General features: G+C 36.5%; 4 protein-coding genes across 4 annotated transcripts in view; 1 reads left to right on the top strand and 3 right to left on the bottom strand.

Annotated features, from left to right (window-relative positions):
* LOC133322669 (mucin-19-like) overlaps nt 1–3,679 on the top strand; it is a 25,381-nt gene extending 21,702 nt beyond the window's left edge. The window contains exon 4 of the mRNA XM_061531637.1: nt 3,444–3,679. Coding sequence (XP_061387621.1) covers nt 3,444–3,679 — 236 coding nt within the window. The remainder of the gene's footprint in view (nt 1–3,443) is intronic.
* A 9,507-nt stretch (nt 3,680–13,186) lies between these two features.
* LOC133322658 (5-oxoprolinase) lies at nt 13,187–19,951 on the bottom strand. Its single transcript, XM_061531626.1, has 7 exons — nt 19,760–19,951; nt 17,280–17,568; nt 16,898–17,210; nt 14,989–16,476; nt 14,666–14,926; nt 13,404–14,604; nt 13,187–13,340 (listed from the first exon to the last, which is right to left on the bottom strand). Exons 1-7 carry the CDS (start codon nt 19,949–19,951, stop codon nt 13,188–13,190), a joined length of 3,897 nt encoding a protein of 1,298 aa, XP_061387610.1. The 3' UTR covers nt 13,187.
* Nucleotides 19,952–21,323: 1,372 nt separating this feature from the next.
* Nucleotides 21,324–28,841, bottom strand: LOC133322649 (protein MTO1 homolog, mitochondrial). The gene is made up of 7 exons (XM_061531615.1): nt 28,696–28,841; nt 28,439–28,639; nt 28,242–28,365; nt 28,037–28,185; nt 27,814–27,929; nt 27,073–27,747; nt 21,324–23,278 (listed from the first exon to the last, which is right to left on the bottom strand). Exons 1-7 carry the CDS (start codon nt 28,839–28,841, stop codon nt 21,324–21,326), a joined length of 3,366 nt encoding a protein of 1,121 aa, XP_061387599.1.
* A 13,524-nt stretch (nt 28,842–42,365) lies between these two features.
* On the bottom strand, nt 42,366–56,206 carry LOC133322680 (protein held out wings). The gene is made up of 6 exons (XM_061531649.1): nt 56,122–56,206; nt 53,972–54,235; nt 48,162–48,495; nt 47,825–48,079; nt 42,587–42,755; nt 42,366–42,489 (listed from the first exon to the last, which is right to left on the bottom strand). Exons 1-6 carry the CDS (start codon nt 56,194–56,196, stop codon nt 42,366–42,368), a joined length of 1,221 nt encoding a protein of 406 aa, XP_061387633.1. The 5' UTR covers nt 56,197–56,206.
* Between the last annotated feature and the right edge of the window lie 15,883 nt (nt 56,207–72,089).

The raw sequence follows: 72,089 nt of genomic DNA, 5'->3' as shown, positions 1-72,089 counted from the left end.
TAATTATTTTTTGGTTTGAGATTAGGATTGATTAAACCTTTTTGGTTAATTATGGGAAGAAATGTTTATCTAAATCAATATCCCATCGACTTGACAACCCCCAAAACAAAATGTTTTCATACGTTCCGGAGACAGTAGTGATTAGAAGGTTCCAAAATATCTTTCGGCCAAAAAAGACTACCCTTCTGACAATTGTTTAGGCTTTGGCAATCCCCAAAAACAAAATGTTTGCATACGCTCCGGCGATAATTGTGATCAGAAGGGTCCCAAATACCTTTCGGTCAACTACCCTTCTGATAATTAGAAATTTAAATATTGCTATATCATCTAATTTGTTCTTTTTTTTCATTTTTTACACCCTCCACCATAGTAGGGAGGGTATATTAGTTTTGTTTTTCCGTTTGTAACGCATCGAAATAATCATTTCCGACCCTATAAAGTATATATATTCTTGATCAGCATAAATTTCTATGACGATCTAAGCATGTACGTCTGTCTGTTGTAATCACTCTATCGTCTAAACGAATTGAGATAGAACGCTCAAATTTTGCATAGAGTCCTCTTTTGTCTGCAGGGAGGTCAAGTTCGATGATGGGCTATATCGGTCCACGTTTAGGCATCAGGGACGTAAGCAGGGGGCGGCCCGGGGGGCCGGGCCCCCCCGAAATTAATTTTTTTCACAGTAAATTTATGTTTGTAACAGCGAATTTTTTCATTTTGTACTACCGGGCCCCCCCCGAAATGAAATCCTGTGTACGTTGCTGGCTCCCATATAATGGTACCCCCAAATTTTCAGTATTTTGGGCTTCTTGAGCGCGTTTTTCAACCGAATTCGCTGAAATTTGGTAAAATGGGTTCTTTTTGGATACCAAATTTCTCCACTAAAAATTATAAATATAGGTCCACTTTTTCTGGTAGCCCCCATAGAACGGTACCTCCCAATTTTCAGTTCTTGGTGGGTTTTGACCGGATTTTTTCACCGAATTTAGTACTTTGAGTTCTTATTGGGTATCAAATCTCTCCACAAAAAATAATGAATATAGGTTTATTTTTTCGGGTAGCCCCCATATAAGGGTACCCTCCAATTTTCGGTATTTTTGGGTTCTTGAGCACGGTTTTCAACCGAATTGGCTGTAATTTGGTATTTTGCAGCCGTATATGGTAACAAATCTTCCTACCAAAAATTATTAATACTCACCCCCTTTTAGGGGTAGTCCCCTTATAACCCCCTTTTTTATTTTAAAATAGTTAGCTGATTTTTCCGTGTATTTGGGTTATCCCATATAGCTGTATTCCACCATAGTAGGGGGGATATTCGGTAGACGAAATTTTCAGTTCATACCCCTCATAGTATGGAATTCTAAAACGATTTAGTCGATTTAGCCATATGTTGTAATAATTTTTCTCTGGGAGGATATCGACGTAAAAACTAAAACGTGAGGTTTGAGAATGAACTGTATCGACCCGCATTTAGGACAGGTCCTATATAAACATCCTACCTATTTAATATTTAGCGTGATGGACGGTATTGGGATTTAAAACTAAAATATTAGCTTGGAACTTTAGCTACATCGGCCCTTAATTAGGCCTAACCCCTTGTATAATGAAAACACCAAGTAGTTGCCAATTCCTACACAATGTTGTCAATATTGGTCCCGCTTTAGTATGCCTCATATAATATTGCCCTCTAAATTGGAATATTTTCAGCATTTTATACACATGTTTCACCGAACCATGCGTTAATAATATATGTCAACATTTAAGGGTTTTGAGATTTTAGGAAAACCCCCATTGAAATTGCTGAATTATCTATTTGGTTTACAACAATCGATTGGAAGAATTGTAATTATATGTATGTTCCCTATGTTTTCATTTCAAAAATTTGTCAGTATTTCTGTGGTGGAGGGTATCCAAAGTTCGGCCCGGCCGAACTTAACGCTTTTTTACTTGTTAATTATTAAAATTATTTGGTTTGAGGTTTGGATTGATTGATCCATCATTGCATGCTAAATATAAATGGAATAATTAGTTTCCTTTCCAATATGAAAGTACTTATTTTTTTCTTCTGGAACAAGTTGAGTAGGCTTTGCGGATTTAAAATTAAAACAAGAAAGAAAATATACAAAATTCGGACCTGTACCATATGTTGGGCAGACATTCTATACATTGTCATCAATTCCTGTGCCAATATAAATTGAGACGACTACATCATGCTAAACGTAGTTGAGCCAAAATTACTCTGGTTTGTGTAAGCTTGTAACGTTCTTCAGCTTCGATGGATTGAGGCTAAACTTTGAGGGCGAACTGTATTATTGCGAGTGCTATTCCGACCCTCTCCATAAGTTTATTGGTGTAAGATTATTCCACATGCAGATCCTTTCTGAAACCCCTAGAGGGAGAGTTTTATCCTCCATAAATTTCTCGGCATTTGGAGATCCTCAGTAATTCTTGTGTCTTTTGGGCTTTTCACCTTCCCTTTCCTTTTTCATTTAAAATATATGCCGCTTCTTTACCCCTTTTTGTCTTTTTAAATATTTATTCCTAGAACATCTTCGGATTCACCAAGATATGTGACTTGACTTAAAAAAAAAAAACTCTAAAAAAACTCTAAACTTCTAAGATTATATTTCAGTATAAAATTTAATATGGACTCCCCGTTGACATTAGTTTCGTTTTAAAAGTATTCATCTTTACTGAAAAGCGCACTATAGAATCTCGGAAGAATACTTCGTTCACAGTGCTCTTTCAATTTTTTTAAATTTCGATATGGCTTCTGAAGATCGGATCCAACTGTGTTTTTGTGGCACTATGCCGGTTACAATTCTAAGATTATATTTAAGTATAAAATTGAATAAGAACTCCCCATTGACATTAGTGTCGGATATCCTCCGATGTATTTTTTAAATCTGCAAAGAATATTTCGTTCACTGTGCTCTTTCAACATACTGTGATTTATGTATGGTTTCTGAAATACAATTCTAAGATTATATTTAAGTATAAAATTGAATATGGACGAACTTGCCATTATCATTAATGTCGGAAATCCTTCTTTTTTTCACCGCGCATTTTCAACATACTGAGATTTTGTATGGCTTCTGAAGATCGAATTCTACTGTGTTTTTGCCGTAATATGCCGGTTACAATTCTAAGATTATATTTTAGAATGAAGTTGAATGTGGGCTCTCCATTGACATTAGTGCAGCAAATCCCTCTGTGGCGATGACTTCCAATATTTACCATTTGGTTGGAAGGTTGACTTATTTTCCGAACAGAGTAAATTGTGGCACGTTTTGCTTGTTGGTGTTTAAAGATGCCGTTATTGCTTGACAAATAACCTTGACCTATTTAATTGTCATCTGACAGATCTTTGGACCTCCGGACTTCAAAATTAAACTAATAAAAATTTCCTATTAATAAAATTTTCTTTAAATTCTATTCAACAGAGACGGAAACAAAACATACCCCACTACATAATGCGTTAAGTGTTAGTTTTGCAGCAGCAGCTGCGGCCGCCGCCGCTGCAGCGGCAGCTGCCTCTTCAAATAGTATCAGTAATAACACCGATGAAGCGTCGTCGTCAGCAAACAATCAACCATCCTCAGCGGTAACACCAGCAACAGGACCATCCGCTGCCGCAGCTGGAACAACAGCATCATCATCGTCGTCGTCAGCCTTATGACATCATCTGTTTAAGAATCTAAGTAATTAGCAGTAGTAAAATGTGAAAAGATGGTGGTAAAAAAAACCTGCAAAGGATACAACGTGTAAAAACCTTCCATGAGGAGGGGTAGCTATATATGTATATAGAAAAAAATGGAGGCTAAATCACTTTGAGAAATATATTTTGATTTATGTACGACCTGATGGTGAAATCCTTGGCCCAATAAATAGGTAGTCCATTTAGGGCAGCTGATGTCTCCTTCAACTGTCAAAGTTGTTAAGTTCACTTGAATTCGAGATGTGCAAAGTTGCCATCCATGTGAAATATTATAAGGAAAAAATTGACAGATGATCGAGACAAAAACAAAGGATTTTGTTTTGATATATCACCTTATTATTGCATCATGATGAAATCCTTCCTTCAACTGTTTGGCTTCATTTTTGAACTGTATTCAAAATATTCTTTTACATGAGAATCAAATCAAGAGCTATTAATGGGGTCCATGGCCTATAAATAAGGTCACCAAGGGAGACCAGCTGATTATCGATACCTCTCAAGTTTGCTGTCAAAATGCATTATTGTGAATTGACTTCCATTATGAAAACGTAAACAAAGTCGAAATTTTTGACATTAGACTTGAGAAAAAACAGCTGTTTTCCGATTTCGATTGCTATCTTGGTGACCTTATTAATAGATCTTGTGGTCGCCCAGGTAGCAATCGGAAAACTGCTTTTTTTCTCAAGTCTAATGTCAAAAAATTCGACTTTGTTTACATTTTCATAAAGGAAGTCAATTCACAATAATACATTTTGACAGCAAACTTGAGTAGCACAGATATCCAGCTGGTCTCCCTGGGTAACCTTATTTATAGGCCATGAGGTCAACCAGCAAGCAAAAGTCAGCTGGTTTTCTCAAGTCTAATGTCAATTCACAATAATGAATTCTGACAGCACACTAGAGAAACAGCTGATATCCAGCTGATCTTCCTGGATGACCTTATATTAATAGACCATGGATCAAATATACTCGAGTAACTCCATCTACAAATAAACAAACAAAATAAAACGAATTGAAAACAGACTTTGAAAATGAAATTTAAAAATAAAAAAGAGTAGAAAAAAATAATTATAATTTTTTTTTATTATTTTTTTAATAACTATAAATAATTTATATATTAAAAAACGAAACAAAAAATCTTAATGTTTAACTATAAATAATAATTATATAAACGTAATTGTGTTTAAGCACTAAGAACTATATTTATAAATAATTAATAATTATGTATAATTATATAAAATAAAATAAAAAAAACTTAGGTTAAATAAATTCAATGTGATTTTAATAAAAAAATAATAATAAATATTCCAAATAAAAATTAAAAAAAATAAAAAAGAAAACGAAAAAATCAAGATTGAAAAAAAATTAAATATTTTTCTTCTATATATTACCAAAAAAAAAACTAAAACAAAAACTTATAATCATAAATAAAAAATTAAAGATTTTCAGTGGACACATTTTAAATTTAATAATTATTTGCATAGTATGAGAAAAAAAAATAAATACAAAACCAACCAAAAAAAGAACACAAAACTATTTTGAAAATCTTGAGCCATCTGTGATAAAACTTAAGAAAAAAAGAAAATAAAAAATAAAAATACAAAGAGATATAAAAAATAAATTAACAAAAAAAATCACTCATTCAAATTCCACAAAAAAATATTTCAAATAGAACATCACAATAAAAATGGGGAAGGGGCTAAAGAAGACTTTAAAAAAATACACTTCGAAAATGGTGCTCTATAGAAACGTTTAAAAAATCTTCTCCTCCATACCGAATTATAACCTTCAAAGGCAAAAAATTATAAAAAGGGAAGGTGGCAAGGATGTTTTGAAACAAAAAACGGGAAAATATTAATCCCTTTACCCCTTTCCCCACCCTCCAAACCAGAGTTTAAGTTCAAAGCCAAACAAAATCTAAAAAGAATATATTCACTAACATCTTAAGTTTGTTGCTAATTATGTAAAATAAAAAAAAAAACACAATCCAATTAAAATCTAACAACAATAAATGTGTAATTAGTCCGTTTTATATATATGTAGATATTATTATACATAAAAAAAAAAATAAAAAATATATACTATACAAAAAAAAAGAAAAAAAACCTTAGATAATAACCTAACATTATTTGCCATAATATATATTTTAATTTTTTTTCTTCAAATACTATCCCAACAATTTTTCAGTTCCTTTCTTAATAATAAAGCAACAGCAACAACAAACAAATTGAATCAAAGCTAATTCAAAAAAATTAATTTTTTAATAAGAAGAAAACAAATCAAACCCCACAATTCCTTTTTCCTCCTCTAGCATGCAAATAATAGTCGAATAAGCTAAAATCAGACAGTCAGTCAGTTTTAATCAGCAAAGAACAACATTAATTGGTGAAAAAAATTAAATTAAAACACAAAAAAATAAAAAAAAATAATTCAAAAAAAAAATAGCTAACCCAAAAAATAAATGATCAACGTAAATTGCAAAGAAACAAACAAAATATCACTCTCTCATCAACCACAGACAAACACACAACCAACTCTCCACAAAAAATCAAATCAATTAATGTCATAATCAGCTGTTTTTTGCAAAACAAAATAAACAAACAAATGTAAAATACCAAAAACAAAAATGTGAAATAAAGAAAATCGAAACCTTTTTGATTTTATGAAATAAATTACAAGAAAAAAATATTTACTTCTTTTGGAGTCCTTTTCTGGCGGGACAGTTTATTCTGTCTGAGCAGAAAAAAAATTAATTAATTTTTGTTCTCAATAAAATAATTGTTTTCTAATGGAAGACCTACGAACTTTTTATGCTCCCCCATCGTAATTGGCAATATCCCGAGTTGGAGAAGAAATCCAAAATTAATCAGTCTAAGTATATATCAGATATTCTGAAACGTTTCGGAATGAATGAAAAGTTATCCGAAAATATGTCCCCTAAAACCGAGGCTGAAAAGAAAAATAAATGTCTAACACTCCGTATTGGGTGATTATTGTATGCCGCACAGGTTTCGCGTCCTGATATATACTATGCTGTGAATGTCCTGAGCCGATTTTGAGCTAATCCTCACTCATTGGAAAGCTGTAAAAAGGATAATGCGTTATCTTAAAGGGGCCATTGAACAAGGACTCGTCTATAAGAAAAGTCTAGAAGAAGAATATTACCGGTTATTGTGTTGCAGATTGGACTGGAAAATTTAATGATCGTCATTCGACAACTGGCTTTGTCTTAATTTTTCAATCAGCAGCAATATCATGGTCTACAAATAGTAAAAAAAAACGGAAGCTGAGTTCATGACAATTACAGCAGCTATACAGGAATCTGTTTGGTTAAAACGACTCGAAAAAAAACTCAATCCATTTGTACTGTGATAACAAAGGAGCTATACAATAGTCTTGTGTCGTTCGTAAACGACCTAGTTTAATTGAACGAGTCAGTACACTGAACGAGTGAACGACATAGTTCAATGTTTATTATTGTCGTTCACTGAACGATTTTGTTTACCAAACGTCATCGGTCACTGAACGCCACAGAATTTTATTCTACACCTCCAGTGTCGTTCAGGGGTGCTCTGGCTTTGACCAAATGAAAGGCGTTAAACACGGTCAAAATTCTTTGCGGTTGATGGAACTGGCAGCTCAAATGTAATACCAATTAAACTTAGCGGCCATTTGAACGATATAAGACAACTGAACGATGTGAACGACCTAGTTCAATTTTAACCAGTAAGGAAAGTAGTAAAGTCGGACGGGGCCGACTCTAGGATACCCTTCACCACTATGGGTACATTAAACAGGACTATTAACATGAAATTGGATGAAATAAAATATGTGATATTTATCTAAATGTGAATCTACCTAGATTTGTCCATAAAGTGTGTAAATCGACTTCAAACAAATATAAATAGGTCATCCGGTTGACTATGTCTGTACTTCTAGAAAACGCAACTACGTAATTCTATGCTCAATTTTGTACGTTGTGCAAAATTTGATGTCAATCTGACTAACATGAGGAGTATGATGCCCAATTTGCTTGATATCGGGCGAAAAAATATATGTAAGCTATATCCACATATTAAGCGATTTCAAACAAACTTGTCACAGGTTAGGTTATACTAACTTTAGAACGTTTTGTTCCTATTGGTTCCTTGGTGCGTCAATTACATAAAATCAATCTATAATAAAATGGAGCTATATCTAAATCTGGACCGATTTTCACGAAACAAGGCGGACATCACTCTAGGCTCAATTCAGTACGTTATGCCAAATTTCGTGCAAATCGAAAGATATATAGCGACTTTGGTGAACCATTTACATGAAATCGGACGAAACTATATGTGGGAGCTATATAGAAATATGGACCGATTTTATCGAAACTTGGCAGACATCACTCTAGGCTCAATTCAGTACGTTGTGCAAAATTTCGGGCAAATCGAAAGATATATATGGATGTTGGTGCACAATTTACATGAAATCGGACGAAACTATATATGGGAGCTATATCTAAATCTGGACTGATTTTCACGAAACTTGGCAAATTTCGTGCAAATCGAAAGATATATATGGATTTTGGTCACAATTTAGATGAAATCGGACGAAACTATATATGGTAGCTATATCTAAATCTTGACCGATTTTCACGGAGCTTGGCAGACATCATTCTAGACCTAAATGATTAGGCTGTACCAAATTTCGTGCTAATCGAAAGATATATAGGGACTTTGGGGCCCCATTTACATTAAATCGGACGAAACTATATATGTGAGCTATATCTAAATCGGGACCGATTTTCATGAAACTTGGCAGACATCATTCTAGGCCCAATTAAGTACGTTATGCCAAATTTCGTGCAAATCGAAGGATATATAGGGACTTTGGGGCACCATTTACATGAAATCGGACGAAACTATATATGGGTGCTATATCTAAATCTGGACCGATTTTCTTGAAACTGGGCAGACACCATTCTAGACTCAATTCAGTACGTTATGCCAAATTTCGTGCAAATCGAAAGATATATAGAGACTTTGGGGCACCATTTACATGAAATCGGACGAAACTATATATGGGAGCTATATCTAAATCTGGACCGATTTTCACGAAACTTGGCAGACATCACTCTAGGCTTAATTCAGTACGTTATACCAAATTTCGTGCAAATCAAAAGATATATACGGACTTTGGGGCACAATTTACATGAAATCGGACGAATCTATATATGGGAGCTATATCTAAATCTGGACCGATTTTCACTAAACTTGGCAGACATCATTCTAGACCTAAATGATTAGGCTGTACCAAATTTCGTGCAAATCGAAAGATATTTAGGGGTCGTTTACATTAAATCGGTTAAATATATATATGTGAGCTATATCTAAATCTGAACCGATTTTTCCCAATTTCAATAGGGTTCGTCCTTGGGCCGAATAAGTGACCTATGCCAAATTTCATCCTATTCGGATCATAAATGCGACCTGTACTTTGTTTACAATTTAACATGGACAGACGGACTGACGGACATGCATAAATCGACTTAGAAAGTGATTCTATGCATAATCTATCTCGATTATTTTTGCCTGTTACAAACATATGCACAAAGACATAATACCCTGTACCACAGTGTGGTGAAGGGTATAAAAAGGATAATGCGTTATTTTAAAGGGACCATTGAACAAGGACTCGTCTATAATAAAAGTCTAGAAGAAGGATATTACCGGTTATTGTGATGCAGATTTGGCTGGAAATATGGATGATCGTCATTCGACGAACTGGCCATGTCTTAATTTTTCAATCAGCAGCAATATCATGGTCTACAAAAAGTAAAAAAAAAATCTGTGGCACTATCTTCAACTGAAGCTGAGTTTATGGCAATTATAGCAGCTATACAGGAATCTGTTTGGTTAAAACGACTCGAAAAAAAAATCAGTCCGAACAGCAATGCCAATATGGTTTTGTACTATGATATGATAACAAATATTCGTCAAGGACGAAACATGGTGACATTAAGCCAATTTTTTTTAGACAGAAAATTGACAATAATGAAATATTTATCAACAAAAGAAATGGTTGCAGATGTTTTTGCCACAGATGTTAACGCCACAAAAGTTCGAATATTTTAAAGGATTTTTTGGCAAAGATTAATTTTCGGTTTGCATTTTTTGTAGTTATATTATTGAAATAGTAATATTTAATAGTACGTTTACATTTAACCGGATTTCGTTAACCCAGTGGGTTTCAATTACCAATTCCTTTGTATATATGTCAAATAAATCTTCATAAAGTAGGTTAAGCTGGTAAAATGTTCCAATGTATATGCCGTTTAATTCAGGTAGAGTTTTGATAATTGAATCAAATATTGCACTTTTTCATAAATCACTTTGTATATCATTACATAAATTAATCTTAGTATGCCTTGGCCTTGGTACATATATGATTCTACAGTTCGTCTTCGGACGGCTCACAAAAAGGACGCAATTAAAAAGTATAATACGCCCACGGGCTTAAAAAATAACATTTTACAAAATGGCGATTCGTTAAGCCTTCGCTTAACTAACACGTGTTTATCATATTAGACGAAATTCTTCGTATACCGATAACCTATCAATTCACAAAACATCAACTAATTGAAGCTGAACTCGATTTTTTTAAAGATTTTTGGACTTTGTCTACGTATGATATATGGGCCTATACTAAATAGGAAGTGGACTAGTTGGAGGAGGAGTAAAGACGAAAAAATATGTTCCTATATGTATTCGCATTTTCAGTTTAATAAACGAGTTCAATTATAACAGTCTCTTCATTCATGGCAACACAAATATGATTGAAGATGAAATTTTTAACACAATGTCTGCCCGGAATCGCATTCTTATCCCTGTCACTCATCTAATATATTCCAGAACGTCCTTTGCTACAAAAAAAAAAAAAAAATGCTGAAACAAATCAAATTTTGTTCTCAATAAATTTACACGAATGATCGGCAATTACAGGAAGTTATTTTCAAATGCAAAGCCTTTATCACCGACAGGATTATATAAAGTCTAACAAATTAAACTTGATTCTAAATTTTGTTGAAGGCCCTAACCTCATTTATGAAATTATGTTTCTGTAATTTGGCATTACGGCGTCAAAGTCTCCCTGAAATACTACACAAAGGTCCCGGTAAATTTTTAGTATTTCGAAAGGCCTAACCAAAATGCCAAATTACATCTAAAGTGTTTGTGTCTTTTGACCAGCCATGTACACCAATATACGCTACCGTAACTGAGATCCGTGTTAGTCGTTTTTATACCCTTCACCACACTGTGGTACAGGGTATTATGTCTTTGTGCATATGTTAGTAACAGGGAAAAGGAAACGATATAGACACATGGTTCCTTTTAAGAATATGCATAAAATCACTTTCTGAGTCGATTTACGCATGACCGTCTGTCCGTCCGTCCATGTATTTTTGTGAACAAAGTACAGGTCGCATTTATGATTTGATTTTGATGTAATTTGGCATAGGTCATTTATTTAGCCCAAGAACGAAGCTGTATACATTTTGAAGACCTGTATACATTTTGAAGATCTCCATTTAATCGAAGTTCTTTGAAAGATCTTATATTTCCATAGAAGTCATTTGAAGATCTTCCGTATGCCGGAAACCTTTTGAAGGTTTTGTATTTATAGAGAAGACCTCATAAATGCATTTTACACATAGAGGACCTTTATGAAGGCTGTCGGTCTATAGAGAGGTCGATTTTTTGAAGGCCTTCTGTTAATAGAAGTATTCTTCAAGATATTTTGTCTATAAAGTGTTTTTAATGTATTCTATCTATAGAAGATCCGACAAAATGGCCTCTACGAGCATACATACAATATAATGTCCTTTATAGAAATTTTTGCATATCCATATTGAAAAAATGCCGTATTTTATCCTCGATCGTCATACACACTTCATTTTCTGTCTATAAAAGGGCATTTGTCTTCAAACCCTCATTGAAACTCTTAACCCTAATAGTGCTTTAATTATTTTTTTTTCGAATTGTGGGACGAAACTTTTAGCCTCTCTAGATTGTGGATCACTGAATTCAAAAATTTGATTTGTATCCTATTTTCTTATCAGGATAATCGACAGGATCAATTTTTGGGCTGTGGCCGTATGTTCACATTAACACTGCTCGGGTACAGGTTTTTTAGATGATTTATTGATCGTATTATGAGTGTGACCATATGGTCACGCTAGCACAACTCGGGTTAAGTATTCTACATATTGAAGAAATTTTGCGAGTTTTTGTCTATTAAAAATATCCATCTTCTACAGATAGAAGGCCTTCAAAAGGTTATCCACAGACAGAATAACCTGCACATGCCTACCATAGATGGAGGAGGAACTTCAGCAGGCCTTAGGCAGCTGGAGAACCCTATCAGAGGACTACTGACTAGATGACAGAAATATCACAGAGGTATTTCGTATAAATCGAACAAAAATAGTGTACTTTGTTTATATTTAACCAAAAATTTGGTCGATATTTTAAATATCTTTGAACTTTTACATAATGCTAATTTTCTCTTATATAACACATGTTTATATATGTATTGTCAATATGGCACAAAACTTTACATTTCTTCCTAACCATTGGTGCAAAATTTATAAAAATCGGTTAAGTAGTTGCTGAGTTATTTGCATTTGAATTCAACCATGTTGTGAATTATACTTACGGTTCGGTGCTGGGCGGCTATTACCCAAAAATGAAAAATCACACAAAAATGCATTTTTAAAAATCGGCAAAATTTCTTCTCTCATAATGGCTACTGTGTATGTGTGCAAAAAAACAATTAAAATGTGTGCGTAAAAACAATCATATATATATATATATATATTGGACTACATACATACTGTATTTGACCTAAAAGTATGCTACAGCTTTCTTCTCAAAACAGCAGCCAGAAAGAAAAATTGCCGTTTTTGAAACATGCATTTTTCTGTGGTTTTTCATTTTCAGGTAATAGGCGCCCAGCACTGAGCAGCAAGAATATTTTGGAACATCGTTTAATTCAAATGCTAATAACTCGGCGAATACTTAACCGATTTTTATAAATGTTTCACCAATGGTTAGAGGGAATTTTAAAGTTTTATTACATACTAAAACATTTACAAATATTAAGAAAAAAATATGGTCGAACGGAAAACATATGGGAGCTATATCTAAATCGATTTTTTTTTAAATCGTGCTCTTAAAACATCAAAACAAGGAGCAACTATCCAAATTCACACCCCTTATCGCACATCTATAAGAGGACCAACATATTCAGACATTTACACCACAACTTCTTAATATTCCTTCCAGATGAAAGAAACTCCAAAAATAATTAATTTTTGGTCTCAATAAAATCACAACGATAACGTTTATTGCACATCAAAAAAACATTTTTATGAAAAAAAAAACAAATCGTTGAACAATTATAGAAAAATAGAAACCAAAAACATTTAAACCGATTCCTGGGCTTGACGATATTCATAGACAGAACCACGTTCTAAAAACACAGATTTTTGCTGAGACGCATCATCACTCTTTGGTGCGGTTTCACATGATTTGGCACCATAACCACCACCTCCAGGAGTTTTCATGGCATAGATATCCTGCAAAAGAAAATAAATATCAATTAAAAATTCATTCCTTTTTGATACTCTTCTAAAACTTACCCCCGCATCCACATTAATGCATGTTTTGCCACCCAGCGAAATAACACGACCATCTGGCTTCAGCAACAAATTCAAACCTCTCTTGCCGGGTTCACCACCATTCATTCCATAAGGCTGTAAAGTACGACGTTCTGTCAGCACAGACAATGTAACCGGTTTGCGGAACAAAATATGTCTCTCCACTCCCTCACCGCCATGATAAAGACCCTTACCACCCGATTCATCGGTACGCAAACAGAATCTTTGCAATATCATGGGATAACGTAATTCCATAATTTCCGGATCGGTGATACGTGTATTAGTCATATGGGTATGGACACCACCGGCACCATGCCATTGGGGACCAGCTCCAGCACCACCGGCCACAGTTTCATAATAACCCCATTGTTCATCGCCAATGGTAATGTTGTTCATGCAACCCTGGGAGGCAGCACAGACACGGAATGCTTTCAGCACGGTATCTACAATACGTTGAGATGTTAAGACATTGCCGCCCACAACGGCAGCACCTTCGGAAGGATCCAAAATGGAATTTTTGGGTATAATAACACGAATGGGTGCTAGGCAGCCTTGATTCAGGGGGACATCATGGCCCACCATGCAGCGTAGACAATAAATCAAGGCCGAGAGAGTGATGGCTCGGGGAGCATTGCAATTACCCCATACCTCAGTACCGGAACCGGTGAAATCACACACTGCCGAACCCTGCTCGGAGTTGAGACTTACTTTCAATTTAATCGGCGAACCATTGTCCATAAATTCTTCAGCTTCCAAAATGTAACCTCCAGTGCGTTCATAGGTATTTTTGGCAATTTCTTTGAGCATATCGCGCACAGCAACTTCAGCATTTTGTTGTATATAGCCCATATAGGCCTGGACCACATTAAGGCCATAGGAATCAATTAATTCCGATACCAATTGTATACCCTTTTGATTGGCAGCAATTTGTGCTTTCAAATCGGAGATGTTATCCGACAAATTGCGGGTACCAGTAGCACCCTCTGCACCAGTGGGTGTGGTGAAACGTCTTACCACCTCCTCCTCTTGGAATGTACCATTTTCAACAATAAGGAATGATTTGAAGGAGGCACCTTCCTGGGCCAACGAAGTAGAATGGGGTGGCATAGAGCCGGGTGTTATGCCACCAATATCGGCATGATGACCGCGCGAGGCAACAAAGAACACGGGAGTGTCATGGCCTCTGAAAGAAGAAAAGGAATAAAATTAGCATTTTCCCCGAAAAGTTGGGTCTGTGGACTTACTTGTAGAACACTGGGGTTATGACGGTCAAATCTGGCAAATGGGAACCACCAGCCTGAGGATGATTGGACAAAATAACATCACCACTTTTCAGGGTCTTGCCGCGCACCCTCAACTGATATTGCACGGTTTCTTGCATGGCACCCAAATGAACGGGTATATGGGGAGCATTACTAACCAGTCCACCATCTGGGCCAAATAAGGCACATGAAAAATCTAGACGTTCCTTGATATTTGTCGATATGGAGGTGCGCTGTAGAACCCTAAAACGGAAATTTATGATTTAAAAGAAATCATTAGAAAATAAAGTTGATGGCATTCATACCTTCCCATCTGCTCGGCAATACTCATAAAACGATGTGAGAAAATACTCAGCTGGACAGCATCCAATTTCTCATCAACCTTGTTATCCTGTGAGGATTTAATATTCACCACTAGATCTCCAAATTTGGTAACCACAGCCTCACAATTGGGTTCCACCAAAATCGTCGATAATTGATCAATGATAATGGCCGGGCCACATATCTTATGTTTATAACGTAACTTTTGGGTCAAATAAATTGGTGCCTCCAGTGTGCCTTGATCAAAACTAACCATGGCAATTCCTTCATTGGGTGGCACTTCATTACCGGCCTCTTCAATTTCCAATTCTGGGGGTGTTTTATTTTTACCCAAACCCCTTACACGAATATCATCCACAACAATGCGACGATTTTGTAGAACAAACCCAAATTCTGTGCGATAACGATCAAGGAAGGTTTTTTCAAAACCACCCAACCACTCTGAGGTATCTGGCGATTGGGTACACATTAAGGCACAATCGGTTCCCTCGTAACGCAAGTGTAAGAAGGTTTCCAAGACAATATCCTCAAAACCTTGTTCTTTAAGGCTGGAGCGACACTTTTCCTTGAGATTTTCCAAACTTTTCTTTAGCAAAGCTTCATTGTTGGCCGAGAATTCCAAACCACTTGGCTCCTGCACCTCATTGACCACATCAGCCAAGGCCATGCCATAGGCCGATAGGATACCAGCATATTTGTGTATCAAAACTTTGGAGATGCCCAATTCTCGGGCAATGGCGCAAGCATGTTGACCACCAGCACCACCAAAACAACTCAGCACATGTTTGGAGGTATCCAAACCTCGAGCCTGGGTCAAGGCTCTAATGGGCCTACACATGGCCTCATTGGCCACACGTATGAAACCCAAGGCAATTTCCTCTAAGGACATTTGTTTGTTGCTACCCTGCTCCTTCAAGCTGCTATTGATTTCCTTTTGCAGCTCCTCAAACTTCACCTTGGAGGCTTCAAAATCTAATGGTTCATTTTCATTGGGACCAAAAATTTTCGGGAAATATTCCGGCTTTAAACGGCCCAAAATTAAATTGGCATCAGTCACAGTTAAGGGACCGCCTTTTTTATAACATGCCGGTCCCGGGTGGGCACCAGCACTCTCCGGGCCAACCACAAACAAACCGGAACGGAAGAATAAACGTGAACCACCACCAGCTGCCACAGTGTTAATATCCAATTGTGGTGCTTGAATGGTAATGCCAGCTGTTGTACTTTCAACAACATGTTCATAGGATCCAGCATAACGGGAAACATCTGTTGAGGTGCCACCCATATCAAAACCAATCAAAGGTAAATCAGTTTCACGGGAACCCGTAATACCGTAACCCACAACACCACCAGCTGGGCCGGAGAGAATGGCACGAGAAGCACGGAATTTATTGATTTGGGTTAAGCCACCATCGGATTGCATGAACAAGACCTCGACACCTTCCAGTTGTTTGTCGAATCCAGATTTGAAGCTGAAAAGAGAAATGGGTAGAATAAAATACATCATCAAGCTGAGATATTTTTTATGTATAGAAAAATTTCCAAAAATCTTCAGACACTCCAGGCAGCCTGACAATTTTTTTTGATATTTTTTATAGAAACCAATTCTGTCTGAATGGGGTATTTTATATTTTTCAAGGCTGGGGTATTTTCCCCTAAAAAAAAAATCGTTATCTCGTCTGTGGTATTATTTCCGTATATAAAAAATTAATCAGTCCAGCTGGAGCATTTTAAGGAATAGAAACCATTCCTAAGCCCAGCTGTTATATTTTTTCAATATAGAAACAAATCGACAGTCCTCTAGAGGTATTTTTTCTAGGAATTGAAAACGAATCTATTGTTCTAAATTCGCTTTCCATTCAATATCCTCTTCTATCTGGTCCTCAAACTCACCTATTCAAATACCGTTCTACATGAGGTGTCAAATAGGCCTCAGCGCAGGTGGTATAACCTCTGGGTACTAATCTAAACATTGGCATGGCCTGATGAGACAACGTGATATATTCAAAACCCAAATCCTTGGCAATGCTGCCAATTTTCAACTCATGTTCGGGACAGGAATAATTGTGGGCCAATACCACAGCCACTGAAGTGATGCCTTCCTTTTTGACCTTCTCCAATGCTGAACGCACAGCCACCTCATCAACGGGGGTCATCTCTAAATACCGCGAATCGCCAGCACCTGGTAAGACACGCCAGGATTCTTCTACGAAAATAAAAGAAAAAATAGAAAAATGTAGCGTCTCCAAGATATTTTTTTCTATATTTTACTTACTTCCTTTCAATTGACACTTCTCATCGGACATAACCGGGACAATACGACAATCTACTTCCACCACAGTTTTATATAAATTGGAGGGTTTCTTGATATCCAACTCAAAGATTTTAGGTCTTGCCTGATTTCCTATGTAGAGGAGATCACGGAAACCCTTGTTAACCACCAAGGCCACTGGGTCTCCTTTACGTTCCAGTAAAGCATTGGTGGCCACTGTTGTACCCATACGCACCCAGCCAATGCGTGAGGTATCCACCAAACCTTCTGGGGTTAAATCGACACCGGTTTCCTGCAAAGAAAAATTAAGAGAAAAGAGATGGATTAGATTGGAATGGGATTAAATTAGAAATATATAACGTTGCTCAGTAAGGAGGACGATGTCTGAGCAGATGGGAAGTTATTAAGAGGATAAAATGTAAAAGAAAAATATTGATCCTGACACAGGAAGTTCTTATCTGCCAGATTTTACAGTCATAGCCTCAGTGTTCTGCAAGTAAGTCACAGAGGCAATTTACTATCTCAAAGCACAAATTGCTGCCAATCGAAAGGTTATACAATTGGTATCCGAATTAATTGATTCTCATGGCCATAATGTGGTCCAGGCCTATATGGGTTATATACAACAAAATGCTAAAATTGCTGTACGCCATATATTAAAAAAAAATAGAAAAAAATACCTACGAAACACTCTGGAGATTTCAATTTGGGAAACTAACGATTTTTGGATAATGATTTTCCGATTAAATTTAAAGTTAACCTGAGGTTGTTGTTGTTGTAGCAGCTTGTACTGATGTGTATTTCTTCTTATTCTCCTTAATCTGCTTCTGCTTCTACCTCCAAGCTCAGGAAGGCTGCGACCTGTATCGGTCGAGTCCAAAGAGAAGATGGGGTTAAGTGAGTGGGTTTGGCTGGGTCGTTGAATAGGTGTAGCGGGTCATGTGGTCCATTACTACATACCGGGCAGATGTTGTCGACCTATCCATCAATTCCTGCCCAATATGAATTGAGGTGGCTACACCATCCAGATCTTAGTTGTGCCACGACCACTCTGGTTTGTCGAGGTAGCTGTTGCTCTTCTGCAGCTATCGTAGGCGGGTGATCTCCGAGGATGGTATTCACACGATATTCTCGAATTGCTTCGTCAACTGCATTCGTGTGAATTCGATTCAATCCTGCTTGATAGGTCTGTTGATCTAGGGGCTCCTTTTTGTACCTTTGGACCTCTCTCTCTCTCTCTCCAGATCATGGAGATCCTTCCAACCATTACCATTAGGTAATGGTTTGGATGACTACTCCTATAAAACCCAAGCAACATCTTGTTGTGTTGACGCACAGGAAGGATCTTCATATCCTCATGTAAGTACTGAGGTTTTCGGGTTTGATTTATTGTCTGCGATGCATGGTGGACAGTGGTGTGCCCTGGAATCAAGAGTGCTTGGTTTGGTTTTTATTATAACCAAAAGATTAATTTTTAATAATAGGGAGATTGATGCCGCATGTCTTAACTTCTTAAAGTATATGTTAATGGCTCTTTCCACAAAATTCAGAAGTTCTGACATTAAAGTGTCCAGATCATAAAAATCTTCACAGAGTTTGTTTGTTTTTATAACAGACCTACTGTTATTTAAAAAAAAATGTCGTATCTCAGGTGACAACATTAAACCCCGTAGGTCTTGCTTCGGATGTTTTTTTCGTATACGCTGGCTTCCGATGATTTATTGCAGTTTTTTTGTTTGGTGGTTGTATCAAATGTCTGAGTCTTGAAAAACCCATAATGATTTGACACTTTGCTTATCTCCCTGTATGTATATTTATCTTAATAATATCTGGCAAAACACAACAGCTAAAAAGGTAGGAGGAATATTAATACAATATAATCTAAAATATGTTCAAAATAATTCATGTTACCTTGTACCAAAAATTATTCGGGAAATTACATGAAAAAAAAAAAAAATTCACCGATTTGTTTGGCTAACTAATCGCTGTAATAATAACTATTTTGAGGTACTCAATCACATACTGATTTCAAATTCAAACTTCAAGGTCACAAATGGAGCTAGCATAACAATAATGGACCTGTCTATCAAGAAGTGGAAACTAAAATGGGGATTTACTAAAAAAAATTAAATAAATGGCATTACAAACATACACTAATTTTTCACACTCATTCCTCCTTGCCGATATGAGAAACTGTTTCTATATTTCCTATTGCATATCTATTGATTGATTCCCACATAATTATATGTTCCGCAAATATAACACCTTCTCTAATCCCCAAGTAGTCCATCAATTGTCAAAATTTATGACCACTTCTTAGCTCATCTTCTAATTTTTGTCACACCCGACTCCAAAGTTCAGATATCATCCCACTGTCTACAAACACACTTGTACCACTAAACCCATCATATTTCTTTTAAATCCACAAACAAAACTCATTAAAAAATTCAAGGTCAAACAAAAAACTGCATGCATGCACTCACCTCTTTTAAAATTCTCCTTATACATTCACGGGGTGCATCACTATAACGTGCCGGATCCTCAGACAATAATTTCAGGGTACGTACCCGTCCATCGGGACATAGGCACATAACATCGGTAAAAGTACCGCCACGATCAATGGCAAAACAATATTTACCGCCCGACGCACTGGAACCTGTTGCTGCTGATGACATTTCTTTTAAGCTGCACAACGTATTCTACTAAACTGGACGGCTGTGGACGACTAACTGTGCGATGTATAGCCTCTTAATTAGAATATAAACGGAATTTTCTTGACTTTTTTTTATTTTATTAATGAACAAAAAGATAAAAACAATTAAAATAATTCTGGTTGTCTGATAGGAGTAACAAAACTGATAAGAGAGCGAGAGAGGAAAACAACTGTGAGGCGGCAGAGATAAGAACAGCTGTTATTTGTTGTCAGAGGCAGGCTTATTTGATTCATTCACTGTGAAATGATAGCATGCCAGTTAAAAGTTGACGCCGTTCAATTGTATTTGTTGACGGCGGGGAGGAATAGTTTGAAATGTGGTTTCTTTAAAGAATTTAATATATTTAAACAATTAATTTAAATAAAAATGGTATAATTTTGAAAAATATGGATATTACACACTATTATGATGTTATTTTTAGGATCAGAATTTAATATATACGAGCAGTTTTTAATGAGAACAAGTTCAAGACCATCAAATTGATCTTTTTAATTTTTTAGGGATTTTTTAAAGGGTTTAAAACACAAATTCTCAAATTAAACTTCAGGAGTTTTTATTATACTATTAATGAATACTTTCAAGAGGTTAACATTTCGAATTTTTAATGAAACAGATTTTTTTTGGATTAACCTCCTCTATGAGGATTTATATAAATATAATGGAACAATTTAGATCTACTGGATGTAATAAATCCGATACACTATAAAATAAAGCTTTTTTTTAAATGTGTTCAATAATTATTTAATTATTACAAAAAAATGCTATTTGATGCTGATTCTAGATTGGATTTTGCAATACTTATTCTGAATTTTTAAAAGTTGGTTTCTTTAGGGTATTTTCAGTACCTTCATACTTTTTAATTGTGGGGTGTTTAAGGTTTGAAAAGGTTTCAAGATTTTTGAATCGACTGCCACTTAGTACTTCTGGTGTTCAGAGTGTTTTATAAATCACATTGGAAACTATTGGCGGTACAGCTTAAATTTTTGACTTATATAACGACCAACACTTGTTTACCATGCTTTCCCACATCAGTCGTGGGATTGGAAACTTCTGGGTGGGTATAAAAAATCGGTTTGAAAGAACTGTAATTTATTTATTCGAAATTATTTTTTGGAGTAGTTCTCAATTTTTCTACATAATGAAATCGGCCTTAATGGCTTCAAATTGCATTTTTTTGGAATAAAATAAATAAATTCTTGAAGCCTCCCCAAAAATTAATCATTTTTTTTTTTCATTTTCAATCTTTATTTTATGTCCTATATTATTTTTATTTATATTTACAACTAATTTAAACAAATAGCTATAACAAAATTTGAAAAAATCGATTCCCCCCTCAACTCAACACCGCACTGCTTTCCTGTGGCCTTGGTTCCTCCATACGTTTAACATATTTCAGCAATCTCACTATCGTCGATGGTGTTACACCTTGTATACGACTGGCAGCAGCTATAGTTTGTGGTTGTATCATGGTCAGCTTTTGTCGCTCCTCATTGGAAAGGCTTAAACTTTTGGCAAAATAATCAATATCTTTGGGTATAACAAGGCTTTCTTCCCTTCGCACCTCTTCGACATCTTTAAATTGTTCTTCAACAAAATGTGAATATAAGGCCTCGATTTTAATTCTTTCACCCAGCAACCTGTGATCCTTTAAATGGCCCAATTCTTCTGGCATAAGTTTTATTAATTTATCCAAGGTAACATTGTCGGCCGGTATACCCAACATATCAAAGGCTGTCTTTTCCACAGATGTTTTTGATTTTACCCCACCCAAAGCCTCACGCCAATAGTTGGTGTGTTTCTTAATGCTCCTCAGTAACTCCTTGGCATTATCCAATTCCGTTTTGGTTTTTTGGAAGTGGTCATACTGCTCTTTGGTAACCAAACCAAATTGGTAACCCTTTTCCGTTAATCGTATATCTGCATTATCCGGTCGCAAAGTCAAACGGAATTCGGCACGACTGGTAAACATGCGATATGGTTCATTGGTACCCAAACTGGTGAGATCATCAATCAGTACACCAATATAACCCTCCGTACGACTAATGGCAAGTTGTTCTGCCTCGGAATTTTCATGCGAACGTACCGTCTTGGCCGCTGCATTGGCTCCAGCAATTATACCCTGCGCCGCAGCCTCCTCATATCCGGTGGTACCATTAATCTGTCCAGCAAAGTAAAGATTTTTAACTCGCTTCGTTTCCAAACTGGGATAAAGTTCCCGGGGATCAATGAAATCATATTCCACACCATAACCCGGCTGCACAACCTTGGCATTTTCCAAACCCTCTATACTATGGACCAATGCAATTTGCTGTTCATAGGGTAGGGTACATGACAAGCCTTGGGGATAAATTAAATCACTATCAAAGCCCTCCGGTTCCAACCAAACCTGATGTTGCTTTTCACCAAACCGCAAAACTTTCGATTCTATGGAAGGACAATAACGTGGTCCCGTTATTTCTTCGGTAACATGACGATTTACATGTAAATTATCCTTGACAATTTTATTTACATTCAGTGTGGTGTAGGTCAAGTAACAGGGTAGCTGATCGGAGGCCTTTATCCATACCTCATCGTTCATAAAGGAGAATGGTGTGGGAGGATCATCCCCTAAATGTTTGACTAAACGTTTATAGTCAATGCTATCCTTGGCCAGGCGTGGAGGGGTTCCTGTCTTCAGTCTGCCCATTGAAAATCCCAGATTTTCAATACTTTGACCCAATGCCATAGCGGGAGCATCACCCATCCTCCCGGCGGGTCTTACCTCCAAACCAAAATTAATGTGCGCCCTTAAAAAGGTACCCGTGGTCAAGACAACAGCATTACTCCTTAGCACCTGGCCATTTTGTAAAATCACACCTTTACACTGCCGCGCCTTGCCATCATCTACCGGCTCTATTAGCAAATCATCCACCGCAGCACATTGCACATCCAAATTGGCCATATGGAACAACTCCTCCTGTATTGCTTTCTTATAGAGTTTACGATCAATTTGTGCCCTTGGACCCCATACAGCTGGCCCACGCCGGCGATTTAAGATTTTATATTGCACTCCCGATTTATCACACATCCGACCACAGACACCACCCAAAGCATCAATTTCACGCATTAGATGGCCTTTTCCAATGCCTCCGAATGAGGGATTGCAGGACATTTCACCCACCGTTTCCTTTTTGTGGGTCACTAAGGCTGTTCGTGCTCCCATACGAGCAGCAGCCGCTGCTGCTTCACAACCAGCATGACCACCTCCAATTATCAGGACATCATAGACATCGGATGGTTGTTGCTGCACTGTGTGTATCAGACGAGGTGATAGAAGTGTTCGGCTCAAATATTTTAATTGAATTTTATTTATTCGAAACATCGGATGAAATTAAATAACTAATGGAATCTGGTTGGGTGGCTGGTGGTAAGGTTGACGATTCAAAAACAACAAAACATAACAACGAACAGCTGTTAGCAGTGTTGCCACGGCGTTGACATTCACTCACAGTAAATGACAACATAAACGGCGACGCAAAGCGTGTGCCAATGGACTTTCAATACATTGTCATGACAGATAATTGAAATTAAATAAATAAAACACATATTTACACAAAAAAATATTTTAATTTAATAAAACCACCATTTGAAAAAATGTAATCAGTCGGAAGCTAACCTGCCAAAGCAGCAATTTTGACAGCAATCGGACACAAATACAGAGGTGTATTTTTTGATAACTTGACCTTTCCAACGTATTCTTGGCCTTCCCCTTCTGCATGAATCATCAGCTGGTTCGCTTTTATATGCCTTCTGGGCTGGGGCATCTTCATTCATTCTCACAACATGACCTAGCCAGCGTAGTCGCTGCAGCTCAATACGTCTAACAATGTCGATGTCCGAGAATAGCTGGTACAATTGATGGTTCATTCAACGGCGATATTCACCGTCAATGCAGATTGGCCCATAGATCTTTCGGAGATTTTTTCTCTCAAACATTCCAATAGCTGCCTCATCTGTTTGCGTAAGTACCCATGCTTCAGATCCGTATAACAGCACGGGTAGTATCAGCGCCTTGTAATGTGTGAGTTTGGTCTAGCGGGAGGTGGCCTTACATTTGAGTTGTTTGCTCAGACCATAGTAGCATCGGTTGGCCATCACTATCCTTCTCCGAATTTCAAAACTGATGTCATTCGTTTATGGCGGTACCAAGGTATATAAAATCTTTGACTACCTCGAAGCGGTAGACGTCTTGTACGTTGATACCATCAGCTTGGTCTTCTCGCCATTTACTTCCAGACCCACTTTGGCAGATCACTATACTTCTCCTAATTTCAAAACTGATGTCATTCGTTTTGTTTATGGCGGTACCAAGATATATGAACTCTTTGACTACCTCGAAGCTGTAGTTCTCAAGTTCCACAGTTGGTCCGAGTCGAGGCGAGTAACATGTGTTGTTTGGTGTACAGAGAGCCATTTCTGTTCGCCTTTGCCTCTCGTATGACCTTTTCCAGCAGGATGTTAAAAAGGTCACACGACAAACTACCACCTTGTCTGAATCCTCGTTCGGTATTAAAGAGCTCCGAAAGGTCCTAACCGACTTTAACTGCTGATATTGTGCCTGTTAAAGTTATCCTGCATAGCCGAATTAATTTTGCAGGAATGCCAAACGCAGACATGGCTTTATACACCTCTGAACGGATAGGTCTGACGAATGCGGCTTTATAGTCGACGATGTGGTTTTCGTGTGTTTTTTCCAGGATTGGGCGCAGAGTGAAAATCTGGTCAATGGTGGATTTGTCAGGTCTGAAGTGGAAATCTTGTCAATGGTGAATTTGCCAAGTCTGAAGCCGTATTGGCATGGTCCAATAATGTCATTGACCATTGGCTTTAGTTGTTCACACAGCACACTGGATAGCACTTTATATGCGATGGGAAGGAGACTTATTCCTCTATAGTTGTCACATATCGGCACAGGATGCTGAGGTTTAAATCAGTGGGCATGCATTTTTCTAGCCAAATTGTACTAATCAGCTGATGCATGCTCCTGACCAGCATCTGACCACCTATCTAGAATAGTTCGGCATGTAACCCATCGGCACCTGCTGCTTTATTATTCTTCAGCCAATTAATTGCTATTCTGACCTCATCTTGGCTAGGTGGCATACATTCTATACCGTCATCTATTATTGGTTCTGGGGTATCCTCTTCACCGCTACTATTTGATACCAGAAATTTTTCACAGTGCTCCTTCCAGATTCTCAGCACACTGTCTGTATCTGTCACCAGGTTTCCTTCTTTATATCTACAGGAGGATGTGCCTGCACCAAGACCTTCCGTTTGGTGTTTTACCCGTTAGTAGAATTTTCGGACTTCATTCTGACTCCTGTACATCTCGATTTGCTCACGCTCAGGTTTTTCTTCTTTCTGAAAATATGTTTCTCCTCTCTCCATTTCTCCCGATAGTTCTCCATCGCATCACGTGTTGCTACTGTCCGCAGGGTTGCCCTATACGCTGCGTTTTTCATATCAGTAGCATTACGACACTCCTGATCGTACCATGGGTTTCTTGATCGTGGTCTTTGGTACACAAGTGTTGTTTTTGCTGCAGTTTGTAGGGAGTGGGCAATTCTTTGCCATTGTGCTTCTATACTATTATCGGGACAAGAAGACCTTTCTTCAAGCAGATGGGTAAGTTGAGCGGAGTAGGGCTCGGCTACCTGTTGTATTTGCAGCTTTTCGACTTCCGTGTTATAGTAGATTGCACTTTTGTTGCTACATTAAGACGGGTGCATACCTTGGCTGCCACAAGGTAATTGTCCGAGTCGATACTTGCTCCCCGGATCGATCGAACGTCTAAAACACTGGATGAATGCCTTTCGTCTATCACAACATGATCGATTTGATTTCTCGTTCTTCGGCCGGGAGAAATCCAAGTGGCCTTGTGTATATCGAGATGCTCTGGAATCTGGTGCTGCTAACTACCATGTTTTTTGCTGCCGCGAAGTCAATCAACCTCAACAGCCGTTGTCGGATGTTTCTTCGTGGATGCTGTATTTTCCGACGGTGGGGCCAAAGATATTTTCCCTTCCGATTTTTGCATTAAAATCTGCTGGAAGAATTTTTATTGTCATGGCCAGGGCAATGATCATATGCTGTTTCTAGGCGCTCGCAAAATATGTCTTTGGTCTGTTCATCTTTATCTTCGGGTGGAGCATGGGCCCAAATGAGACTGATGTAGAAGTACTTCGCTTTTATACGGATTATAGCAATTCGCTCATCTTCTGGAGTGAATCTGGAGACGAGGTCTTTTATTCTCCTGTTAACCATAAATCCGCAGCCAAATTCATGTCTCGTTTCATGGCAGCTATAATACAGCGCGTAATCGTCGGATTTATTTACGCCTGTGCCTTTCCGAAGCATTTCCTGTAAGGCAATAATATCGGCTTTGTACTTCTTGAGTACATCCGCCAAAGCGAACACTGGCGGATGTACTGTACAACGTGCGCACATTCCATTTGCAGATTTACAGATCGTGGTCCTTGATACGTTTGCGGGAGTCGTCAACATAAGGGGGTTTTCTTTTTCTTTGCTTTTTCATAGTAGGTTGGGTGTTCCGAGAGTGGGCAACTAACCCGACGCCTCAACTCATCTGTTTATAGTTCTTATAGGTGAACTCGCGGCACATATTATCTGACTATTTTATCGGGTGATGAAAATAGCTCCCCAGGTGGCACCGCGGCCTCTCCCTTTGCCGGAATAGTCTTCAAGGCAGCCTTACATATTTCCCCTGGTAGCCAATTCTGATTTTCCTAAAATAAAATCCGTTGGAAAAAGTCAGGTTAATTTTAAATAATTTCTTTAGTCCCCTGCTTACCTTGCTTTTAGCTGGCCGAACATGTCTGATCGACGGCGAGTTACGATATTTCCGCGGCACAACAAATTTGAAAATTGGCCGAAGAATAGAGAAGTAGACAATCTCGGCAACGGAAATGAAACTGAAACCCATAAATAGGCCCAAAATGCCACCGGTATTGGCTGGAAATTTAAAAAAGCAAAATTTTTCAAACGAGGAGTCATGGACCTGCAATATTTTTTGGACTTACACAAAAATTCCGTAAACCCAATATAGACATTTTTCAATTCCGCATGTACCACCGATTCACGATAGTAGAAATGCAGCACGGCAATATTCTTTTGGACCTCCTCCTTGGGCATGGACGCCAATATTTCACTTTGTATCGTATAATTATGCATAGCAAGGGGTGAGCTAAAGGCATCCGGCACAAATTTCAAATCAAAACAGGTTGTCTCACAGCGAGCCGTGCAGTCATCATCAGTGACCCTGGAATATTCCACCCTGGCCTTGTCCGCACAAAACATCCGACTGACATTACAAAAGGTGGCATTATCATAGATAACCGGCAGATAGAAGGGTATACAACCACACCGTTCGATTAGGAACGCCGAGAGGCATACATGTTCACAATGGGCCTTTGTGTAGTAACGATAGAAAACGAGCGATTCTTCATTGAGGAAAACACAACGACGTCGTTTGCGATTTATCGAACGTATGGCCGGGGATGATTGGCTAATTTGGGCATCAATACGAAAATTGGTTGTGGCGCCCAAGGGTACAATAACGCCTGATTCACCGACCAGCGGTCTATCAATGGGTGTGGCAAGATTTACTTTGAACCCGGCACTGTTGCTCGTCGAGCAGTAGTATTCATCAACTTCGGCATTTAGGATGACCGAAATGCCCATGGAGATGCCGGTACCTAGGGGAGGGGTGATGAGGGTGGGTTAGAAAAAAAAATTGGTTTCCTGGCTGCGTGGGAATTTACCTAACGTTGGCCGTGGATAATATTTAGGGGGTAAATTTGCCTGATAACCCATTTCAGGATTCCAATCAACCGGTACAACGTCAGCAGCAGTTTTAAGGCCATCCAGTGTGCGATAGCTGGAATATTAAAAAAAATTACATATAATAAATTTTTTTTCAAGGCCTGGTTTTTTTAAAAATATTTTTTCAAAATCTGTTCTTTGTTGTGAATTTTTTGTACCTACTTCTTTATATAATTCAATTTGGGATGCAATGTGTTGAAGGCGCAGCAGAGACCCTCATCCGTTACAACTTCACGAAACAGCTCACTGCAATTGTAGGCCACGGAACCGATAAAACAGGCAACCATCATACGAGAGCAGGGTTGGGAATGCTGAAATCTTGAGATTAATTTCAATACTACATTTCCATGAACTACCCAATACTTACCGCAATAATAAAATCCAAAGGATCCAAATCATTATTTTTAAATTCTCGCGAATTTTCCCTTTTACTATCATAGGCTATTTCGGAATAGCATAAATATTGTAGAAGTGCATGTTCCTTGGAGCCTCTGAAAAAAAGAAAAGAACATTTTTAATATAATTGTCGCTTCCTTTTTAATAGGGGTACACAAAGTCCCTTACTTGCTGTAATTAGCCACCTTGGAATACACGGCCTGATTCATGTTACACAAAACCATGGCGGGTAAGGGTAGCTTCACTATCGGTGTCGGATGTGGACTTATACCAATTATCACCGGGGTACTATCCCATTTGGCATAGATGTTGGCCACCAGGTGTACCACCATAATGAAGCAAAACACAAAGGCGGTAAGGAAAAATGATCTGGGGCAAAAAAATCAAAAAACCTCTTCGAATTTTCGTAATTTTTCACCACTTACTTTTCCCACTTTGTCAGCGAACTATCCACCAAATATTTCAAACCATGCAGGGTGGTCTCTTGTAGGTATTTCTTCAAATTCCCCAGACAATAGATTTCCAATTCTTTTCTCCTCTTCATTTGTCTTCGCTGAATTGGATGGGCCATGTTTTGTAGGTTCGATGGTTCAGTGGTAACTGAACCCAATCCATTTAAATGAAAAATAAATCGTTTATTTTGGGGAGTGGGGAATTTCCTGGTTTAATGACAGGAGTTAATGGCCCTTCAGTCATTTGTTACGTTAATGACAATTTTCGATTAAATTGAGCAGTTTAATTATATATACATATATAGGTTATACCCTGAAAACATATTTTTAAACACCCAAGCCTAAGATTATGCCCAAAAAAAAAAAAAAAACACTTTTTAAAAAATACAAACCTCAAAAGGAAACTACAGCAAAGAAGAATGTGGTGACGGCGAGACATTTAGCCAGTGAAGCTTCGATTCTGAGCATAACGGCTGCAGATGATAGAAGATAAGCTAGGCAGAGCCTCGGCACCGACCGAAATTCAGTTGGAGATAAGCAATTTAATAACGAATATGGCTATCGATGAAATAGATACGACTGTGGTACAGTCCCTATATGACTTTATAGAACAGTTGATTAAGGAAGCACCCTATGAAGTGAAAGACGTTCCGGTGGATGAAGGCATTGGAGAAGAAATCCAATATGACAGGAGGTTTTAGGCCAGCCCAAGAACAAATGGGCAGCCTTACAAAGAGCATTGGAGGAGAAAGGCCGTGACATGGCGGAGTTGCGGGCAAGGAATAAAGAGTTAGAAATTGCTCTAAAAAGATCGGAAGATGCCAATGGTTGCCTTAAAGAAAAGGCGCAGGCAAGATATAGAGAGGCTAGGCTAGATATATGCATCGAATTGGACTATCAAGTTTGCAAGCTTAAACGTGAATAGGTGACGGCTGCAGAGAAAGCCAAGGCAGCAGTAAAATCATGGGAAGAAGAGAAAAGGAATCTTTTGAAAGAACTGGATCTTTCGGAGAAGATCAACAGAGGCCGAAGGAGACAAGCTGGCCAAGCAAGTGGTCGCCAATGCTGCAGACATTATGGCAGCGAACCACAGCGCGAAATCCATTGGAGAAAGGCCGTGCCGTGGCGGAGTTACGGGCAAAAAATAAAGAGCTAGAAGTTGCTCTAAAAAGATCGGAAGACGTCAATGGTTGCCTTAAAGAAAAGGCGCAGGCAAGATATAGAGAGGCTAGAGATATATGCATCGATTTGGACTATCAAGTTCGCAAGCTTAAACATGAATTGGTGGCGGCTGCAGAGAAAGCCCAGGCACAGAAAAATCATGGGAAGAAGAGAAAAGGAATCTTTTGAAAGAACTGGATCTTTCGGAGAAGAATCGTCTAACCTAACCTAACATTGTAAAATAAGTTAAAATGAAATACAGTAAACCCGCTTAATTACCTCAGTGAAAATCAACCTCAGTGAAAATCGATCAACAGAGCCCGAACGAGACAAGCTAGCCAATCAAGTGGTCGCCAATGCCGCAGACATTATGGCAGCGAACCACACCGCGAAATCCTGTGGAGTGCAGATAAAGAAGCTGTATGAAGAATAGGCTCTTTCGGAGAAGAACCGTCAAACAGCAGGGGCAGAACGTGATCAGTTGGCCAAACGAATGTTTGCCAATGACAATAAGCGAACAAGGAACAGTTAATGAAAGATGTGGCCGGTATGAAGCTGAAGAAGAGGATTGCCGATTGTCCAGCCTTAAAGATGGAGCGAGAGGCCAAAAAAGCGCAGAAGCTGATGAAGAAGAAGAGCCCATCTTCCAAAACGATAGCCATATCAAACGAAGTTAAGTATCTGGGAGTAATTCTAGACAAGAAACTTAAATGAAAAGACCACATACAGCAAAGGGCTGACAAGGCCCAAAGATGCTGGTATTTCTGTTGAAGAATCGTTGGCTCTAAATGGGGTTTCAATCCAAAGATGATACACTGGATCTATATAGGAGCGTTATTAGACCAATTCGATTGTCTGGTGGGCATCAATGGATAAAAAATGTAACGTAAAAACTTTGCAGAAAGTTCAAAGAACTTGTTGCCTAGGAATATGTGGAGCAATGCGTACAACACCAACTAGGGCTTTGAAGACAATATTATATATACATCCAAATAAAATATGAAGCGGCGGTTGCAGCTTTAAGGCTTAAAGCAATGGACGAGTGGATAGACACCGGACACAACACACCGCACAAAAACATTTTACAGGCAACTACTGAGTCGACATTCAATAACTTTGATTCAGCCCTTATACCTGAAAGGAGAGTAGTGACACGGTGGGAAACTATAATACCAGATAGAGAACAATGGAATAGCGGAACACTAGTTCAGATGCCGCCTAGTTACTGTTGCTACACAGATCGCTCTCGTCTAGGAGGAAAAACTGGACTTGGACTTTTTATCGAAGAACCGGGTACCGAAATTTCTCTTCGTCTTACAGATCAGAGCACGATCTTACAGGCGGAGGTTCAAGCTATAACAGAGTGCCTTAACTGGTTAATTTCAAACCAAGGACAAAATACAATAAATATTATTATGGACAGCAAACAAGCTAGAAAGGCAATATCTTCCAAAACTGTACTGGAATGTATAAATATCATTAATGATTTCTCACAAGAAGTACCTGTACGAATTATATGGGTACCGGGTCACCAAGGAATCATAGGCAACGAGATAACAAATCAACTAGCCCGGAGTGCCACTGCACTACCCACAATAGAGGTGTATACCGCCAAACACTTTAGCGAAACACGCCAAGAAATAAGGGAATGGGTACATGAGGCTCTCAAAACGCTTTGGGACAATGAGGGGACAGGAAAAATCACCAAAATCTTATGGGGCGACCCAAGTGAAGACAAAACTAAGCAAATCCTTACGCTAAACAAAAAAGAAATAAGCCAGCTGACGGGTATTCTGACGGGACACCTCGGCCTGAAGGCACATCTACTCAAGATTGGATGCGAAGGAAGTGGAACGAGTGCAGAGCGTGTGGGGATGACAGTGAAACGCTCTGGAACATTTCCTGAGCCATTGTCCAGCATTTACATGCCTTCGCAGACAATTCTTGGGAAATGACACTCTTCACGGACTAAGCGATCTGAGGGGGTGTGAATGGAAAAGATTGAAGGAGTTCGCAAAAAAAACACGGAATTCCTAGATTCATAGGGAATCAAACCCAAATGTTTTTCCTCACATGGCTTATGTGTATGTCCTTTTCATGTTGGACATGTGTTGGATCATCATGCAAAGGAATTGACAATTGAAACCCACTGGGTTAACGAAATCCGGTTAAATGTAAACGTACTACAAGTGAAGTTCCCAGATTTAAAAAATACATTGGGTAATTACATGCGACAAATTTAAAGGTACGGTTACTTTGAGGTAGGTTATTTAGGGGCAAATCGATGAAAAATGAGTAATTAAAAGGGGGTAATTAAACGTGAAATTTTGTAAGGGATTGTACTGAAAATAACTGGGTATTCTTAAATCGGATTAATTAACCGTGGAAGGTAATAAGGCGTGAAGGTAATTAATTGAAAGGGAAACACGTTTTTAGCTATGCGTTGAAAAAAATGTCAGATAGATACAAGCACTTATTGCATATATTTTATAGTTGACAGAAGAGGCCACCAGCTACAGAGTTGCTTTTTTGTTATTCACCTCATGTTGTCCTACCTTTTATTATTGTACCATGATGCAATAATAAGGTGATGTATCAAAACAAAAACCGTGGTTTTTGTCTCGACCATCTGTCAAATTTTTCCACATAATATTTCACATGGTTGGCAACACTGCACATCAAACTCAAATAGAAATTACCCACTTTGACAGTTAATCAAGACATCAGCTGCGCTAAATGGACTACCTATTCATTGTGCCATGTATTGTACCATGATGCAATAATAAGGTGATGTATCAAAACAAAACCCTTTGTTTTTGTCTTGATCATCTGTCAAATTTTTCCTTATAATATTTCACATGGTTGGCAACATTGCACATCAAATTCAAGTAGAAATTACGCACTTTGACAATTAATCAAGACATCGGCTGCTCCAAGTGGACTACCCATAATACAAAAATAAGGTGATATATCAAAACAAAAACCTTACTTTTTGTCTCGATTATCTGTCAAAATTTTTCATATAATATTTCAAATTGTTGGCAACACTGCACATCGAATTCATGTATAAATTACGCACTTTGGCAGTTAATCAAGACATCAGCTGCTCTAAATGGACTACCTATTCATTGTGCCATGGTCTCGACCATCTGTCAAAGTTTTTCTTATAATATTTCACATGGTTGGCAATACTGCACATCGAATTCAAGTAGCAATTGCCCACTCTGACAGTTAATCGAGACATCAACTGTGCTAAATGGACTACCAGAAGAAGCCACTACCTACTTCCTCTAGCCCTCTATGTTAGGAAATAAAACAATTTGATTTTTTTTTTAATATTTTTTAGGACATTTATTTAACTCTTATTTTGTTTTATGTTTCTTTTTTCTTCTTCTTATATTTGTTTATTTAAATTTATTCCCTTTTGATGTTTAATTTACGTTTATAGTTATTTTTATTTTTTTGTATATATATTTTTTATTTATTTCTGTTAAGTTTAATTTTTATTTTATTTTTTAAAAAAGCAAAGCACACTGACAAAAAATTTGAAACATTTGCCCGAGCCGATGCTTATAACTTTTTTTATTTGATTAAGGTGTAAATGTTGATAATGTTTTACCATTGATTTTAAACATTTCTGATTAGATTTAATTGTTTAGCACATTTAGGTTTAAGTATTTGATTTAAGTGTGTGGGTGTGTTTTGTTTAAAAAAGGTTTTAATGATTTTTTTAATATAGATTAGAAACACAATAAAGGCGTTAAAGATTAAACGTTTCATAGTGGACATTGAGTTTGGAGCTGCCACAACAAAATGACACGGCGTTATTTTTGCTGTGGTTGGCAACGCCTTTACTGTGATTATTTGTTTTTGGCCACACATAATTCAATGCCAACTGTCAAACGTTTGTCTTCATTTTGTTTCTAACCTTAATTTATCAAAAAATATTTATTTAATTTTTTTTTAAAGATTAAAAATAAAAAATAATTAAATATCAGTTGCTTATTTAAATATTTTTTTTAATAATTAACAACGATTTGGGTTTTGTGTGTAAATGGGGTTTATATATATTTTTATTTATTTTATTAAGATACTTTATTTGTTGTTTGTAATTTATATATTAATATTTGTGGCAAGTTGTTGTTTGTTTTGACATTTATGCAGGTATGGTGAAATGTTTACTTTTGTTTTTATTTTTTAAGCTTCTTCTTCTTCTTTTTGTCATTTTTCTTAAATGGTCTTTGGTGGTGGATAAAGTTAATAAATATTTTGTTGTTAAGTTTATTTTTTATTTAATTTATTTAAAAACCTTGTTTAATATATTTTGTTTTTGGGTTTGAGAATATATATTTTTTTAAATTTATTTTTATTTTTTTTTTATAAATAAAGTAACATTTATTAATTTTTTATATATTTAGTTAATTACAAAATATTGGTGTTGCACTCTTTAATACTAAATTATGTTATAGTAGAAAAATTAAAATATAAATTTGAACTGAAAAATATAAAAATCTTAATTATTTTATTAAATACCTTTTATATAGTCCTGTTTTTTAAATGAAAAATAGCAAAAATAAAAAAAAATCCTTTTTTTAATTTCCCATTCTTCTCACCATTATTCAAGAGATCCAAGAGGTTTTGTTTTATTTATATATTTATTTTTTATACTTTTATTTAATTTTTTTCGATTCAGTACAATTTTAACAAGTTGTCAATTTGTTTTGTTAAGTGTAAACATTGTTTTTTAAATAAAATATGTATTTAAATAAATATATTTGTGTTATTTTGTTTTAAATAAATATTTTTTTTTTTAATATTTAAATATTTTGTATTTAATTTGCGGTTTTGATTTTCATGTCATGTTTAGATCTGCTTGAAACCTCTTTATATCAACGAACCCATCTTTTTTTGTTTTTGCTAAATGACCCATATTTCTGTTTATTTTCATTGTGTTTCTTCAATGTTAATCTCTTGTTTCGTTACTTTGTTTTTTGAATGCGCAATTAAATTCGTTTTGAATTTTCTACAGTATTTTTTTTTTTCAAAATTTATATTTAATTGTAGTGTTTAGATTTTTGTTTTATGTTTTTTTTTTTCATTTTTTACAAATTGTAATTCTCCTTGTTTAAAGTAATTTTAAAGTAATTTCGTTACCAGATTCTTGTTTTTTATATTTGAGGGTTATTTTTTTATCTTTGGATAGTTTTAGTATTTCTGTGTGTGAATCCCCAATTTCCATAAATCGACATATCAAAATGCGGTTAAATGATTTCCAGTGAAAATCAAGAAACATCTGGTTGCTATAAAATGTATTTTCTCTAATAAAAGTACGTTTAGATTTACGACCAAGCCATTCGATTTCAAATGTCAATTCTATAGCGTATACGTCAAATATAATCCAATGATTAAGATTATGTATACACTATCGAATTGACAATTGAAATTGAGTGGATTTAGTAGTCTTAACGCGTTTTATAAATGTATTTTCAGAGTTGCATTTTCAGGCAATACGTCTTATGTGAACGTCGGTTTAGAATTTATTTTTTAAATCATAAAATGCAACACTGATTTTGTACATATTTGGGAGAAAGAACCAAAAAAGATCAAACGCATAAAATCGAGTTTTTTACGACAACGACAAATGGTTCCACCAAGGCAATGGAAGGGCAATGCCTTCAGCTTTTGAGAATAAAAGGGGATTTGGTGCTCATCAGTTTTAAAATAGCCTCATATTTCCCGGGATTGTTTACTTTTCGAAGCCTTTCTACCCTCGCAAGCTTTAGCTTATTTTCTTCGGCACTGAAACGCTTATCCAATCCTTAGGAGTAATATTCGTGTAGACCAGGCAATCAGCAATATGACAAGGAATAAATGGATGATACAATACATAATTATCAGGAACAAAATAGACCACAGATGTGGATTTAAATTTCACTTCACCTGCCAGATCTCAATACGATCCAATAGGTTCAAACTATACGTTTATACTCACTCGTTTATACTAGAGTTGGGCATTCTTGTTCACGGAGGAGATCGATCTTTCTCCTTCCTATTTTTTAAAAATTAACTAGTTCCGTAATATATTTCCATTGCTCCAAGGTCTATTAACGAGGTCATACTGGGGACCAGCTGTATCTCATGTTTGCTGTCAAAATTCATTATTGTGTAAACAAAGCCCAACTTTTTGACAATAATTTTCCTGGCGACCTTATTTTAGATCTTGCATTGCTCCATATGCATAGTTCCGACAATGGCACAATGAATAGATATGTATTATTATAAGGAAATTTTTAACAGATGGTCGGGACAAAAACAAGAGTTTTTGTTTTGATACATCACCATATTATTGCATCATGGCTCCGACGATCAGAGAAAGGAACCAGATAAAATAAAGGAAGAAGATTAGAAAAAGAACCAATAGGAACTAAAAAAACTGGATCTAGTTCCTAACGTCCCATTATCGGAATAATTCCAATGAACTAGTTCGTTTCGGAACTACCATGATAATAAAGTGATGTATTAAAACAAAAACATTTGCTTTTGTCTCGACCATTGCACAATGAACAGGTAGTCCATTTAGCACAGCTGATGTCTCGATTAACTGTCAGAGTGGGTAATTTTACTTCAATTCGATGTGTAGTGTTGTCAACCATTTGAAATAATATAAGGAAAATTTTGACAGCTAATCGAGAAAAAAACAAAGTTTGTTGTTGTGATACATCACCTTATTTTTGAATCATGGTCTCGACCATACGATATTTCACATGGTTGGCAACATTGCACATCGAATTCAAGTGGAAATTACGACCTTTGGCAGTTAATCAAGTCATCAGCTGCGCTGAATTTATTGTGCCATGGGAACTACCCAACTCTAGTTTATAATGACTCTTCACAGGTGGCGGATCGTGGGAAGCGCAATAATTTATTGGTTAGCTGCGAATGAATAAGCAGTCATGCACTGATGGCTCACGCCGAAGGACTTTCAAATTGGAAGGACTGCACGCAAGACAGACGCGCCTGGAAATCTTTTTTAAGCTCGACTTATGGAACAAATATTTATGTCACAAGCCAGATGAGTAAGTAAGCATAGTCAATAGTTCGGACTGTCAACGAGTAATTTTGGCTCCACATATAACTAACTAAATTCCATAGGTTCCCGGTCTAATTCCCAAAATTATGACTTCCAAACGCTGAAGTATTATTAGAACTTCGTCCATCAGTGCATACGGTTTGCAGTCAGGGACAGTAAAGAGAAAACAATCATATGAAATAGAACTTTTTACCGGATTAACCTCCCCTAAGAGATTTATTTGCCATATAAAACGGCATTTACTTTAGAACTTTTTACCGGATTAACCTACTTTATGAGGATTTATTTGAAATATAAACAATGGAATTGATTGTTAACTACTGGGTCAACGAAATCTGATACAATGTGCGCGCACTATAAGTAATTATATTAACAATTTATATCTGCCGGATTTACTAAATCCAGTACAATGTAAATGTAATATAAGATTGAAGAAGAAGTCCGAACATAGAATTACTAGAAGCTTAGGGATGCAACATCTCATGATGTGCTCTTCTAACTTTCTTTGCCATTCTAAAGCATACAACAGGACCTTTCACTGCCTTTTGTGGTGAAAACACCGCTCAACAAGACCTATCTCATATTTTATGGAGTCTTTGTTGAATTTTTCGATCTGTTGCAAACAAAGTGACAAATGGTGCGTGTAAAATCGTATCGAAAATTTGAAGGATCAATGCATGGCACAATGAATAGGTAGTCCATTTAGCGCAGCTGATGTCTCGATTAACTGTCAAAGTGCGTAATTTCTACTTGTTGCCAACCATGTGAAAATGTATAAGGAAAATTTTGACAGATAATCGAGACAAAAACAAAGGGGTTTTTTTTTGATACATCACCTCATTATTGTTTCATGGATTAATGTTAGCAAGGTAGATATACAAGGTAGCCGCATCGGTGAAATTCTATAACAAACAAACGGTTGTTGTATTTTGATATGTGAAAAATATTTTGCCAAAACAAACAGATTGACAAGATTTTTTTTACACAAATTCTTGTAGAATATGTTAATAAAAGTATTGCCAATAAAGCTCTTCGAATTTATAATTTTTTTTTAATTTTTTGGTCCAACATTACAACAACATTTTTGACATTTATTTGCTCCAACAGCTGGGCCGATGAGGCAACCTTATTAAATATACCTTGATGTTAGGGATAAGTAAATCGACTTTCGAATAATCGACTTTTTGTATTGAAAAGTCTAAAACTCGAAGTCGACTTTTGATCTTTGAGGAAATGGCAAAGTCGACTTTCGATTTTCTTCATAAATTCTTCTTCTTATCACAAAGTCCAAAAATTACGCTTTCTCCAACTTTATTTTATCTGTTGCCAACTATTTATATCATGACATAATTACATTTGACTAATCGAATAAACGACTTTTTGTACTGAAGTCGACTTTTGATCTTTGAGGAAATTGCAAAGTCGACTTTAAATTTTCCTCATAAATTCTTGGTTTATTATTACAAATCCAAAAATTACGCATTCCAGAAGTTTATTTTATCGGTTGCCAACTATTTATATCATGGCATAATTACAGAAGGTAGTCTCATTTGAGAAATTAATAATGGCAACCCTTTTTAATTTGGTACTCATCTATCAATTTCAAATTGTTTGACATGACTTGTATAATAATGCATAATTATACAAGGTAGTCTCATGCAGTCATATGTTTCCATTTTTTTTTTCATAAAATTGCCTTTGACGGTATTCATATTTCAAATGTATTCATATTTTTAATGAAAATATCTTCCTTCGAAATGTACGCATATCATGTGTTCAGTGGCAAAAATTGTTAAATCATTTAAATTTATACAAATTTGTAAGTCCTTGCCTCTGAAACTTATAAATATAAGATTTAACAACCATGGTTAAATCTTGAGAGCCATGTTCAGTTTTAGAAAATATATTTTATTTAACTTATTGAAAATATGCCAATCGATATACATAAAAATGTGTGGAATTTATTTTTCATTTTATTTAAATTTGATAGATGAGTTCCAAATAAAAAAAGGGTTGCCATCATCAAATTCTCAATGTTACAGTTTTTATCTCACCCTGTTTATTGAATAAAAATAGATTTCCCCACAAAATGTTTTTGTATTAGGAAAGATCAGACGTTTTCGAATTGATTTGTAGTACGACCTCTTCATAGGTCAGACACCTGGCCCTCAATATATTCTTAAATGTTTTCACCATTTGTTCACGTAGCGAACATGGTTTTTAAATAATAAAGATAGTGAACGTCTTGCTGTGGGTCTCTTGGCCAGTCCAAGAACAAATGGTCAACCTTCAAAGAGCATTGGAGGTGAAAACCCGTGACGTGGCGGAGTTGCGCGCAAGGAATAAAGAGCTAGAAGTTGCTCTAAAAAGATCAGAAGACGGCAATGGTTGCCTTAAAGAAAGGGCGCATGCAAGTTATAGAGAGGCAAGTGATACATACATCAAATGTTACTATCAAGTACGTAAGCTTGAAGGTGAATTGGTAGCGGCTGCAGAGAAGGCCCAGGCAGCAGAAAAATCCTGGGAAGAAGAGAAAAGGAATCTGTTGAATGAACTGGATCTTTCGGAGAAGAACCGTCGATTAGCAGAGGCAGAACGTGACCAGTTGCCCAGACGAATGGTTGCCAATACCAATAAGCAGCGGCAAGAAATAGCTCCAGACGAGTTGGCCATGGAAAAGAACGATGGAGTGGCTGATGCGGAGATACCTGTTATGGAACAGGATTCGGATGTGACGATGAATCCGATGAAAAAGCAAAGGAAAGAGGGAATATATACTAAGAAGAAGAAGCCGCCAGTGGATAATTGTTTTGCCGATATGAAGGTAAAGCCGACGGACAATGACTGTTACCCGACAGCAACATATGATTGGGGCTGTGAGCCGTTGGTTATTAATGTTCCGACGAGGAAAATTACGGCTAGAAATGCAGATATGAAGATGAAGCAGGCGGACAATTGCGAGGAACCGACAACACAAAATGATTGGAACAGTAAGCGAAAGCCGAAAATTATGAATCTTCCGGCCAGGAAGATTGTCGATATAAATCGTGGAAAGGCGGCCGGGAAGTTGGATCCAGCAGTCACATTCAATGGTGCACCACGTAATAAAGATGACGTTCTGCCGAAGAGGGACGAATTTGGTGCCAAGAAAAATGCTGAAGAAGAAGGGGAAGGTTGTCCCACAAAAATGAAGTCTGCGGTCAGAAGCGGGAACAAGCTGAAGAATGAAGCCGCGGCTATGATGAGGTTGGCAAATGGCGCAGCCTGGAGATTGATGCTGCCGGCCAAAGATGTGGACAAGCCATTTGGAAGCCGTATGACCGAGAAGCTGAGGATGACTATGGCCAATGGTTCTGGATGGAAGATGAAGCCGGCAGACAAAGGTGGAGGTGCCGATATTAGAAGCTGGTTGGGGAGATGGCGGTGGTACCTGGAGGCGATCACCTAGCTGTTCTTTTATTTCTTTATAATTCAATTTTTGATATTTTATAATTTTTATATCTTGGAATAGTTTATATTTTATATTCATTTTCTGGCCCGCAAGATGTTCACGTAGCGAACATGGTTTTTAAATAATAAAGATAGTGAACGTCTTGCTGTGGGTCTCTTGTGTAAAAGAGAGAACATTTAGTTAAACAGGGATCTATTTTTGTATACAGTCCGCTTGAGATATGGGTACTTACGCAAGCAGATGAGACAGCTCTTGGAGTGTTTGAGAGAAAAATTCTCCGAAAGATTTATGGGCCGATCTACGTTGACAGTGAATATCGCTGTCGAATGAACCATGAGTTGTACCAGCTATTCTTGGACATCGACATTGTTAGACGTTGTGAGCTGCAGCGACTACGTTGGCTAGGTCATGTTGTGAGAATGAATGAATGGATGCCCCAGCCCAGAAGGCATATACAAGTGAACCAGCTGATTGTTCACGCAGAAGGGGAAGGCGACGAATACTATGGGAAAGATCAAGTCGAAGACAATATTGCCGAAAATGGTCTTTCCTGGAAATCTTTACTAAGCTCGGCGATTGGAACGAAAGTTCTGTCACAAGCCAGCTAAGTAAGTAATGTTTTCTTATTATGAAGGATCAGACACTTTTCAATTGATTTTTAGTACGCCCTCTTAATAAGTCAGAAGCCTGACCCTCAATATAATCTTAAATGTTTTCATCATTTGTTATTCCTTGTACAATAAAATACGTTTTTATGGCTTCAAAATAACTATATTTTTTGGTTGCTATTTTACGACGATCTGACCACTGTGCAATGCATACCAATTTTCATTTATATTCCTAATTTCCCATTAAAATACAAATTTCATTAATAAACTTCATTTTAAACTGAAAAAAACTAGCCTGTGTAAGCACAACATAAACTGAAGAGAGAAAAAGTGACGATTACTGCAGTAACGCAACGTAACGTACGCATTCATGAGTAACGTGTGCACTAACCACGTTGTTGTAAATCACTCATTTAGCCATTGTTTACATTGTCGCAATGAAAATTTTTAAGAGGATTTATATGATGAAAATATACGAAAATTTTTAAATATTCAATATGGTTATTAGGGATTGTATTAAGTAGAGTATTTATTTAGTGTTTTTGTGTTAATGTTTGATTTATTTTTTATATTTATTACGATTAATATATTTAAAGATTATTATTAAATATGTTTTATTTTATTTTTTGGTTTTTTTCTTTGAAATATTTATAATCTTAAGATTAAGTTTAGTCCCTAAATTTGGTATTTTACGGTTTTTGTTTTAATTCATACTCGTGTTTTGACAGCTGTCAGCTGTCACTCGTTCAGCATATCTCTAACTGTGTTTAAATAGCCATTCATAAAGTAAATCAATTTCTTTAAATTTTCATTTTCGTTATATTTGTTGTTTTTGTTTTCTTTAATTATTTTGTTGTTGTAAATATGTAAATATTTTTTGTTGTTTTTGGTTTTTTTATTTATATTCTTTGTTTATTTTCACTTGTTGTTGTTGTTTGTCCATGTTAACTTAAAATATTATAAAGGAATGTATAAAATTAAGTTTAATAAATATGGGTTGTTGTTGTTTTTTTGTGTTTTTTTTGTTGTTGTTGTTTGCTTATATGAAGACATTGCTTGTTTCCGGCTCAAAGAGAATGTGTTTGTTTTTTTTTGCGAATTTCGTTTGAACTTTTTTTTTTAACACATAACATATTTATGTATGTATATAAATAATTGTTTCTTGATGAATATATTTGTATGTATGTATAAATGTATGTTTTATATCTACTTTGTAGTTATAAGGAGGCGGGGGGTTTTCATTTCTGTTTTTTCTTTTTTCTTCCTTGTTTCATTTTGTTTTTTCGTTTTGTTTTAGGATCTTAGTTGCCACTTTGTTTTCACTCCACATTTTTTAAACACCTTGACTCAGACTCTCCTTAGACAATGGCAACATTGTCTGATGATGATGATGATGGTCCATGGCCTGATGATGATGATGCGGTATTATAAACGGCGATGTCAACATTTGCAATGGACTAAAATTGGAATAACTAAAACTTTAAGCTGTAACTTTTTTGCGAAATTTTTTGAAACTGTTGTGATTTTGAAATTTTACGAAATAGGGGAACTTACTCGGGAAAATGTGTAGTTGGTGTGGGTGTTGTTGTTACCGGATTACGTACCGCATGCAGCGCTTGGGCATTTTTGGTTCTAGCTAATAGTGTCATAACCGTGCGTTTGGTCGGATTCATACTGGAACGTGGCACGCCCAGCAGAGGGCGTTTGCGAGTCAGATTGCCAGCTAAGAGAGAGGGGAAAAAGAAACAAAATTAAAAAATAATTGGATTTTTACAAAAAAAAAAAAAAAAAAAAATACCATTTACCAAAAATCGGACGAAAATACATATGTGGGACCTATATCTAAATCTGAACCGATATTCTGGAAACTTAACACACCTTATTCTAGACTAAATTCAGTACGCTATGCCAAATTTTGTGAAAATCGAAAGATATATAGGGTCTTCGGTGCACCATTTACATTAAATCGGACGAAAATATATATGGGAGCTATATCTAAATCTGAATCGATTGTCATGAAACTGAGCACACATTATTCTAGGCTTATTTCAGTAAGCTGTACCAAATTTTGTGCAAATCAAGATATGGTAGCTATATCTAAATCTGAACCGATTTTCACGAAATTTAGCACACATCATTCTAGGCTCAATTCAGAACGCTGTGCCAAATTTCGTGCAAATCGAAAGATACTAAGGGACTTTGGTGCACCATTTACATAAAATCGGGCGAAAATATATTTGGGAGCTATATCTAAATCGGAACCGATTTTCACGAAACTTAGCACACATTATTCTAGGCTTATTTCAGTAAGCTGTACCAAATTTCGTGCAAATCGAAAGATATTTGGGGACTTTAGTGCACCATTTACCATAAATCGGACGAAAATATATATGGGACCTATATCTAAATCTGAATCGATTTTCACGAAACTTCGCACACATCATTCTAGTCTCAATTCAGTACGCTATGCCAAATTTCGTGCAAATCGAAGAACATATAGAGTATTCGGTGCACAATTTACATTAAATCGGACGAAAATATATATGGGAGCTATATCTAAATGAGAATCGATTTTCATGAAATTTAACACACATCGTTCTAGACTTTATTCAGAACACTATGCCAAATTTCGTGCAAATCGAAAGATATTTGGGGACTTTAGTGCACCATTTACCTTAAATCGGACGAAAATATATATGGGAGCTATATCTAAATCTGAACCGATTATCACGAAACTTAACATACATCACTCTAGGCTCAATTCAGAACGCTGTGCCAAATTTCGTGCAAATCGAAAGATATTTGGGGACTTTAGTGCACCATTTACCTTAAATCGGACGAATATATATATGGGAGCTATATCTAAATCTGAGCCGATTTGTACGATATTTAACACACATCATTCTAGGCTCAATTCATTACTCTATGCCAAATTTCGTGCAAATCGAGTCTTCGGTGCACCATTTACATTAAATCGGACGAAAATATATATGGGAGCTATATCTAAATCTGAACCGATTTTCACGAAACTTAGCACACATCATTCTAGTCTCAATTCAGTACGCTATGCTAAATTTCGTGCAAATCGAGGAACATATAGAGTCTTAGGTGCACCATTTAGATTAAATCGGTCGAAGATACATTTGGGAGCTATATCCAAATGAGAATCGATATTCACGAAACTTAACACACATCACTCTAGGCTCAATTCAGAACGCTGTGCCAAATTTCGTGCAAATCGAAAGTTATATAAGGACTTTGGGGCACCATTTGTCTTAAATCGGACAAAAACATATATGGGAGCTATATCTAAATCTGAACCGATTTTCACAAAACTTGGCACACATCATTCTAGGCTCAATTCAGAACGCTGTGCCAATTTTTGTGAAAATCGAAGGATATATAGGGACTTTGGTGCACCATTTGTCTTAAATCGGACGAAAATATATATGGGAGCTATATCTAAATCTGATGATAGCGTAGGGGATGATAGGTATCAAGCAACGGCTCTGATTGGCTTTAACATGGCGAAGTCCAGGCTTATCTTGGTCCCTTTTTCATCGCAATTGTGGACACTGGCCTCCCCGCGGTGCCACCTGGGATAGCTATTTTCATCTCCCGTTGAAATAGTGAGCTAATATATGTCGCGAGTTCACCCATAAGAACTATAAAAAAATGGGTTGAGGCGTCGGGTTAGTTGCCCACTCTCGGAAAACCGAACCTACTATGAAAAAGCAAAGAAAAATAAAACCAAACCCCTCCCCTAATGTTGACGACCCTCACAAACGTATAAAGGACCACGATCTGCGAATCTGCACTTGAATGTGCGCACATTGTACAGAACAGGCGCAGTGTTCGCGGTTTGGCGGAGATGTACTCAAGAAGTACAAAGCCGATATTATTGCCTTATAGGAAATGCGATGGAAAGGGACAGGCGTAAGTAAATCAGACGATTACGCCCTATATTATAGCTGCCATGAGACGAGACATGAATTTGACTGCGGATTTATGGTTAATAGGAGAATGAAAGACCTCTTCTCCAGATTCACTCCAGTAGATGAACGAAATGCCATAATCCGTATAAAAGCGAAGTTCTTCTACATCCGTCTCATTTGCGCCCATGCTCCGACCGAAGATATGGATGAACAGACCAAAGACATATTCTACGAGCGGCTAGAAACAGCATATGACCGTTGCCCTGGTCATGACATTAAAATTCTACTAGGAGATTTTAATGCAAAAATCGGACGGGAAAATATCTTTGGCCCCACCGTCGGAAAATTTAGCCTTCATGAAGAACCATCCGACAACGGCTGTTGAGGTTGATTGATTGATTGGTAGTTAGCAGCACCGGATTCCAGAGCATCTCGATATACATAAGGCCACCTGGATCTCTCCTGATCCAAAAACGAGAAATCAAATTGATCATGTTGTGATAGACGGAAGGCATTCATTCAGTGTTTTAGACGTCCGATCGATCCGAGGAGCAAATATCGATTCGGACCATTACCTTGTGGCAGCCAAGGTATGAACCCGTCTTAATGTAGCAGCAAAGGTGCGATGTAAAACAACACGGAAACTCGACGTCGAAAAGCTGCATACGCAACCGGTAGCCGAGGCCTACTCCGCTCAACTTACCCAACTGCTTGACGAAATCACCTCTTGTCCCGATAATATTATAGAAACACAATGGCAAAGAATTGCTCACTACCTACAAACTGCAGCAAAAGCAACGCTTGGGTACCAAAGACTACCATCAAGAATTCCATGGTACGATCAGGAGTGTCGTAATGCTACTGATGTGAAAAACGCAGCGTATAGGGCAACCCTGCGGACAGTAGCAACACGTAACGTGATGGAGAATTATCGGGAGAAAAGGAGAGAGGAGAAACGTGTTTTCAGAAAAAAAGTAGAAAGAACAAGAAAAACGTGAGCGCGAGCAAATCGAGAGGTACAGAAGTCAGAATGAAGTCCGAAAATTATACCAACGGGTAAAACACCAAACCGAAGGCTTTGGTGCAGGCACATCCTCCTGTAGAAATGAAGAAGGAAACCTGGTGACAGATACAGACAGCGCGTTGAGGATCTGGAAGGAGATACAGGATACAGACAGTGTTGAGGATCTGGAAGGAGGGTTGAGTATCTGGAAGGAGCATTTTGAAGGAGCTTCTGGTATCAAATAGTGGCATTGAAGAAGATACCCCAGAACCAATAAGACATGATGGTATAGAGTGTATAGCACCTAACCAAGATGAGGTCATATAAGCAATTAATCGGCTCAAGAACAACAAAGCAGCAGTAGCCGATGGGTTACCAGCCGAACTATTCAAGACTGGTGGCCAGATGCTGGTCAGGAGTGTATGCACCAGCTGATTAGTACAATTTGGCTAGATGAATGCATGCCCGATGATTGGAACCTCAGCATCCTGTGTCCCGTGCACAAAAAAAGGAGACAAGATGATATGTGCCAACTATAGAGAAATAAGTCTCCTTCCTATCGCATATAAAGTGCTATCCAGTGTGCTGTGTGAACGATTGAAGCCAATGGTCAATGACATCATTGGACCATACCAATGCGGCTTTAGACCTGGCAAATCCACCATTGACCAGATTTTCACTCTGGAAAATCCCACGAAAAGCACATCGACACATCCCTCCTATTCGTCGACTATAAGGCCGCTTTTGACAGCCCTATCCGTTCAGAGGTGTTCAAAGCCATGTCTACGTTCGGCTATGCAGGATAACTTTAAGTGGCACAAGATCAGCAATTAAAGTCGGGAAGGAGCCTTATCGGAGCCCTTCAATACCGAACGAGGATTCAGACAAGGTGACAGTTTGTCGTGTGATCTTTTTAAACATCCTGCTGGAAAAGGTCATACGAGACGCAAAGGTGAACAGAAATGGCACTCTGTACCATACTTGCTATGTTACTCGCCTACGCCGATAACATCGACATAATGGGTCGAACATTGCGAGCGGTAACAGCCACCTTTGAACTGAAATCGAGAAGAAGTCTGCAAAAGTGGGTCTGACAGTAAACGGCGAGAAGACCAAGCTGGTATGGTATCAACGCGCAAGACGTCCACTAGACTCGGACCAACTGTGGAACTTGAGAACTACAGCTTCGAGGTAGTTAAAGACTTTATATACCTTGGTACCGCCGTCATAAACAAAACGAATGACATCAGTTTTGAAATTCGGAGAAGGATTGTGATGGCCAACAGATGCTACTATGGTCTAAGTAAGCAGTTTAGAAACAAGGCCACCCTCCCGCCAGACCAAACTCACACTTTACAAGACGCTGATACTACCCGTGCTATTATATGGATCAGAAGCATGGGTACATGCGCAAGCAGATGAGGCAGCTCTTGGGGTGTTTGAGAGAAAAATTCTCCGAAAGATCTACGGGCCGATCTGCGTCGACGGTGAATATCGGCGTCGAATGAACCATGAGCTTTACAATTTATACGCGGACATCGACATAGTCAGTCGTATTGAGCTGCAGCGACCACGGTGGCTAGGCCATGTTGTGCGGATGAATGATAATGTCCCAGCTCAAAAGGCATATCAAAACGAGCCTGATGATTTCATTAATTTCAATATTTTTAAAATCCCCAACATTCCCACAAAATCCCCGAAACTTCGCCAGATATTTACCGAAAATTGAAAATTTTCCAAAAATATCCCAAATATAAATTGAAATAATAAAAAAATGTGATATCTGTTCTATTCTGTTGAAATCCCGAATTTCCAGGGACCTATTAAGGGAAACCCTGCTTTTCTGGGACTCACCTATATTAATTGCCTTTACATTTCTCAGGGCAGGATGTAACAGTGTTCCCGATGTCTCTAAAAAAGTCAATGCCGAGGCGGCTGTAGGATCTGTGTCTGTGGGAGGTAATGTCAGACCTGTTGTGGGCTGGGTGGGGGCCAAACCGGTCATTGCTGCGGGATTGGGTTTTAAAATGCCACCCATGCCAGCGGCGGCTGCGGCCACGGCCGATAATTGTTGCTGCAGTGTTACGGTCATGGCACAGGGATGATGGACTGCAAAGGAAGAAATTCAGACAAAAATATAAAATTTAGAAATTTTTAAAAATCAAAATCCCATTCGGAAGTCAGAACTTACTTGGTGCCGCATTTGTTGCCAACTTCAATGGATCCGCTGCAATATTTGTTGTCACCATACCCGCCATACCATTACTGCTGGGTGCCCTTAATCTTTCCAGCTTCTCCGTGGCCAGACAATCCATACCCGTTGATTCTTCCGATTTTTCATCATTCGATGTATCCATGTCGGTGATGCCACCCTCAATTAGATGATTGGGACTTAAGGCCAATTCCTGATCACTGGAATTGCCGCTGTTTATGTTATTTATACTCCCATTGCCATTGGGATTTGTCGAGGTGGTCAGGGCCTGCATTTCCCACATTTGTTCCTGTCGTATGTCATCGTGATAATCCTGGAAAGAAAATAACCCAACAAAATAGAATTAGAATTTCTTGACTCAAAAATTAAAAAAACCAACAGGTAAATTTCAAAGTGTTGCATTTCTCCACCCTTCCACCATGTTGCTGCACTTGAGCTGAAGGTGGAACCTCCCTGCCGTTGCACACCATACTCTGCCATGGAACTTGTCAAGTGCTCACTTGGTACTTACTTTCTCAAAGCTCTGAGCAGAGCAGAGGTCATCCGAACAAAAATATCATGAAATTATAATATTTTCCTCAAAATGCCACTTCAGGTTCTGCACTCAACAGAAAGTCAACAAGCAAAGTCGTGCAAAACGGACACCTTAAGCCTCAGAATGCAAAATAGTCTTTAAGAGAAGCGAGAACAGGGATGCAAGAGGGGTGGACGCCAAAACACGAAATTAAAATATATTTGAAAAAATTTAACGGAAAAATTGCAAAATGAAATAGGACAAAAAAGGCGCCTGAAAGTATGCAACAAATTTTTAATTTAAACAACCTTTAGAAGATCTAAAGGCCTGGATTTTTTAAAGAATTTTTATAGCCCTCCTAAAGGCCTTAAGGCGTGGATTTTTTAAAGAATTTTTATAGCCCTCCTAAAGGCCTTAAGGCGTGGATTTTTTAAAGAATTTTTATAGACCCCTAGAACATCTTAAGGCGTGGATTTTTTAAAGAATTTTTATAGCCCTCTTTAAGGCCTTAAGGTGTGGATTTTTTAAAGAATTTTTATAGCCCTCCTTAAGGCCTTAAGGCGTGGATTTTTTAAAGAATTTTTATAGCCCTCCTAAAGGCCTTAAGGCGTGGATTTTTTAAAGAATTTTTATAGCCCTCCTAAAGGCCTTAAGGCGTGGATTTTTTAAAGAATTTTTATAGACCTCCAACAAGCCTTAAGGCGTGGATTTTTTAAAGAATTTTTCTATGGCTCATCAATGCCTCAAGGCGTGGATTTTTTAAAGAATTTTTATAGCCCTCCAACAGGCCATAAGGCGAGGATTTTTTAAAGAATTTTTTATAGCGTGGATTTTTTAAAGAATTTTTATAGACCTCCAACAGGCCTTAAGGCGTGGATTTTTTAAAGAATTTTTATAGACCTCCAACAGGCCTTAAGGCGTGGATTTTTTAAAGAATTTTTATAGACCTCCAACAGGCCTTAAGGCGTGGATTTTTTAAAGAATTTTTATAGACCTCTAGAACACCTTAAGGCGTGGATTTTTTAAAGAATTTTTATAGACCTCTAAACACCCTAAGGCGTGGATTTTGTAAAGAATATTTATGAGGCACCAACAGCCCAATAGGCGTGGATTTTTTAAAGAATTTTTAATGACCTCTAGAACACCTTAAGGCGTGGATTTTTTAAAGAATTTTTCTAGACCTCTAAACGGCCTGAAGGCGTGGATTTTTACAGAAATTTTCATAGCCATTCTAAGGCCTTAAGGCGTGGATTTTTTAAAGAATTTTTATAGCCCTCCTTAAGGCCTTAAGGCGTGGATTTTTTAAAGAATTTTTATAGACCTCCAACAGGCCTTAAGGCGTGGATTTTTTAAAGAATTTTTATAGACCTCCAACAGGCCTTAAGGCGTGGATTTTTTAAAGAATTTTTATAGACCCCTAGAACACCTTAAGGCGTGGATTTTTTAAAGAATTTTTATAGCCCTCCTAAAGGCCTTAGGGCGTGGATTTTTTACAGAATTTTTATAGCCCTCTTTAAGGCCTTAAGGCGTGGATTTTTTAAGGAATTTTTATAGCCCTCTTTAAGGCCTTAAGGCGTGGATTTTTTAAATAATCTTTATAGACCTCCAACAGGTCTTAAGGCGTGGATTTTTTTAAAGAATTTTTATAGCCCCTCTAAAGCCTTAAGGCGTGGATTTTTTAAAGAATTTTTATAGCCCTCCTAAAGGCCTTAAGGCGTGGATTTTTTAAGGAATTTTTCAGAGATCCTTTAAGGCTCTAAGGTGTGGATTTTTTTAAGGAATTTTTCAGAGGTCCTTTAAGGCTCTAAGGCGTGGATTTTTTAAGGAATTTTTCAGAGATCCTTTAAGGCTCTAAGGCGTGGATTTTTTAAAGGAATTTTTCAGAGATCCTTTAAGGCTCTACGGCGTGGATTTTTTAAAGGATTTTTTCAGTGATCCTTTAAGGCTCTAAGGCGTGGATTTTTTAAAGGAATCTTTCAGAGATTCTTTAAGGCTCTAAGGCGTGGATTTTTTAAAGGAATTTTTCAGAGATCCTTTAAGGCCCTAAGGCGTGGGTTTTTTAAGGATTTTTTTTTCAGATATCCTTTAAGGCCCTAAGGCGTGGGTTTTTTAAGGATTTTTTTTTCAGATATCCTTTAAGGCCCTAAGGCGTGGGTTTTTTAAGGATTTTTTTTCAGATATCCTTTAAGGCCCTAAGGCGTGGATTTTTAAAGAAATTTTTCAGAGATCCTTTCCACAATAATAAACCGAACAACAATAATCTCTACTCCTCTCTCTCTCTCTTTATTATAACATTGTTATTGTTTTGACATATGAGTGACAATTTATTGCCCTTGTTAGCTGCACTACTACTACTACACTTGTTATTGTCAGAGTTTAACAATTAACAGGTTGATATGTGGTGGTGTTTGTTGTTGTTGTTGCTGCTGCTGATGTTGTTATTGTTCAACATTATTAAAATTTCATTGGTTGACAAATTGAACAAACTAGAGAATAACCACATGCAAACTATGTGTTGTTGATATGGAATGGGTATTAGAGTGTCTCGAACAAAAAAATGAAAGAACAATATCAATTCAAAAATTGAAGAACGTAGTGAAATCCAAAATATTGTTTTTTAATAAAAAAAAAATATAGCCATCGTCCCTGAGACACCCTTATATACACATATAAATTCCTTCTCTTTAACCTATAATAACAGTTACAGATGACAGATGGAATTGTAGCAGCAGCAGCAACAGTATGGCAATGACGAGGACTAAAAAAACAACAACAACATGCCAAGCCATTGCCAACTGTCACAAGTGTTGTGTAGAACCATATTTAATGGCCAAAGTTGCAATACTTCACATAAACCATTCTCCGAACTCGCACACACACACACAAACCCACAAAACAAATAAATATATTTGTGCTTAAATAGGTATAAATATGTGTATGTATTTATGTGTGTGTGTGTGTGTGATTGAGTGGATGTGTGGGTATTTGTCTACTTTATCAAATGGACACTTGAACATGTACATTTATTTTGTTGGATATATGAATGAAGCCATGGGTTTTCCGAACAAGCGAACCGCACACACATACACACATAATCAGTGGCTACTGGCTAGTAAATACAAACAGCTAAGGACGTGAACACAGGCAGAGACACTGAGAGAGGGAAATTCTTTGGAAAGGATATAAGGCATTGTGTAAAAAATCCGAGCCTCAAGGCCTGTTGGAGGGCTATAAAAATTCTTCAAAAAATCCACGCCTTAAGGCCTGTTGGAGGGCTATATAAGGTCTTCTAGGTCTTCTAATGGTCTATAAAAATTCTTTAAAACATCCACGCCTTAAGGCCTTCTAGTGGTCCAGAAAAATTCTTTAAAAAATAAATTTTTTTTTAAAGAATCCAGAAAAAATCTTTAAAAAATCCACGCCTTAAGGCCTTCTAGTGATCCAGAAAAATTCTTTAAAAAATCTACGCCTTAAGGCCTTGAACAGGTCTATAAAAATTCTTTAAAAAATCCACGCCTTAAGGCCTTCTAGTGATCCAGAAAAATTCTTTAAAAAATCTACGCCTTAAGGCCTTGAACAGGTCTATAAAAATTCTTTAAAAAATCCACGCCTTAAGGCCTTCTAGTGATCCAGAAAAATTCTTTAAAAAATCCACGCCTTAAGGCCTTCTAGTGATCCAGAAAAATTCTTTAAAAAATCCACGCCTTAAGGCCTTCTAGTGATCCAGAAAAATTCTTTAAAAAATCCACGCCTTAAGGCCTTCTAGTGATCCAGAAAAATTCTTTAAAAAATCCACGCCTCAAGGCCTGTTGGAGGTCTATAAAAATTCTTTAAAAAATCCACGCCTCAAGGCCTGCTGGAGGTCAATAAAAATTATTTAAAAAATCCACGCCTTATGGCCTTCTAAGAATCTATAAAAATTCTTTAAAAAATCCAGTCCCTTAAGAGGTCCATAAAAATTCTTTTTAAAAAATACACACCTTAAGTCCCTTAATAGGTCCATAAAAATTCTTTAAAAAATCCACGCCTTAAGTCCCTTAAGAGGTCCATAAAAATTCTTAAAAAAATCCACGCCTTAAGACCTTCTAAGAATCTATAAAAATTCTTAAAAAAATCCACGCCTCAAGGCCTGTTGGAGGTCTATAAAAATTCTTTAAAAATCCACGCCTCAAGGCCTGTAGGAGGTCTATAAAAATTCTTTAAAAAATCCACGCCTTAAGGCCTTGAGGAGGTCTATAAAAATTCTTTAAAAAATCCACGCCTTAAGGCCTTCTAGTGGTCCAGAAAAATTCTTTAAAAAATCCACACCTTAAGGCCTTCTAGTGGTCCAGAAAAATTCTTTAAAAAAACCACGCCTTAAGGCCTTCTAGAGGCCCAGAAAAATTCTTTAAAAAATCCACACCTTAAGGCCTTCTAGTGGTCCAGAAAAATTTTTTAAAAAATCCACGCCTAAAGGCCTGTTGAAGGTCTATAAAAATTGTTTAAAAAATCCACGCCTTAAGGCCTTGAAGAGGTCTTTAAAAATTCTTTAAAAAATCCACGCCTTAATGCCTTGAGGAGGTCTTTAAAAATTCTTTAAAAAATCCACGCCTTAAGGCCCTTAAGAGGTCTATAAAAGATCCTTAAAAATTCCTCTTCTTAAGGCCTTGAGGAGGTCTATAAAAATTCTTTAAAAAATCCACAACTTAGGGCCTTCGAATGGTCTATAAAAAGTCCTTAAAATATCGTTAAGGCCCTGCTGCAATTTTTTGCTATTAAATGTTACTTTCGAGAATCCTCCTCCACTAAGCCAGGCACTCATGTGTGAGCCCCACAACAACAACATCGACAACATCAAAATAAAATGTAGACAACTGCAATTAGTTGCAATGGTTGTTGTGTGCGACCACAGATGTCAGAAACTTTCAGCAAACTACACACAAACATGCATCCTGACTACACATCGACCCACCCCGGCAACAGAAACCCTACCTGGCTGTGCATAAATAACCATCTCTATCGTTTTTCCTGCAACACCAACAAACAAAGTAATTACGCAAATTATTTGTTTTTTTACTTTTTTAAGTGATTTGCCAGGAGGAGGGCGGGCAGGCGGGTCTTGCCACCCGCCTCCCAACCTCCCATGGTTCGCAGAGCACAAGGTTTCCTATTACATAAATTGTTATATTTACACAAAAAAACCTGTAACCGCAAAACTTTTTTATCACAACACAAATGATGACGATATTGTTGTTGTTGCTATTATTTTATGTTGTTGTTATTTTCTTGAACTTACCGGCACCAGAAATCTTCGTACTTCCGCCAAGGCATACGCTATGCGAGCATGGGCTTCCGCCGGTGCAGCAAATGTTGAAATCTCCACATGTAAATCTTCGAAGAGGTGTGCATAACGACTGTCACCGCTGCCGCGCAGCTCTTCCTCCTTTTTACGATCGCGCATCGAACCGCGACCGAGCACCGCCATTTTACACATGGTCTCTTCCTGTAAACGTTTCATGGAGTTTCCTTTGGGCCCGAGCAATTTGCCAACGAAATTGAACTGTCAAAGAGAGTAGGAGAGACGGAAAATAAATTGATGGAGATAAGACGAAGAAGAAGAAGAAGATGTTGTGCTAATGTGAAATAAATATGATACAAAAAAAAATCGAAAACAAAATGTGTAATAGATAAGGACACAAGGGCATGCAAGGACTTTCAATCGAATTTTATGGGGGCTAGGAAATTAGAAAGAAATAAAATAAAAATTTAAGGCCTTAAATTCTTAAAAAAACCTACGTATGTAAGTATTTTTTTTTTAAAATCCACGCCTCAAGGCCTTCTATGAATCTATAAAAATTCTTTAAAAAATCCCCGCCCTAAGGCCTTTGAATGGCTTAGAAAATTTCTTTAAAAAATCCCCGCCTTAAGGCCTTTGAATGGCTTAGAAAAATTCTTTAAAAAATCCACGCCTTAAGGCCTTTGAATGGCTTAGAAAAATTCTTTAAAAAATCCACGCCTTAAGGCCTTTGAATGGCTTAGAAAAATTCTTTAAAAAATCCACGCCTTAAGGCCTTTGAATGGCTTAGAAAATTTCTTTAAAAAATCCACGCCTTAAGGCCTTTGAATGGCTTAGAAAATTTCTTTAAAAAATCCCCGCCTTAAGGCCTTTGAATGGCTTAGAAAATTTCTTTAAAAAATCCCCGCCTTAAGGCCTTTGAATGGCTTAGAAAAATTCTTTAAAAAAATCCACGCCTTAACGCCTTTGAATGGCTTAGAAAAATTCTTTAAAAAATCCACGCCTTAAGGCCTTTGAATGGCTTAGAAAAATTCTTTAAAAAAATCCACGCCTTAAGGCCTTTGAATGGCTTAGAAAAATTCTTTAAAAAATCCACGCCTTAAGGCCTTTGAATGGCTTAGAAAATTTCTTTAAAAAATCCACGCCTTTAGGCCTTCTAAGAATCTATAAAAATTCTTTAAAAAATCCACGCCTTAAGGCCTTTGAATGGCTTAGAAAAATTCTTTAAAAAATCCACGCCTCAAGGCCTTTTAGAGGTGTAGACAAATTCTTTAAAAAATCCACGCCTTAAGGCCTTCTAATGGTCTATAAAAATTCTTCTAAGAGTCTATAAAAATTCTTTAAAAAATCCACGCCTCAAGGCCTTCTAAGAATCTATAAAATTTCTTTAAAAAATCCACGCCTCAAGGCCTTTTAGAGGTCTAGAATTTTTTTTTTTTTTAAAATCCACGCCTTAAGGGTTTGAAGTGGTCTAAAAAAATTCTTTAAAAAATCCACGCCTTAAGGGTTTGAAGTGGTCTAAAAAAATTCTTTAAAAAATCCACGCCTTAAGTCCTGTTGGAGGTCTATAAAATTTCTTTAAAAAATTCACGCCTTAAGGCCTTCTAATGGTCTCTAAAAATTCTTTAACAAACCTAAGCCTTAAGGACTTTCTGAGGTCTATAAAAATTCTTTAAAAAATCCACGCCTTTTGGCCTTTAAAAGGTCTCGAAATATTCTTTAAAAAATCCACGCCTTTTGGTCTTTTAGAGGTCTACAAAAATTCTTTAAAAAATTCACGCCTTTTGGTCTTTTAGAGGTCTACAAAAATTCTTTAAAAAATTCACGCCTTTTGGCCTTTTAGAGGTCTAGAATTTTTTTTTTTTAAAAAATCCACGCCTTAAGGGTTTGAAGTGGTCTAAAAAAATTCTTTAAAAAATCCACGCCTTAAGGCCTTCTAATGGTCTCTAAAAATTCTTTAACAAACCTAAGCCTTAAGGACTTTCTGAGGTCTATAAAATTTCTTTAAAAAATCCACGACTTATTGGCTTCTAATGGTCTAGAAAATTTTTTTAAAAAATCCACGCCTTATGGCCTTTAGGAGGTCTATAAAAATTCTTTAAAAAAATCTATGCCTTAGGACTTTGAAGAGGTGTAGAAAAATTACTTACCTTTGGATGATCCCTAACGGGCACTGCCACTTTAACGGCCACCTTTACCGGTCGATCTCGCGTTATGTCCAACATTTTTGTTTTTTCTGCAATGAAAAATAAAAAATAAATTTCAAAGAAAAATTAAAGACAATTTTTAATAATTTTTTTTTTTTTAGAACTTATAGTGGTGTTATATCCTCTTGGTCCTTTAGAAATGAAAGTGAATTATTTCTCCCCCATCCTCACCTAGAAAAAAACAGATAATTTTCTTCTCACGATTTGTTATTTATGTCACCTCATTTCATTTGTCATTAATAATGATTTTTTTCTTTTACTCCCTACTTCTCCATTACAATGGAGAAGATATCATTTTCATCGTCATCTGTAGACTCCCCGCCCCCTTTCTCTTTTGGAAACAATTTAATTTTTATTAATAGCTAAAGGAAGAAGATATTTGGAATCCATTCCCTTCATCTGTGATGTTGTGTGTGACGACACACACCTTGAGAAATGAACATGATTTAGCAAAACAATAAAACTTGTGAGGGAGATGGTAAGGAACTCTGGCAAAGGAGAGGGACAGCTGGGTCTCATTATAAATAGAGTGTCAAAAAAAAAAAAAAAAAAAACTACAAAAAAAAAAAAACAATAAAAAATGACACATCATTCTTATTATGATTATTTCTATAATGTGTGTATGTAGGTGTATGTGTGTGTGTTTTGTGTCTAAACTCCCTGTATTAGTGGCTGCATGTAGGGGAATAATCACTAGATTATGTCTTAGCTAACTACTGCGCTCTATATCCACATCAGGCAAAACCCGGCACGCGTGCTCTCTCACGAAAGTAAATAACAGCATACTCTCATGCACATTCAATTGAAACAACTGTGAAAACCCATTGATACACACACACACGCACACATCGACAACGCAAATTTGTTATTCTCTGCCCGAGCCTGCTCTATATCATCAACAAGACACACTTCTAAACCACACTTAAGAGGGCGAGAGAGAGAGAGACGACACCTCTCTCTCCCCTAAGTAGGAGTAGTTGTTTCAAACAACTACTTTAAGTGTTGTCTTGTGGTCGTCGCCGTCGTCGTCGTGTAGATAGGTGTTGATGGGTGTCGTTGTCGGCTATAGTGGTCGTGGTGTTGTTGCTGTCGTATGCATAATTTCATTATAATTATCGTTCCTCTTCCTCGCGAAATGGTCAGGGGAGAGGGTAGGGGGAGAGCCACATAAGTGTAAATAAAGTTTACACTGAGTCTTAACTTCAGCCATTTCTTTGTTTTGGGCAATTCGACAGATGTTATCATTTCACACACACCACACACTTGAGTAGTCAAGTAGAGGAAAACACGCACAAACACACACATATACTGCCACAAAGAGGCCCATACTCATAGTGATGACTGCTTATCTCAGTCTTTCGCTCGCTTCGAAGACTTTTTTCGCAATAAGTGATATATGGGACATCTGTGAACAAAAAAATTGAAGGATGAATGGATGGATAAATGACATGGCAGGCAGGCAGGCAGGCCGACAGATAGACAAACAGACAGACAAACAGAAAGACACACACACACAAAGAGACAATCACAACGAAATTCACACTAACTTAGAGGCCTGCAAACTTTTTTTTGGCTAAATGACAAAGTTTTTGTTGTTGTTTTTTTTTTGTGCTGCTCATCTTGAAGGGGAAAGGGGGAGGGGTGGAGGGAGAGTGTCAAAAGTTTTTTGCCAAATGTTTGTTGATGAAATAAATCAAAGTTTTGTTTGGTCTTTTATTGTAGCTGTCTTAGCGGCTGTTTTTGTTCTTCTGAAGGGGAGACAAAGAGCTCCTCCTCTATCTCCCGCTTTACGCCTTGTCTGTCATGATATGTATGTCCTCAATACAGTTGTTTACCGATATTGTTGTTGTGGTTTATTTTTATATATCTTTTGTTAAAATACAAATCGAATTACACCAGACACTCACAAGCGATTGACAAAAAGTTTGAAGTGCGCTATCAAATTAATGCGCATAATTTAGAGTCAATTATAAAAATCTTTATAAAAATCTTTTTAAAAAAATAAAAATTATTTAAGAAATCCACGCCTTAAGGTGTTCTAGAGGTCTATACATATTCTTTAAAAAAATCCACGCCTTAAGGTGTTCCAGAGGTCTATAAAAATCCGTTTAAAAATCCACGCCTTAGGGTGTTCTAGAGGTGTATAAAAATCCTTTTAAAAACCACGCCTTAAGGTGTTCCAGAGGTCTATAAAAATTCTTTAAAAAAATCCACGCCTTAAGGCCTTTAAGAGGTTTATAAAAATCCTTTTAAAAATCCACGCCTTAGGGTGTTCTAGAGGTCTATAAAAATTCTTTAAAAAATCCACGCCTTAAGGGGTTCTAATGGTCTAAAAAATTCTTTAAAAAATCCACGCCTCAAGGCCTGTTGGAGGTCTATAAAAATTCTTTAAAAAATCCACGCCTCAAGGCCTGTTGGAGGTCTATAAAAATTCTTTAAAAAATCCACGCCTCAAGGCCTGTTGGAGGTCTATAAAAATTCTTTAAAAAATCCACGCCTCAAGGCCTGTTGGAGGTCTATAAAAATTCTTTAAAAAATCCACGCCTCAAGGCCTGTTGGAGGTCTATAAAAATTCTTTAAAAAATCCACGCCTCAAGGCCTGTTGGAGGTCTATAAAAATTCTTTAAAAAATCCACGCCTCAAGGCCTGTTGGAGGTCTATAAAAATTCTTTAAAAAATCCACGCCTCAAGGCCTGTTGGAGGTCTAAAAAAATTCTTTAAAAAATCCACGCCTCAAGGCCTGTTGGAGGTCTATAAAAATTCTTTAAAAAATCCACGCCTCAAGGCCTGTTGGAGGTCTATAAAAATTCTTTAAAAAATCCACGCCTCAAGGCCTGTTGGAGGTCTATAAAAATTCTTTAAAAAATACACGCCTCAAGGCCTGTTGGAGGTCTATAAAAATCCTTTTAAAAATCCACGACATAAGGCCTGTTGGAGGGCTATAAAAATTCTTTAAAAAATCCACGCCTTGAGGCCTTCTAATGGTCTATAAAAATTCTTTAAAAAACCCACGCCTTGAGGCCTTCTAATGGTCTATACAATTTTTTTTAAAAAATCCACGCCTTTAGGCCTTTAAGAGGTCTATAAAAATTCTTTAAAAAATCCACGCCTCAAGGACGGTTAGACGTCTATAAAAATTCTTTAAAAAATCCACGCCTCAAGGACGGTTAGACGTCTATAAAAATTCTTTAAAAAATCCACGCCTCAAGGACGGTTAGACGTCTATAAAAATTCTTTAAAAAATCCACGCCTCAAGGCCTGTTGGAGGTCTATAAAAATTCTTTAAAAAATCCACGCCTTAAGGCCTTGAGGAGGTCTATAAAAATTCGTTAAAAAATCCACGCCTTAAGGGGTTCTAATGGTCTATAAAAATCCTTTAAAAAATCCACGCCTTAAGGTGTTCTAGAGGTCGATAAAAATTCTTTGAAAAATCCACGCCTTAAGGTTTTCTAGAGGTCTGTAAAAATTCTTTAAAAAATCCACGCCTTAGGGTGTTCTAGAGGTCTATAAAAATTCTTTAAAAAATCCACGCCTTAGGGTGTTCTAGAGGTCTATAAAAAATCTTTAAAAAATCCACGCCTTAAGGTGTTCTAGAGGTCTATAAAAATTCTTTGAAAAATCCACGCCTTAAAGCATGTTGGAGATCTATAAAAATCCACGCATTAAAGCCTTTTGGAGGTCCATAAAAATCCTTTTAAAAATCCACGCCTTAAGGCCTTCAGGAGGTTCAGAAAAATTCTTTAAACAATTTAGGCTTTGAGAGGATTTTAAATTTCTTCGTGAAAATTCCAGATCCACCCCAATACATATTTGTATAACTCCCATTAAAATAAATGTGTGTGCGGGTGACTTCCTTGTAGCATTCCGTAAATATTTCCTGACCGGTGTTAGTAACACTTCATTTTTTTCACCTTCAACTTAAACTTCGACTTCCTTTGCACGTATACAAAAACGCCTACCCGGTTTTTTGTTTTTGTTTTTTTTTTGTCTTTCAAAGGAAGAGCCCGAGAAGTGATATTTTCCTGCGGAAATGTCGTTGCACGTGCTGTTTGTTGTGTTGGCAACATTTGAATAGCTTCCCAGAAGGAATCAACACACTCAACCTCGAGAGGGGTTTAAAGAGAATGGGAGGAGGAGAAGAGATAAATCAAATTTGATTGAAATTTATGGCAAAATTTTAAATTGAAATAACGTAAATAGCGTGTGACATATCACTCACAAGGTGTCGGTATATTTTAAGTTGCATGAAAGGTGCAGTCATCGGAAAAAAGTAGGGCTTCCAAAATTATTCAAAAAAATCCAAGCCTTAAGGCTTTAAAGAGGACTTTAAAAATTATTTAAAAAATCGACGCCTTAGAGCCTTTAAAGGGACTATAAAAATTATTTGAAAAATGTACGTCTTAAGGCGTTAGAGAGGCCTATAAAAATTATTGAAAAAAATCGACGCCTTAAGGCCTTATAGAGGACTATAAAAATTATTTTAAAAATCCACGACTTAAAGTCTAAAAGAGGACTATACAATTATTTAAAAAATCTGCGTCTTAAGGCCTTAAAGAGGACTATAAAAATTATTTTAAAAATCCACGCCATAAAGCCTTAAATATAACTATAAAAAATTATTTAAAAAATCCACGACTTAGGGCCTTTAAGGGGACTATGAAAAATATTTAAAAAATCGACGCCTTAGGGCCTTTTAGGGGACTATAAAAATTATTTAAAAAATCGACGCCTTAGGGCCTTTTAGGGAACTATAAAAATTATTTTAAAAATCCACTACTTATGGCCTTTAAGGGGACTTCAAAATCCAGTCTTTGGGAGCTTAAACGTTGTTAAAAAACAGTCTTGAAAAAGTCTACACCTTTAGGCCTTAACATAGTACATAAAATTCTATATAAAACCCACCACTTACGGGCTTAAAGAGGTTTATAAAAATTCTTTACCAAATCGAAAATATTCGTGAGTGGGAGTAATAACCATTTTTGGAAAAATCCCACCCATAAACCATCTACTCAACCTGCATTAGCCCAAAAGTTTATTTCGTATGAAATAAACGTTCAATAGTATTAAATATTAACAGCTTGTATGCTGTGTACGTGTGTGTGTGCGTTCGTGTGTTCATTCACGTAAGCATGCATATGCACAAAGCCATAAACCGTGTATCCTGTCGCACACACTTGTGTTCATAAACCCTAATCCGGCTACAATGTAAAATTGAGATACTCATTCCCCTCCCACCTTCCCCATTTCCGACCATCATTTTCTGTCTTAATATTTAAATATATTTCCACGAGTGGTTGTTGCTGCTTTTGTTGTTGTTGCTATTCTTCTTAGCTCTTTAAAGGGTCTTATTTAGAGATTTCCACATCATAGATGGCTGATCTTTTTGACTTATAGAACAAAAAATAAAATGCTTGAACAACAACAACAAAGAAGACAAAAACAATAACCATTTTTGTGTTTTGTTCTCCACTCACACAGACAAAAAGAAAAAAAACGCAGGGCCTACTTAAATAGAAAATAAAAATACTTAAAGATAAGCTTAACATTCTTCTTGTTCCCCGTTAACAAAAGAAACAACTATACAAATATAAACGCACACATAGAGATAGACCGGCACACACACACACAGGACGGAAGACAGACACGCATAAGAAGGAAGGTCCTTATGTTGGCAGCCTAGCATGGCGCGCACACAGACTCCAGCAATTGTAAATAAGACTACTAACCCAGTCATGAAGAACAAGGCATGAAATATACCGAAAAGGGACGTGAGTGCGAAAATTTCATAGGGAAAGGAGTGGGCGTAGAAAGAATATCCAAATATTAGGGAACAACATTAGAGGTCCCCAAATCTTCTTTAAAAAATCCACGCCTAAAGGCCTTCAGGAGGCCATTAAAATTTCTTTAAAAAATCCACGCCTAAAGACCTTCAGGAGGCCATTAAAATTTCTTTAAAAAATCCAAGCTTAAAGACCTTCAGGACGCCATTAAAAATTATTAAAAAATCCACGCCTTCATGAAGGCCTTCAGGAGGTCTTAAAAATTATTCAAAAAATCCACGCCTTCATGAAGGCCTTCAGGAGGTCATTAAAAATTATTCAAAAAATCCACGCCTAAAGGCCTTCAGGAGGCCATTAAAATTTCTTTAAAAAATCCACGCCTAAAGGCCTTCAGGAGGCCATTAAAATTTCTTTAAAAAATCCACGCCTAAAGGCATTCTGGAGGTCATTAAAATTTCTTTAAAAAACCCACCCTTCTGGAGGCCATTAAAATGTCCTTAAAAATCCACGCCTAAAGGCCTTCAGGAGGCCATTAAAATTTCTTTAAAAAATCCACTCCTGAATACCTTCTGGAGGCCATTAAAATTTCTTTAAAAAATCCACGCTTGAAGGCCTTCTGGAGGCCATTAAAGTTTCTTTAAAAGATCCACGCTTGAAGGCCTTCTGGAGGCCATTAAAATTTCTTTAAAAAATCCACGCCTAAAGACCTTTAGGAGGTCTAGAAAAATTATTTAAATAATCCACGCCTGAAGGCCTTCAGGAGGTTATTAAAAATTATTTAAAAAATCCACGCCTAAAAGCCTTCTGGAGGCCATTATAATTTCTTTAAAAAATCCACGCTTGAAGGCCTTCAGGAGGTCATTAAAATTTATTGAAAAAATCCACGCCTAAAGGCCTTCAGGAGGTCACTAAAAATTTATTGAAAAAATCCACGCCTAAAGGCCTTCAGGAGGTCACTAAAAATTATTTAAAAAATCCACGCCTAAAGGCCTTCTAGAGGTCCAGAAAAAATATTTAAAAAATCCACTCTAGGGTCCATTAAAAGTTCTTTAAAAAATCCTTTAAATTTATTTTTTTTTTTTGATTTTTTTGCTTAAATATCCCCCACTGTGCCCTAAGTTTGCACAAAAAATCATCATTTTGCCTCGTTTGATTTTCAGCTATCAGCAGCTGATGTCAGGACGGGACGAGGATGAAATGAAAAGCTTAAATACAAATACCGAAAAAAGAAAAGGATTCATATTTTTTGAAGAGCATAGCCGGAGGGGAATGGGATGCCACATAAGGGGTCTGCCAGCTATCCAGTTCGTGAATGAGTGAGTGGATGTGTTTGTGTGTGTGTGTGTGTTGGCTGAGGACATAATCAGGATTATTAGGCATTAACTTAACTACATTTGAAGTATTTGTTTAAACTCGTTAAGTTGTTAGCCATCCAGTCAACCAGCCAGCCATCGAGCCAGCCCCATTCAGTTATTCAGCATAAAAAACAAAAATGTGGCAACAACAAAAACAAAAGGGGCCACCCAATAAATGGCTATAAAATGAAAGTGAGGCAACAACAACAACAACAGCAACAATGACAACTATTTATAAGTACCACGACGATAACAATGACAATAATAATAATCATGGGAATGATGAGAGGGAGAGAGAGCGGACGAGGAGGAGGAGGAGGAGGTGGAGCTGGAGGTGGAGGGGTATGGCATCTTAACAAAGATTTATGATGGCATTTTGTTAAGCCTCACTTGGCCAAAAATGGAAAACAATGAAACGATGAATAATACAGCTAATGATCGGAGTGTGAATAAAGAAAGATTCGAACAAAAAAATCCGCAAAACAAGTTAAACAATGAAATTAATTTTTTTTGGGGTAGACAAAGCGGGCATTTAACGTAGCTAATGACTTCTGTCAAAATGAACAATGAACCATTGACTGGACGATTAAGCCAAAATTTTCTAAGATATTCTAAATCATTAATTAGAGATGCAAAAAAAAAAAACTGACAGACGATTAACCCACGTTAGTCCTATAAGGACGGGATATTTTTAAAGAATTTTTGAAGACCTTTTGAAGGGTATTAGGCGGTGGTTTTTTATAGAAATTTTGAATATTTTTAGAAGGTTATTACACGTGGAGTTCTAAGGAATTTTTGTAGACCTTTAGAAGGATTTAAGGAGTGGATATTTTAAGAACTTTTTTACACCTCTAAAGGGATTAAGAATTTGTATTGACCTGTTGAAGGCCTTTAGGTGGGGAATTTTTTAAAAATATTTTGTACAACTTAGGAAGCCCTTTAAGGCTTGGGTTTTTAAAGAGTTTTTGTAGAAAATTGTAAGGCTTTACTACGTGGCTTTAAAAAAAATTGTATTTCTTTAGAAGAATTTTTAAAGAATTTTTATAGACATGGCTTTAAGGCGTAGAAGGCTAGAAGGGTGGATTTTGATGGAATTTTTGAAGGCTTTAAGATTTTTATAGAATTCTTGTAGACCTCTAAAAGCCCTTAATATCTGGAGTTTTTAACAAATTTTGTGTAGACCTCTTGCAATTAATTTTTATAGACCTCTAGAAGGCCTTGTGTTGTGGATTTTTAATATAATTTTTGTAGATGGCCATTTTATAGAATTTTTCCAGATCTCTAGAAAGCTGTGGATTTTTTAAAGAATTTTTGTAGACCTCTAGAAGGCGTAAAGGGGTGAAATCAAAAAAAAAAATAAAAAAAAAAAAAAATTGTAGACCTTTTGAAGGCTTTATGACGTGAAAATTTTTAATGAATGTTTGTGGACACCTTGAAGGTAATTTTATAGAATTTTTGTGGGCCCCTAGAAGACCTTAAGGTATGGATTTTTTTAACAATTTTTATAGACTTCCAACTGGCCTTAAGGCGTGGATTTTTTAAAGAATTTTTCTAGATTACTTGAAAGACTTAAGGCGTGGATTTTTTAACAAATTTTTATACATCCCTTGACTTCTAGAAGCCCTTAAGTTGTGGATTTTTTTTTTAATAATTTTTCTAGACCTCTAGAAGCCTTAAAGTGTGGACTTTTTAAATAATTGTTCTAGACCTCTAGAATCTTTAAAGTGCGGACTTTTTCAATAACTTTTGTAGACATCGTTAGGACCACTTTTTGTAGATTTCTAAAAAGCTGTGGAAGCTGCGGATTGTTTAAAGAATTTTTTAGAGGTGAATTAAAGGATGTAGGGTGTGAAGTAAAAGAAAATTTTAGACCTTTGAAGGCTTTATGACGTGGATTTTTTAATGTATGTTTGTGGAGCACTTAAAGAAAATTTTATAGAATTTTTGTGAACCCCTAGAAGGCCTTAAGGTTTAGGGTTTTAAATTGAAAAAAAATGTAGAACTCTTGAAGGCTGTAAGGCGTGGATTTTTTTACTCCATTTTTGTAGACCTTTTGAAGGCTTTAAGGCGTGGATTTAAACAAAAAGTGTAGACCTCTAGCAGGCATTATGGCATGGATTTTTTAAAAACAATTTGTAGACCTCTTGAAGGCTTTGAGGCGTGGATTTTTTTTAAACAATATTTGTATGCCTCTAAGAGGAAATGTTTATAGATTTTTTGTAGAGCTCTATAAGGCCTTAAGAATTGGATTTAAAAAAAAAATAAAACAGTTGACCTCAAGAGGGCCTTTTTGTTAAGAAATTTTGAACATTTCTAGGAGGCCATTAGGAGAGGGTATTTAAAGAAATTAGCTGGGAGAGGATTTATAAAATAAAATTTCTACGAGGTTTTACGATTTTCCAAATACCTACTAAGGTTCTTTTGATTTTTTTAAATCCTTTTAAGGGCTTTTAGACAATTTTAAAGGCTTTCTAACGACCTTTAGAATATTTTAATGAATTTCTATGGGTTTTTACGATTTGTGAAGCCTTCTAAAAGCATTCAGAATTTTTTAAAGCGTTCTAAGGGTCTTTAGGATTTTTTAAAGATCTTTTTTTGGATGTAATTGTCATAGAATTTTTGTAAACCATTTTTATAGAATTGTTTAGGCCTCTATAAGGCTTTAAGACGAGGATGCACAAATTATTTGACCTCTAGAAGGCCTTAAAACGTGGATCTAAAAAACAATTTACCTCTAGGTGGCCTTAAGGTTGTGATTTTGTAAGGAATTTGTGAAAGAAGAAGAAATTTGCTAGGAGCGGATTTAGAAAATAAAATGTCTCTGAGATTTTAGGAATTTCTAAATACTTTCTAAGGCTCTTTTGATTTTTTTTAACTCCTACTAAGAGTCTTTAGTAGATTGTAAAGGCTTTCGAAGGGTCTTTCGAATATTATAATGAATTTCTATGGGGATATACGACTTTTAATGCTTGGCAAATTAGGGCATTTAGAATCTTTTAAAGACCTTCTAAGGGCCTAAAAATGTTTTGTTGATCTCCTAAGGAATTTTAGGATTTTTAATCAATTTGTAATTACCAACGAATTCTTTAAAGATTCTAAAGAGTCTTGGAAGACATCTAGCAATTCTTAAAAACCCGTAAAGTCCCGTATTTACCTTCTAAGGGACTTCATGATTATTTTAAAGAAATGTTAAATCTCTTAGATTTTTTATATTCGAAAAAACTTTAATGTCCTTTAAAAATTCTTCAGACCCAGATAGACCTTCTAAGTGGCTTTATAATTATGTTAAATATTTTTTAAACCCTCTGCAAAGACCTTTTTTTAATTGCAAAGACATTCTCAAGGCCTTTCGAATTCTTAAAAAAAGTTATTAAAGACCTGTTGAGGTTCTTGAATATTTGTAAGATACCCTAAGAGTTTGTAAGATTTTTAAAGACATTCTAGGGGTCTTTATGATTTTTAGCAAAGACGAAAGGCTTTTAGGTGTCCTTCAGAAATTCTTAAGACCCTGATATACCCTATAAGTGGCTTTATAATTATGTCAACGATTTTTTAAACTTTCAAGGACTCTTTGGAAGTTGCAAAGACCTTCTAAAGGCTTTTCGAATTTTTAAAGATTTTTTATACCCTTCACCACACTGTGGTACAGAGTATTATGTCTTTGTGCATATGTTTGTAACATACAAAAGGAAACGAGATAGACACATGGTTCCTTTTGAGAATGTGAATAGAATCACTTTCTGAGTCGATTTATGCATGTCCGTCCGTCCGTCAGTCCGTCCGTCTGTAGATGTTAACTTGTAAACAAAGTACAGGTCGCATTTATGATCCGATTTTGATGAAATTTGGCACAAGTCACATATTTGGCCCAAGGACGAAACCTATTGAATTTGATGAAAATCGGTTCAGATTTAGATATAGCTCCCATATAAAATTTCGTCCGATATAGGCAACAAAGTCCCTATATATCTTTCGATTTTCACGAAATTTGGCATATCGTACTGAATTGAGTATAGAATGATGTGTGCTAAGTTTCGAGAAAATCGGTTCATATTTATATATAGCTCCCATATATATTTTCGTCCGATTTTATGTACGTAGTGCACCAAAGTCCCTATATATCTTTCGATTTCCACGAAATTTGGCATAGAGTAATGAATTGAGCCTAGAATGATGTGTGCCAAGTTTCGAGAAAATCGGTCCAGATTTAGATATAGCTCCCATATATAGTTTCGTCCGATTTCATGTAAATGGTGCCCCAAAGTCCCTATATATCATTCGATTGGCACGAAATTTGGCATAACGTACTGAATTGATCCTAGAATGATGTCTGCCATGTTTCAAGAAAATCGGTCCAGATTTAGATATAGCTCCCATATATAGTTTCGTCCGATTTCATGTAAATGGTGCCCCAGAGTCCCTATATATCTTTCGATTTGCACGAAATTTGGCATAACGTACTGAATTGGGCCTAGAATGATGTCTACCAAGTTTCATGAAAATCGGTCCAGATGTAGATATAGCTCCCATATATAGTTTCGTCCGATTTCATGTAAATGGTGCACCAAAGTCTCTATATATCCTTCGATTTGCACTAAATTAGGTATAACGTACTGAATTGAGCCTAGAATGATATCTGCCAAGTTTCGAGAAAATCGGTCCAGATTTAGATATAGCTCCCATATATAGTTTCGTCCGATTTCATGTAAATGGTGCCCCAAAGTCCCTATATATCATTCGATTTGCACGAAATTTGGCATAACGTACTGAATTGATCCTAGAATGATGTCTGCCATGTTTCAAGAAAATCGGTCCAGATTTAGATATAGCTCCCATATATAGTTTCGTCCGATTTCATGTAAATGGTGCCCCAAAGTCCCTATATATCTTTCGATTTTCACGAAATTTGGCATGGCGTACTAAATTAAGTCTAGAATGATGTGTGGTATGTTTCGAGAAAATCTGTTCAGATTTTGATATAGCTCCCATATATATATATTTTTGTCCGATTTAAGGAAAATGAGGCACCAAAGTCCTAATATATCTTTCGATTTGCACGAAATTTGGCATAGGGTACTGAATTAGGTCCAGAATGCCGATGAATCTTAAAATCGGTTCATATATATTTTCGTCCCATATATATTTTCGTCCGATTTTATGTAAATAGTGCACGAAAGCCCCTATATATCTTTCGATTTCCACCAAATTTGGCATAGCGTAGTGACTTAAGTCTAGAATAAGGTGTGTTAAGTTTCGAGAATATCGGTTCATATTTAGATATAGCTCCCACACATATGTATTTTCGTCCGATTTTAGGTAAATGGTGCACCAAACTCCTAATGTTTTTTCGATTGTCACGAAATTTTGCACAACGTAAATTTTTCCCAGTGTATGCCCGATTAAAATTAAATTTAGTATAGGTTGCAGAAACGTGTATGTTCCTTCGAGGGTTCTTTGACATGAAATTGTTAGGATACCTATGTACAATATACATAAAGTGGTGAAGGGTATTATATATAGTCGGGCCAGTCCGACTTTAATACTTTCCTTACTGGTTTAAAGACCTGCTAAAGGTCTTAAATATTTTTTAAAGATCTTCTAAGGGTTTGTAGGATTTTAAGACATCCGAGGGGCCTTTGTGATTTTTCAAGATTTCTTTTTTATTTTTCAGAACCTCTTTCGGTCTTAAATTTGAATATTTCCCAACATTTTTTTTTTGAGACTCCATGACCTTTAGAATTTTTCAAGATTTTCTACGATCTGCTAAGGGTCTTACATAAAAGCAATGCTAAGAGTCTTAAATATTTTTAAGATCTTCTAAGGGTTTATAGGATTTTAAGACATCCGAGGGGCATTTATGATTTTTCCAGATTTTTTTCAAGACCTCTTTCGGTCTTAAACTTGAATATTTTCCATTTTTTTTTTTGAGATTCCATGACCTTTAGAATTTTTCAAGATTTTCTACGATCTGCTAAGGGTCTTACATATTTTAAAGATCTTCTAAAGGTTTGTAAAATTTTAAAGACATCCTAGGAGCCTTTATGATTTTTCAATATTTCTTGTTTGTTTTTTCAAGACCTCTTTCGATCTTAAATTTGAATATTTTTCAAAATTTTTTTTAGGGACTCCATGATGCTTTGGATTTTTTTCACATATTCTGATGGCTTTAAGCCGTGAATGTATTTAAATAAATTATAAAATTTGCTTATTTAATTTTTATTTCGTTGTCATACATACCTCCTGCACCCGCACTGCCACCTCCACCACCACCACAATTGGCTATTGATTTGTTTGAGTCCATTTGATTTGGTTTTGCCACCACGTCCATGATTTGTTCTGTATGTTTTTGATATGCCTTCAAGGCAACGTTGTTACTCCTGCTTCTACCACTGTTTAACGGCCTTTTACTCCTCTCTTGCACTCTCTCTCTCTCTCACTCTTTCAATGACTTATTGTTTATTCAACTGGTTATTGTAACGGACTTTTGTTATTATTTAATTAAAATAAAAAAAACAACAACAACAGCTAATCCTCAGCAGCTTTCTCTCGAACTGCCTTTGGGTGTGTATGTGTGTGTGTGCGTCTGTTTATAGCTGAGATTATTTCCGAATGATAATCACCAAATAACAAAGCCAAAACAACAACCATCAACACCATTAACATTCACACCAACACGAAGCCGAACACCACTACTACCACAAATACATTTAAATGTTTAGTGTTAATTTAATCCTTTTGTTTATTAACCGAGAATTTAACAAAAAAAAAAAAAAAACTTTAACACTTTTTTCTCGGTTTAATGCCTTTTTTAAATAGTTTTTAACAACTTTTCACTTTTGTTGTTCACTCGCTCGCTCCCTCTCTCTCACTCCTCTCTCTTAATGGCACAACAAAAGGTGGGAAAACTCTTTGGAGTACTCTCTTCGGATATTAGTAGTGTTTTGAGCTTCAACACCTTTTTGGCATAGAAAAAAAGTTTTTTTGTTTTGTTTTTGTAATTTTATTTATTTCACGACTTATCATTTATCTTTCACTTTCTGCCTTCCCACACTGTTCCGTTTCGTTTATTGTTTAATAATTGTTTTGTTTTCACGTTTTATTTTTTGTTAACTCGACACGATTATTTTCAATTTGTAACTGCCATTGTTAGGATGCCAAAAAGGAAAGGGGGGAGGGGTAATTTGGGATGAAATAAAAATAACAACAACACGAGGAATCTACATATGCACCATTAGCATGCTAACTAGCTTGTGAATTGTTCGAGTAGGTATTTGGTGGGACATTATTTATGGCTTAACAATTTTTTTATTGGCCCCAAATTGAAATTCCATGGAGAACTGTTGTCATGGAAATATTTGGATAATCATCAAAAAGGATCAGAATTTTATAAAAAAAATACACAGAGAAAAAATGGATATTTTAAATAATTTTTCTATACCATTAGAAGGCCTTATGACATGGATTTTTAAAGAATTTTTATAAACCACTTCAAACCCTTAAGGCGTGGATTTTTTAAAGAATTTTTATAGACCTATAGCAGGCCTTAAGGCGTGGATTTTTTAAACAATTTTTATAGACCTCCAACAGGCCTTAAGGCGTGGATTTTTTAAAGAATTTTTCTAAGATTTTTTCTAAGCCATATCAAGGCCTTAAGGCGTGGATTTTTTAAATAATTTTTATAGACCTCTAGAACACCTTAAGGCGTGGATTTTTTAAAGAATTTCTACAGACCTCCTCAAGGCCTTAAGGCGTGGATTTTTTAAAGAATTTTTATAGACCTCCAACAGGCCTGAAGGCGTGGATTTTTTAAACAATTTTTACAGACCTCTAGAACACCTTAAGGCGTGGATTTTTTAAAGAATTTTTATAGACCTCTAGAGCACCTTATGGCGTGGATTTTTTAAAGAATTTTTATAGACCTCTAGAACACCTTAAGGCGTGGATTTTTTAAAGAATTTTTATAGACCTCTAGAACACCTTAAGGCGTGGATTTTTTAAAGAATTTTTATAGACCTCTAGAACACCTTAAGGCGTGGATTTTTTAAACAATTTTTATAGACCTCTAGAACACCTTAAGGCGTGGATTTTTTAAACAATTTTTATAGACCTCTAGAACACCTTAAGGCGTGGATTTTTTAAACAATTTTTATAGACCTCTAGAACACCTTAAGGCGTGGATTTTTTAAACAATTTTTATAGACCTCTAGAACACCTTAAGGCGTGGATTTTTTAAACAATTTTTATAGACCTCTAGAACACCTTAAGGCGTGGATTTTTAAAGAATTTTTATATACCTCTAGAACACCTTAAGGCGTGGATTTTTAAAGCATTTTTATAGTCCATTAGAAGGGCTTAAGGCCTGGATTTTTTAAAGAATTTTTATAGACCTCCAACAGGCCATAAGGCGTGGATTTTTTAAACAATTTTTATAGACCTCCAACAGGCCTTAAGGCGTGGATTTTTTAAAGAATTTTTATAGACCTCCAACAGGCCTTAAGGCGTGGATTTTTTAAAGAATTTTTATAGACCTCCTAAAGGCCATAAGGCGTGGATTTTTTAAAGAATTTTTATAGACCTCCAACAGGCCTTAAGGCGTGGATTTTTTAAATAAATTTTCTAGACCACTTCAAACCCTTAAGGCGTGGATTTTTTAAAGAATTTTTATAGACCATTAGAAGGCCTTAAGGCGTGGATTTTTTAAACAATTTTTATAGACCTCTAGAACACCTTAAGGCGTGGATTTTTTAAACAATTTTTATAGACCTCTAGAACACCT

The sequence above is a fragment of the Musca vetustissima genome, unplaced genomic scaffold (assembly GCF_032173495.1).
Source record: "Musca vetustissima isolate MV318-11 ecotype Yass unplaced genomic scaffold, APGP_CSIRO_Mvet_v1 utg60551, whole genome shotgun sequence".
Taxonomy (NCBI): Eukaryota; Metazoa; Arthropoda; class Insecta; order Diptera; family Muscidae; genus Musca; species Musca vetustissima.
Note: the sequence above shows the minus strand (reverse complement) of the source record. Positions and strands in the feature narration are given on the sequence as shown.

Coding starts and splice junctions, on each gene's coding strand:
- LOC133322649 (XM_061531615.1), bottom strand. CDS start 28,841: ATGGCCCATCCAATTCAGCGAAGACAAATGAAGAGGAGAAAAGAATTG. Junction 28,366..28,438: donor AAGGTGGCTAATTACAGCAA/GTAAGGGACTTT, acceptor TCTTTTTTTCAG/AGGCTCCAAGGAACATGCAC. Junction 23,279..27,072: donor TGGGTTTACGGAATTTTTGT/GTAAGTCCAAAA, acceptor TGATACACACAG/TGCAGCAACAACCATCCGAT.
- LOC133322658 (XM_061531626.1), bottom strand. CDS start 19,951: ATGTCATCAGCAGCAACAGGTTCCAGTGCGTCGGGCGGTAAATATTGT. Junction 17,211..17,279: donor GAAGTGTCAATTGAAAGGAA/GTAAGTAAAATA, acceptor TTATTTTCGTAG/AAGAATCCTGGCGTGTCTTA. Junction 13,341..13,403: donor GCATTAATGTGGATGCGGGG/GTAAGTTTTAGA, acceptor TTTCTTTTGCAG/GATATCTATGCCATGAAAAC.
- LOC133322680 (XM_061531649.1), bottom strand. CDS start 56,196: ATGTTGGACATAACGCGAGATCGACCGGTAAAGGTGGCCGTTAAAGTG. Junction 48,080..48,161: donor GGCAACAAATGCGGCACCAA/GTAAGTTCTGAC, acceptor CTTCCTTTGCAG/TCCATCATCCCTGTGCCATG. Junction 42,490..42,586: donor CCAACTACACATTTTCCCGA/GTAAGTTCCCCT, acceptor TTCCAATTTTAG/TCCATTGCAAATGTTGACAT.